A 70792-nucleotide genomic window follows, 5' to 3' on the forward strand; every position below is an offset into this window, starting at 1 on the left:
AACTGGAGAAAATGCAGATATCCAGAAGCCCCAGGGCACTCACCTGGGCAGGAGCACATCCAGGAGATCCCTCAGAGGTGAAATCCTGGAGCAACTGACGGGAAACACGGAGCAGCTGGAGATTCCAGCGAGGAACAAGGAAAGCAGCACCTGAATGTGGCCTGAGACAGGTGGCAAGGCCTGGATCAGCCTTTCCCTTCTCCCTCCCCATCCCCACAGCCAGGAATTCCTTCCCAATATCCCACTGACCCTGCCCTCTGGCACTGGGAAGCCGTTCTCCCTTGTTCTGGCACTCTGAAATGCTCATTTTCCCAAGGAGCAGAAAGTTCCTGATTATAAAAATATCCAGCACACACCTAAGTAAAAATTGCTGGGAGTTAAAGTATCCCCTTCACTCCAGGCAAACAGAAATCTATGGATTTAAGGAGCAAGAACTTAAAATTTAGGTCTCCTGAGAAAAAAGAAAAATCACAATCAGAGCATCTTTGGAGCAGCAGGAAGGCAGAGATGTCCTGATGTTCCCCCAGGCACCACATCCTACCTGTGTATCCAGAGTGACTCTTTTGTTCCCGATATCCTCAGATTTCCGATGGATCTCACTGGAATTTGCACACAAACCCCCTCTGGTTTTCCATCTCTCCAGTAAAAACCACCAGCCCTGTGTTGTTTTCCCCATGGAATCATGGAATTCCCCATTATTTCATGGAATCTCAGAGTATCCTGAGCTGGGAGGGACCCACGGGGATCCAGTCCAGACACCCCAACAACCCCCCCATCCCTGACAGCATTTTCCACTTGAGTCCTGGCAAAAAAAAAAAAAAACAACTCTTCAGATAGTTCCTCCCCTGAAATCCCCCTGAAAACAGGCTGGAAATGCTTCTTAATTACAAAAGTTAAATATTTATTTATACAAATATGATGAGAAAAATCTCATGCAGACTCTTCACACACAGGAACAGAACCCAAATCCGACTGGGATGGCTTCAGCACAGAACTGGGGTGGGAAGGCTGAGGGGGACGTGGCGCCCGCGGGAAGTTCTGGGTCGGAGAGCTCTCCTATGGAACATGTGCCAAGATTTTCACACTCTTCACCAAGATTAACAATTAATAGCTGATCACTACTACTCAGAGGACTGGACAGAGACGGATGAGCAGCGGCAGCGGATCCTGCAGACCACCGGACCCCACGCACTTGGTGGAAATGCAGAGTGGCCAAAAGATTGCTGGAGATAATTCCCCTAAATGATGGAAATGCCTTGAGATTGCTCTGGATGGCATCTGCTTCTGCTTAATTATAAATCTGCATCGGAGTCATAACTTGTGTATATTACAAGTAATTTGCATAATTAAAACAATTAAGGGATCGACATATCATGGCAATTAGAAATGCATCAAACTCGGGATGTTGTACAAAAAGAGAGCTTCAATATGAAACATTAATTCTTGGAGAACAAAATATCCAAAATAGCCTTTCCCAAATCCGCTGGGGGCTCCCCAGGCTCCGTTCAGAGCCGCTCTTCCCTCGGGATCTCCCACTCCTGGTGGTGCTCTTGGACCCCGAGCGTTTTTCATCCTTCCTTGGAATCCCCTCCCGCAGCCACGGCCTGGGCGTGTCTTTATTGCCACTTTCAGTTGCTTTTATCTCATTTTCCGTAGCCTTATCCTGTTTTCTTTGTCCCTCTTCTTGAGAATAAGAATGAACTGATTGAAAAAGTGCTCCTGGTCCTTCTTCTTCTGCACCAGGCGGAAGCGCTGGTCCCGGCCGTACTTCTCGGCGAATTCCTTGAAGGTTGTCCTGTGGAAAAGGAGAGTTTGGGAATCTGGGGCTGTGCCAGGGCACCCCCAGACCTGCACCCACCCCAAACACCAGGAGACTCTGGGAATGGACGGCACCAACAGGATGGAAAACGCGGGATGAGGGAAGGTGAGGCCACCCTAGGGCTTTGGACACCTGGAGCAGCCTGCAAGGATTAACTTTGGGATTTAAAAATGGATTGGTGGCTGGCAGGAGGCTGCTGAGCCATTAACACGGCGCTCACAGACCAGTGGCACTGGTTTTTATCTCAACTCCTGCATATTTGGTATTTCCAAGGCGAGCACACCTCGCAGGGTTTGCTGCCTTCATTGCCTTCCAGGCTGCACGCCCAGCTCCTTCCCCCAGGGTGACTCTTTGCTTTTTATTGGAAATATTTGGGATTTATTTCCCTCTCTGTGTGCCTAAATCAAGGCAGGGAAAGGAGCTTCCTCAGCCAGCTCCCAGAGCCCTTCAGGGGTGAAATGCTCCTGGCCTCTGGGCCAGCACAGCTTTTCCCTCGGAGACTGGGAATATCAGTGCTGGATGCAGAGTCTGGGTGGGACATCAGCCCAGAATATTCCTAATTTTGTTGTAAAATGTTTCTTGTAATTACAATTATTACAGCCCCCCGTGCTGTTTGTATCCGTGCGCCCACACAGGTCGTGCTGAATAATTATCTGCATATTTTATCAGAGAAAACAGCCATTTCTTTGTTCCAGCAATTTAACAATGTTTATAACGTGAACCCCTTTGTTTTCATGTAATTTCCAAATGAGAAACCACTGCCCTAAGCACTGCTACGGTGTTGAGTCTGGGTCCATCACTTGAAAAACAAAGTGAAACATAAATTGTGCCTTGCACGCTGTATTTTAATTTAATCACAGAACTGTAGAGTCACAGGAGGGTTTGGTTTGGGAGAGACCTCACAGATCATCCTGCTCCAACCCCCTGCCACGGCAAGGGATGCATTCCATTAATTTAATGGCGTGGCATTAACAGGAACTTTGTGAAATTACATTTCCCTTCCACCAAACACCGAGACTAAATACAATTTCTGAGTAATTACACTTACATGTGCAATATGGATGAGACTGAACATCGTGGTGCTGATTTTACATAAGTAATGTGTGTTCTATAATCACGGCATATACAGGAATATGAAATAAATGTGCTGTGCAAAGGATTGCACATTCTGAGAGAGAGAGAGAGAGGGGAAGGGATGGAGAGAGGGAGAGATGGATGGAATATTTCCTCTCCCAGGAATGCAACAAAATACAGGAAAATATCAGGGAAGAAATGCCAGCATTGGAACCGGGATCTTCCACTTGCTCTGAAGAATTCTGGGCTGAAAAAGCTCAGCCTAAACGACAAAGCCGAGCTTCCCAACCCTTCCTAAGGCAATGCTCACCTTGGGGATAACTTGGATTCTTCCAGAAGCTTCTTGAACTCTTCCTTGGCCAACAGCAACTTGTTCTTCCTCTCTTTGTACTCCTCCCTGACCCGGGTCTTGACAAACTGCTCGAAAATCTGGCCAAGGAGGGGGCACAGGACAAGGAGTTATTGACAAAGCCTTCGTGGGGGCTGCAGTCCTCATCTCCCTCCCCACGTGCCCAGGAGTTTTTATTCCATCACCTCCAAGGACTGTTCCCCTGTCCTGGCTCTAACTGGCCATTTCATTAAAGGCTGGAAGAATTTATTAATTAAGAGTTTACATTAATCCCAGAACCCCAGACTGGTTTGGGTTGGAGGGACCTTAAATCCCACCCAGCCCCAGCCCTGCCATGGCCCAGCTTGCTCCAAGGCTGATGAAATGATTTCAGGATTCCAAGGAATGTCTCTAGACTGACTCATCATGGTCCAGGTGTTGTCCTTGCCCTTTCCCTGCAATAAATCCCAAACTCCCTGCTCAGGCTCTCCAGCAGCACTTTCCATCCTGGCAGCTCCTCATACATTTTCATTCCTGTATTTCCTTATTATTTTGTTTCATTTTTCTTTTCCTTAGGAAAGGAAATATTGGAAAGGGAGTAAATGAAGATGTATGTGCCCAGTGCTCTGGTAAACACCTACAGGAAGCTCTCTGGACAACCACGGGCCAATATGGAATAAGTTCATTTTTCATCCTGTTTATTTAAAAAATGGACAATTCCATATTCAAAATTATTCCTTCTGCAGGATGACAAAAGGCTTTTAAGGGAGAGAAATAACCACAGAACAGCAGCGTTCACCTTCTCTGCAAGATCCCTGCACCTCCCCTGCATTTTGCAGATTCATCTGCAGACTTTGGGGCCCCTGGTGATAATTAATGCCCAAATTATCAAGGCAGCAAAACTCCACATGCCTTTGGAGCTGCCCAGAAAAGCCCAACGCTTGCAGAGAGCCCCAGTGCCGTGTCCAGATCCTGCCAGACTCCTGGGGAATTCCTCAACAGTGGAAATCCAGCAGTGTCTCCACAATATCCCAACAATTCAGGGTGGAACCATCCCATTTCCCTCCCTGCAGCCAGCCTTCCCAGGAGCCGTTCCTGCATCCCAAGGGATGGGAGCCAGTCCTGTGGTCAGACCTTGCTTTTCCAAGGAGACAGCACTGGGAATCACAGAATACCCCGAGTGGGAAGGGACCAGCTCCTCACTGTGCCTGGTGAGCACCACCCCGTGAGCCTCCAGAGGGGAATCCTGATCTGCAGGCACTGCCCCAGGAGCTGCTCCAGGATCCTGTTGGGTTTTGGGAGGCAGGCAGGGCAGCGCTGGGGGCAGAGGTCACTCACCTGCCTCCTCTCCTCGGGGTTCAGCAGCAGGTAGCGCGGGTCAAACACGATCTTGTGCAGCTCCTTCTCCCACGTGGAGAACGCCGACACCTGGGGGCACGGCATTGAGTGAGGATGGGGAAGGAGCAGATGTTCCCAGGAGTTTGGGGAGCTGAGGAGCCCTGGGCAGGATTCCTGGGGTGGCTGAAGGGGAATTCTGATCTCTGGTGGCCTCCACACCACCAGGACTGATTTGCTCCTCAGCGAGGCTCTGGGAGATGCTCGCTCCCCATCCGTGCTGGAAGGAACCTGCAGCAGGCAGGAAATGCTGGAGTGTGGTGCTGCTTGTGCAGTTCCAATTCCCACAAAAGGGACAATTCTAACTCAACAGGTCACTCTGGGGCTGTGACCCAGCTGAGGCACTCAGGGGAAGCTGGCAGTGAACATCTTCAGAGCACCACGTTCCCACGGGATGGGATGGGATGGGAATGTCACATCCTGCAGGGCTGCCTCCAGCCCCATGGAGCACTTTGGGTTGGAAGGGACCTCAAAGACCACCCAGATCCATCCCCTGCCTGGGCAGCAGGAATTGCCAGTATTTCACAACCTTCTAAACACCCCCAGGCATTTGTTGGCTACAGGAAAATCTGAAGGAAATAAAATACTCTAATCACTCCAACAAAAGAGTGAATTTGCTAAAAAAAAACCCTTGGATGTGAAGTGCAGTTAAACAGTAATTAACATTCCAGCAGGAACGCTCTGATGAAGCAAAGTGGCTTTAAGTGGACTCGTTTTCCTCTCAGAGTGGTTTGAGATGGGGAAACCCAAATCTCAGGCTCTGGAGATCTGAGGCCATTGGGAATCCCAAAGCTCAGGTTCTGGAGATCTGAGGCTGTTGGGAAACCCAAAGCTCAGGTTCTGGAGATCTGAGGCCATGAGGAAACCCAAAGCTCAGGCTCTGGGGATCTGAGGCCGTTGGGAAACCCAAAACTCAGGCTCTGGGGATCTGAGGCCATTGGGAAACCCAAAGCTCAGGCTCTGGGGATCTGAGTTCGTTGGGAATCCCAAAGCTCAGGCTCTGGGGATCTGAGACTGTTGGGAAACCCAAAACTCAGGTTCTGGAGATCTGAGTTCGTTGGGAAACCCAAAGCTCAGGCTCTGGGGATCTGAGGCCATGAGGAAACCCAAAGCTCAGGCTCTGGGGATCTGAGTTCATTGGGAAACCCAAAGCTCAGGTTCTGGGGATCTGAGTTCGTTGGGAAACCCAAAGCTCAGGTTCTGGGGATCTGAGGCCATGGGGAATCCCAAAGCTCAGGCTCTGGGGATCTGAGGCCATGGGGAAACCCAAAGCTCAGGCTCTGGGGGTCTGAGGCTGTTGGGAAACCCAAAGCTCAGGCTCTGGGGATCTGAGGCCATGGGGAATCCCAAAGCTCAGGCTCTGGGGATCTGAGGCCATTGGGAAACCCAAGGTCAGGTTCTGGGGATCTGAGGCCATGGGGAATCCCAAAGCTCAGGCTCTGGGGATCTGAGGCCATTGGGAAACCCAAGGTCAGGTTCTGGGGATCTGAGGCCATGAGGAAACACAAAGCTCAGGCTCTGGGGATCTGAGTTCGTTGGGAAACCCAAAGCTCAGGTTCTGGGGATCTGAGTTTGTTGGGAATCCCAAAGCTCAGGCTCTGGGGATCTGAGGCCATGGGGAAACCCAAAGCTCAGGCTCTGGGGACCTGAGGCCAATTCCCCCCAACATCCCCTTGCCACAGCCTGAGCTCCCCTCCCTGTGTCCCCTTTGTCCTGAGCTCGGGGGTTTCCAGCACCAGGAATCCTCCTTTCCTGGTGTCTTTCGCTAATTAAGCCCAGACTAATTCATCAGGTAATCATTCCAGCTGAGGATTTAGTGCTTAGCAATTATTCCACTGCACATTAGGCAAACGTCTCCTAAAATAACCTGGTATTTCTGACTTCATTCCAGTTACACTTCACACACAAATCCCCCTCTCTCCCCGGGATTAAGAAGGCAAAACCTTGAGACAAAACAGCCCTGGAATCCTTTCAGCAGTCTGGAGAGCAGCCCAGCAGGGAGAAGACTTTCCTGGAAATGCTGGCCCAGAACGTGGATATTCTGATGCTGGGTGGGAGAGGGAGCCAGGAAGAACCTTCAGTTTTCCTCTTCCTCTTAGAGTTTTGTGGAAACCTCGAAACTTCCAGAGGAATATCCAGATTTCTGACACAGGAAAACTCACCCCAGACTTCAGAATAAAGAGTGCCTGTGTCTTGGAACTGCCCCAAACCCCCTCTATTTTTAAAATGTTACAATAAATATTCTTCTGTTGACATAATTTCTGTAGGAAGCTGCAGAACTCCTCTGGCAAACTCCATCTGCTTCGAGCTCTTTGTGATTCCTTCCAGCAACTCCTTGAGGAGGAAAGGGCAGGGGATGGTCATTAAATAATTAGATTTCGATGGCGTTAATGGCATCCCTGTGCTTCAGCCATGCCAAGCAGCTGCTGCTGAGCTGGACAGTTCAAAAAATGTTCAGAGTAAAAGCAAAGTAACCTCTTCTCTCCCCATTTTCAAACATTAGCAAATCCAAACAGTGAATTCCCCAAATTTCTTAATTTTAGGAGCAAATCTTAACATAGAAACACCTGAGAATCCTGTTCTAGAACAGCCCTAAACCTTCCAAATATTGACTTATTGCCCCCTGAGTTGCAATCTGCCAGCAAAGTCTTCATGCAGAGCTCATTTATGGCCCTTCTGCATTTCTGCAGCATAAATAACAAGCTGTATTAATAAAGCAGCTCTGGCGTGGGGATAATTCACTGCTGAGCTGCTGAAGCTCTAATTATCCCCCTTTAAAGCCTGCTGATTACTGGGATAAATTTTATAGGCTTTAGTGCCTGACAACAGCCACCTTGGGCTGTGTTTCCTGTGGGAATGACATTCCCTTTATGGGATGCACGTGGCAGTGTGGGGGGAGGCAGAAGATCTGCACCCACTGCTCATTTTACACCCCCCTGTCCCCACAGAGCCCAGCCCTGGAGCATTCCCTGCTCCTGGGGCTCAGCACAGCTCCAAACATCTCCAGAGCATCCCTTCCCAAGGGTCTGGATGAGCATAAATGGTTCCCAGTGGCAGAGGGCAGGGCTGGATGGGATTTGGGGCAGGAATTGTTCCTGGCAGGGTGGGCAGGGGCTGGGATGGAATTCCCAGAGCAGCTGGGGCTGCCCCTGGATCCCTGGCAGTGCCCAAGGCCAGGCTGGACATTGGGGCTGGAGCAGCTGGGACAGGGGAAGGTGTCCCTGCCATGGCTGGGGTGGGATGGGTGGGATTTGGGGTCCCTCCCAACCCAAACCATTCCCTAATTCCATGATTTTGGATGGTCAGTAAGTGAAATTGGCTCCCCAGTGCTGGAGTTTGTGGTGATGGGCACTGAGGAGCTCACAGGACAGCTCCTGAGCTGTGAGGAGCTGGCCAGGACAGCCCAGGACGGCTGTGCCCACAGCCCCACGTCCTGCTGAGTGCTGGAAGAGCTGCTGCCTCTGGATATCCCTGGGATACAAACCCTGGGAGTTTGTCTGGAAAGGGCTCCCGTGGCTGCAATCCCGCAGTGGCAGCGGCTCAGGGACAGAGAGCCTGGCACTGATCCCTGGCCAGGCTGCTGAGCCAGGAGCGTGCTGTGCCCCAGGAAGGGCTGTCCTTACCCCCCTCTCCAGCAGCATGTCCCTGAAGTGGGTGATCCTCTCCTCCAGGGGCGGTGAGATCCGGCTGGCCGAGCCTTCCTCCCCTCCCTGCTCCTCCTCAGCCCCCGCAGCCTGGCACTCCTCTGTTCTTTACAGGGCGAGACACACAAGAGGTCAGCAGTGCTCACCTGCCAGGACATTTCATCCTTTTCATCCTTTTCATCCCTTTAATCCCTTTAATCCATCCCAGACCTGCTGGGAGCTGCCTCACCCGGAGCTGTGGGTGCTCAGGGATGGGGAACTGCCCCAGAGCTGCAGCTGGGTACCAAACCCAGGGCTGCTGAGGCAGGATGGTCACTCTGAGCCATCTGACACCCAAATTCAAGGTGCAGCACAGTGACAGCTTCATGCAGCCCTTGCCCAGGAGGGGTGACCCTAAAGGGGCTTTGTCATGCCAAAAGCTACAATCAAGGGCTCAGTTCAGCAGGTCTGTGATAATCCAGCACAAACTCCATCCCTGCCCACGCTCAGGACACCTGGGATGGGTGTGGGAAGCTCAGCATTGCTCTTTCAGGGGTGATTCAGGGGAATGTGAAGCACACGTGGTGATTAATGAAGGTCAGCAGCAGGAGCAGCCAGGCTGGCTCTGAGAGCAGGACAGAAACTGCTGCACCCCAGCCAGGGAAAGCTTTGAGCCAGTCTTTGGAGTAACCCAAAATAAATTACAAAATTACAGCCTTGCTTGTAAGCATTTCCTAAAGGAAGAGTGCCCCAGACAAAATCTGGTGATCCCACGGGAATCAGGAGGATCCTGGCTCTGGTGAGGGCTGGACACCTGGAGAACAGCTCCCATCATTTCCCCACAGAGAACAAAAACCACACTCAGCTCGCCCTGCTTTGGAGCAGCCCTTCCCACCACCAAATACAGAGAAGGAAACTTCAGAACTTACTTATTTCTCTTGGTTTTGATGCTCAGATCATCGTTTTCATCCCCTGGACAAGAGCTAACACACTTGTCTGCTGAAAAGAAAGAAGTCATTATCAGATTTGAATGAGAGAAATGGGAATACAAATTCCTCAAATTGGCTTCTCTTCCCTCGTCTCTGCTGCTCAGGTATTTCCTGGCTTTCACCCTCCACAGAGGGTTTTAAAAATAAAAGTATTTTATAAAATCCTCAGAACTGCCTTCATCCAAATGGGAGCGACAGCAATAAAGTGACCATTTCCAGTCAACAAAATTCCTCATTTTTCATTCATGACATGATTGCTTTAAATCTCATTATTGTTTCACCTGATCCTCCCTCCTCCCTTCCCTTCAAAACACAGCCAAAGACATTCCTGCAAAATCATTTCTGTGCTGACAGCCTGGAGGATTCAGGGGAGGTGACCCCCAGCAGAGCTTCCCTCCTTTCCCATCTCTCCTCCTCGGAGCAGCCAGCCTCAGGGTGCTTTCCCAGGAATTCCAGCAGGAATTCCAGAATGCAGCAATCTCCACAGGCCTGAATTCCAGCAGGAATTCCAGAATGCAGCAATCTCCACAGCCCTGAATTCCAGAATGCAGCAATCTCCAGAGCCCTGAATTCCAGCAGGAATTCCAGAATGCAGCAATCTCCACAGCCCTGAATTCCAGCAGGAATTCCAGAATGCAGCAATCTCCACAGCCCTGAATTCCAGCAGGAATTCCAGAATGCAGCAATCTCCACAGCCCTGAATTCCAGCAGGAATTCCAGAATGCAGCAATCTCCACAGCCCTGAATTCCAGCAGGAATTCCAGAATGCAGCAATCTCCACAGCCCTGAATTCCAGCAGGAATTCCAGAATGCAGCAATCTCCACAGCCCTGAATTCCAGCAGGAATTCCAGAATGCAGCAATCTCCACAGCCCTGAGGCCTCAGAGCAGCTCCAGGGCCCTGCCCTGCCCTGGCCACTCAGAGCTTGGATTTCCATCACAGACAAGGGGAACAAACCCTGAATTCTGCAGTGTTTTCCCTTCTCCCCTGCCAGCTGCAGTTGTCACCAAGCCCCAGGGGACACAGAGGTGACCCAGCACAGCGCTGGGAAATGCTCAGGGGCTGCTTCTCTTCTCTGAGTGCCACAGGATCCAAAACATCTGTGGGAATTCTGTAAATTGCATCATCTCGGGTTTTCAGGAGGAATTCCAGCTGTGTCCAGCCTGGGACAGGGGAAGGTGTCCCTGCCATGGCACTGAGGGCTCTGAGCTCTCCCAACCCAACCATTGCAGGCTTTGATGACTCCATAATGTCCATTATTAATTAGCAGGAGGAGCTCCTCAGCCTGAGGAGATGAAGGAGGAGATCCCAGCAGATGGATTGCTCTGCCCCTCCTCTCCAGCCCCGTTTGGGAAGAGCCACATCAATCTCCTGCAACAAACACTCGGTGGAGGAGGAGGAATTGGGAAATGAGCAATTTTTCATTTATGCCCAAATTTAAAAACCACTTGATCCTTCAGCAGAGACAACCCAGAGCATCCCGTGGATAACTTCACTTGACTTTTCTTTTATTTTTTTAAGATGTTTGATTTAAAAATTCTAATTAAAGCTCAGCAGCAGCCACTCAGCAAAATAAATGTGGGGAGCATGGCTGGGAACACTCAGCTCGTTTGTGTTATTTATTTACTGGAGATTACGAGCTAAGAGAAGAGGTAACAAATAATTCCCCCTCACCTCAGAGCTAATCTACACTAATTACAAAGTGCTCCAACACTGAGCAACCACAAGGCCCAATTACAGCAGGGAAGATTAAGATTGTTTAACAACAATGAAAGTCACGGCCCTAAAAAAAAAAACCAGGAGCATGAATCAAATCTTTGTGGTAAAGATAATAAATGAAAAGGACGGAGCACAGCAAAAAATAGATTTTTGAAGTGGCACCTATCAGCCCTGACTTTAGACTCTTGTGTTAATTAATTAGAGAGCAGCAACAATGGTAGAGACCATGAACAATGACCCTCAGCTTTGTCTCTGGCCATCCCTCGGCAGGAATTCACTGAGCTTTCAATACAACCCTCAATTAAAAGCTCTTTTTCTCTCCTGAAGAATGAATTGCAGCAGATTGCAGACTTGGAGGAATCAGATCCACAGCTCCAATCCCTCAAACCACCCAGAAATACAAAACACAAGCTCCTGCTGAGGAAAGTCCCAGAGAAAAATGCAATTACAGCGGTGGCAACAGGACAGGGACGGAGAAAAGCTGATTATGGCTCACCCCTGTGTCCCTGCAGGCACGGGGCTGTTGGTTAATGGGGCTTTGTGGGGTTATTTGGGCTTTGTGGGGTTATTTCGGGTTTGCAGGGCTTTTTGGGGGGTGTTCAGGGGTTATTTGGGGTTTGCAGTGATTATTTGGAGTTTGCAGTGATTATTTGGGGTTTGCAGGGGTTATTTAGGGTTCACAGTGGTTATTTGGGGTTTGCAGTGGTTTTTTGGTGTTTTCAGGGGTTATTTGGGGTTTGCAGGGGTTATTGGGGTTTGCAGAGGTTATTTGGGGTTTTCAGGGGTTATTTGGGGTTTGCAGTGGTTATTTGGAGTTTTCAGTGATTATTTGGGGTTTGCAGGGGTTATTTGGAGTTTTCAGTGATTATTTGGGGTTTGCAGAGGTTATTTGGTGTTTGCAGTGGTTATTTGGGGTTTGCAGTGGTTTTTTGGTGTTTTCAGGGGTTATTTGGGGTTTGCAGGGGTTATTGGGGTTTGCAGAGGTTATTTGGGGTTTTCAGGGGTTATCTGGGGTTTGCAGTGGTTATTTGGAGTTTTCAGTGATTATTTGGGGTTTGCAGGGGTTATTTGGGGTTCACAGTGATTATTTGGGGTTCACAGTGGTTATTTGGGGTTCACAGTGGTTATTTGGTGTTTGCAGTGGTTATTTGGGGTTTGCAGTGGTTATTTGGGGTTCACAGTGGTTATTTGGAGTTTTCAGTGATTATTTGGGGTTTGCAGTGGTTATTTGTGGTTTTCAGTGATTATTTGGGGTGTTCAGTGATTATTTGGGGTGTTCAGTGATTATTTGGGGTTTTCAGTGATTATTTAGGGTTCACAGTGGTTATTTGGGGTTTGCAGTGGTTTTTTGGTGTTTTCAGGGGTTATCTGGGGTTTGCAGTGGTTATTTGGAGTTTTCAGTGATTATTTGGGGTTCACAGTGGTTATTTGGGGTTTGCAGTGGTTATTTGGGGTTCACAGTGGTTATTTGGGGTTTGCAGTGATTATTTGGGGTTCGCAGTGGTTATTTGGAGTTCTCAGTGGTTATTTGGGGTTTTCAGGGGTTCCCTGGCAGCTGTCCCCCTGCACCAAGGGCAGTGCCCATCCCTGCTGGCCCGGGGGGACAGGACAGGTCCCAGAGCAGCCTGGCAGTGCCACCACCCCGAGCTGTGATAAAACAGCTCCTGCAAACAGCCACAACCTCACTTCTCTCCCCCTCCCCACTGAGGAACAGGCAGCAGCTGAAGGGTGGTGGCTGCTCTTTCCCCACCAAAACCAGAATATTCCAGAACTCCCAGCAGCCAGCCAGGGCCAGGAGCAGTTCCCATGTCCCAGTAAGGGGCAGCGCTCCCAGTAAAGGCAGCGTGAAGCCTCAGGAGCTGTGGCAGTGATAGTAAAAGGTCTTGAAATCTTAGAAAATTCTAAGACTTAGGTTTGGAAAGCCCTGGGAAAAGCAGGCCCTGGGAAATGTCAGACCTTGTGCTTGCTAAAGACCAGGTCAAGCTGCACCTGTGTAGTCAGTATATGATAAATGATACAATTGTTAGATGTGATTAGATATAATTATTGTTTAAAGAACATGGAGAACCATGCTAGGGGGCTAAGGGGGGATCATGAGAAATCCATGCTTGGGTAAAAACAATGCTTACAATAGAACAGTGTAAGTTTAATAATTAATATGTAAATTATATAACGATAGAGTATAAAATATGTTCAACTCAAAACCAAATGGGGTCAGATTTGGGTCTGTGTACCCCTGACACCCAGAGCTCTTTAAATAAAGCACCTTCATCTAACCATTGGTGGTTGTGTGAGTTCCTGAACGCTGACATCAGGAGCAGGGGAGCCTTTGGAGCAATCCTCTGAGCGGGCAGGAGAGATTCCTGCTGGGATTTTCCCTCCTGCCCGGGCTGGAGGAGCAGCTGAGTGATGCTGCTAATGCACTGCTAATGCAATAAAACACCCTGAGCCTTGTGACAGGGACTGCATCCATCACAGAGCCATCTCCTGCAGGAATCCATCCTCTTCTTCACGCCAGCAGCCTCAGCCCCCGGCTCGGCATTCCAGTGAAAACAACATTCTGCAATTTCCCTTCACCGGGAATCTCCCTCAGCCCCCACCGCAATTCCAGCCCTCAGCACAGCCAGCTCCAGCTCCCAGGGGATTCCAGAGGATTCCAGAGGATCCCAGGGGGTTCCAGGGGATCCCAGGGGATTCCAGGGGGTTCCAAGGGATCCCAGGGGATTCCAGGGGATTCCAGAGGATTCCAGAGGATTCCAGGGGATTCCAGGGGATTCCAGGGGATTCCAAGGGATCCCAGGGGATTCCAGAGGATCCCAGGGGGTTCCAGGGGATTCCAGGGGGTTCCAGGGGATCCCAGGGGGTTCCAGGGGATTCCAGAGGATTCCAGGGGGTTCCAGGGGATTCCAGGGGATTCCAGGGGGTTCCAGGGGGTTCCAGGGGATCCCAGGGGGTTCCAGGGGGTTCCAGGGGATCCCAGGGGGTTCCAGGGGATTCCAGAGGATTCCAGGGGGTTCCAGGGGATCCCAGGGGGTTCCAGGGGGTTCCAGGGGATTCCAGGGGATTCCAGAGGATTCCAGAGGATCCCAGGGGGTTCCAGGGGATCCCAGGGGGTTCCAGGGGATTCCAGAGGATTCCAGGGGATCCCAGGGGATCCCAGGGGAGCAGTGCCAGGGTTGGGTTACTTGCTGCAGCCTCCAGCTTGCGCTTGTGCGGGGGGTCCTCGAGCAGGCGCGCGATGTCCCCGCGGTGCCGCAGGTCCAGCGGCCGCTCCCACACCGACAGCTGCATGCTGGGGTTGAAGAAGAACACCCGGTCATCTCCAGTCCACACCACACACCTGCTCCAAGAGAGAAAGCACCTTAGAGCCTGCCCAGAACCAGGAATCACCCGCAGCGGGGACACTGCAGCTCTGGGGACACCTGGGGACAGCGAGGGGACAGCGAGGGGACACCTGGGGACACCTGGGGACAGACTGGGGACACCTGGGGACAGACTGGGGACAGCCTGGGGACACCTGGGGACAGCCTGGGGACACCTGGGGACACTGCAGCTCTGGGGACAGCCTGGGACAGCCTGGAGACAGCCTGGGGACAGCCTGGGGACACCTGGGGACAGACTGGGGACACCTGGGGACACCTGGGACAGCCTGGGGACACCTGGGGACAGACTGGGGACACCTGGGGACAGCCTGGGGACAGCCTGGGGACACTGCAGCTCTGGGGACAGCCTGGGACAGCCTGGGGACAGCGAGGGGACAGCCTGGGGACAGCCTGGGGACACACCTGGGACAGCCTGGGGACAGACTGGGGACACCTGGGGACAGACAGCCTGGGGACACCTGGGGACAGCCTGGGGACACCTGGGGACACCCTGGGGACACCCTGGGGACAGACAGCCTGGGGACACCCCTGGGACAGCCTGGGGACAGCCTGGGGACAGCCTGGGGACAGCCTGGGGACACACCTGGGACAGCCTGGGGACAGACTGGGGACAGCCTGGGGACACCTGGGGACAGCTCTGGGACAGCGTGGGGACAGCCTGGGGACAGCCTGGGGACAGCGAGGGGACAGCCTAGGGACACCTGGGGACACCTGGGGACACCTGGGGACAGACTGGGGACACCTGGGGACACCTGGGGACAGACTGGGGACACCTGGGGACAGACTGGGGACACCTGGGGACAGCCTGGGGACAGACTGGGGACACCTGGGGACAGCCTGGGGACAGCCTGGGGACAGACAGCCTGGGGACACCTGGGGACAGCCTGGGGACAGCCCTGGGGACAGCCTGGGGACAGCCTGGGGACACCTGGGGACAGCCTGGGGACAGCCCTGGGGACAGCCCTGGGGACAGCCTGGGGACAGCCTGGGGACAGCCTGGGGACACCTGGGGACAGCCTGGGGACAGCCTGGGGACAGCCTGGGGACAGCCTGGGGACACCTGGGACAGCCTGGGGACACCTGGGGACAGCCTGGGGACAGCCTGGGGACACCTGGGGATACCCCTGGGACAGCCTGGGGACACCCTGGGGACACCTGGGGACACCTGGGGACACCTGGGGACAGCCTGGGGACACCCTGGGGACAGCCTTCTACCAAGCACTCAGGCCAGAAAGCACAGAAAGGTTTCTCTATTTAAAGCTGTCCCAGCTCCCGTTGTCACCTGCCTGGGAATGTGCTGGTGGAACGAGGACCATGAGCTGTGTCAGGCACCCCCTGTGCCAGAAGCAGGGGCAGGCAGAGCCCTGGTGACCCCCCAAGAGCTGGGGGAGGCAGGATGTGGCCCTGAGGAGCAGCAGCATTTCTCACAAACGCTGATTTTGCTCTGTTTTTGTGGAGCAGTGCCCTGCAGGCACAGCTGGCTGCAGCTGGGGCTCCCTCCCACACCCTCCCTCGGGCCATTCCCCAGGAAAGCTCTGCCAGAGGGACCCTGGCAGCGTTTCCCCAGCTCCCAGCCCAGGAAAGGGCTCTCACCACGGGGATCCTGGCACTGGGGTGGATGCCACGGGCTTGTTCCCGTTGGAAGCGCTGTCAGCCTCAGCCACGAGCTTGAAGGAGTGGTCCTGGAGAGACACAGAGGGGGGGTCACCAAGCAGCAGCTGCAGATCCCCCCTCAGCCTGGAGGGGGTCACCCCATGGCCAGAACTCCAGGAGAGGCTTGATTTCATTTTATTTTATTTTATTTTATTTTATTTTATTTTATTTTATTTTATTTTATTTTATTTTATTTTATTTTATTTTATTTATTTAATTTTATTTTATTTATTTAATTTTATTTATTTTAATTTTTTAAATTTATTTTATTTAATTTATTTATTTTATTTATTTTATTTTTAATTTGTTTTATTTAATTTATTTATTTTATTTATTAATCTATCTATATCTATATCTATCTGTATCTGTCTGTCTATATCTATCTATATCTATCTATCTGTATCTATCTATATCTATATATCTATATCTATATATCTATATCTATATCTATCTATCTATACCTATATCTATTTATTTATATCTATATCTATATCTATATCTATCTGTATCTTTATCTATCTATATATCTATCTATCTATATCTATCTATATCTATATCTATCTATATCTTTATATTTATATTTATATCTATCTATATCTATATCTATCTATACCTATATCTATCTATTTATATCAATCTATATCTATATCTATCTATCTATACCTATATCTATCTATTTATATCTATATCTATCTATATCTATATCTATCTATCTAATCTATCTATCTATCTGTTTATTTTTTTAATTTTTTTTTCAATTCCAGCCAGCTGTCTCTGGAACAGCGCAGATAAATGGGAATTACAGAAATGCCTCCCCAGCTAGAGCAGCAGCAATGGAAAGCAGCCAGCAGGTGCTGTCCATGCAGCAGCTCCCAGGGGAGAGAGGATGAGGAGGAACTGGGAGCAGGAGAGGAAAGGCTCTGGGGGCTGCCCAGGGAGGATGAGGAGCTCTGCTCCCTCCAGCAGCTCCTCTGGGCTGCTCAGGGACAGCAGCTCTGCACCAGGGGCTCACTGTCCTGTCCCCCTGCTGCCCTCTGTGCCCACCACACTGCAATAAAGTGTTCAGAGCTGCTGCAGAGAGCCCAGAGGAGGCACCAAAACGATCCCTGGAGCCCCTCTGCCCTGGAGCCAGGCTGGGACAGCGGGGAATGTTCACCTGGAAAAGGCTCCAGGAGAGCTCAGAGACCCTTCCAGGGCCTGGAGGGGCTCCAGGAGAGCTGGAGAGGGACTGGGGACAAGGGATGGAGGGACAGGACACAGGGAATGGCTCCCAGTGCCAGAGGGCAGGGCTGGATGGGATTTTGGGCAGGAATTGTTCCCTCAGAGGGCTGGGATGGAATTCCCAGAGCAGCTGGGGCTGCCCCTGGATCCCTGGCAGTGCCCAAGGCCAGGCTGGACATTGGGGCTGGAGCAGCTGGGACAGGGGAAGGTGTTCCTGCCATGGCTGGGGTGGGATGGGTGGGATTTGGGGTCCCTTCCCACCCAAACCATTTGGGATTCCATGGGGAGCAAAGCATCCCTGACAATGCCAGAGCTCCTGCACAGCTCTGAGATAAATTCAGCCCATGGCTCTTTAAAATGCACTGCAGGGAAGGATCCTGCACAGCCCATCCTGCCCCTGGGCAGGGTTTGTGCAGCTCAGAGGTCCCAAAGGCTCGGGAGGAGGCTCCAGGACTGACCTTGTCACTGTCACTGCCCGTGGGGCCACTCTTCCTCTCCGTGTGCAGGATCAGCGTGGGCGGCCGGGAGGCTCTGCTCGATTCCTTGCCACGATCTGTGAGGGGAAAGGAGCTCTTTAAATGTGAAATAAACTCACAAGGAGCCCAAAGTGCTGAAGAAAACCCAAAGTGCTGCCCTGAGCCTCCTCCTGCCACCCCTTCCTGCATTATCCACACACCCCCCTTGTGCCCAGGATTCATCTCCTCTCCAAACACCACATTCCAGTGGAACACATGAAACCTCTTTATTGCACCGAGTGTGGGGTCCTGCCTTCCCTGGGGACACCTGGGGACACCCTGGGGACACCCTGGGGATACCTGGGGACACCCTGGGGATACCTGGGGACACCCTGGGGACACCCTGGGGACACCCTGGGGACGCCCTGGGGACACCCTGGGGACACCTGGGGACACCCTGGGGACACCCTGGGGACACCCTGGGGACACCCTGGGGACACCTGGGGACACCCTGGGGATACCTGGGGACACCCTGGGGATACCTGGGGACACCCTGGGGACACCTGGGAATACCTGGGGATACCTGGGGACACCCTGGGGATACCTGGGGATACCTGGGGACACCCTGGGGATACCTGGGGATACCTGGGGATACCTGGGGATACCCTGGGGACACCCTGGGGATACCTGGGGACACCTGGGGACACCCTGGGGATACCTGGGGACACCTGGGGATACCTGGGGATACCTGGGGACACCCTGGGGACACCCTGGGGATACCTGGGGACAGCCTGGGGACACCCTGGGGATACCTGGGGACACCCTGGGGACACCCTGGGGACACCTGGGGACACAGGCAGGGCAGGCCTGGGCTCCTGGCTGATCTCCACCATCTCAGAGGCTTTTCCCAACCCAAAGCATTCCCTGATCCTCTGCTCCTCATCCCCCTGGGCACCCCCTGTTCCCAGCCCACAGATTCTGCTGTGCTCGGCTAAACCCTGCAGGAATCCCCAGGGAATGAGGGATTGATTTCCAGGGGAAGCAGGGAAAGAACATTTCCCTCTCCTTTACTGTCTCCATCCTGAAAAGCCTGAAGTGTCTGCTGCCTGCAGAGGTGTGACAGCAGCCAGGCCTCTGGGGACAGCAGGGGTGAGACAGAGACCCAGCCAGCCCAGCACAGGAGTGTGCACAGCAAGGTGTCAATAAACACAGCATTTTCTTGTTTGGGGGGGTTTGTGAGCTTGTGCTCCTCATTTGGGGTGTGAGCTGAGCTGGCCCATCCCTCCTGCAGCAGGACAAGGTGTGTGTGACTCCTCGGGGTGTCCCCAGGTGTCCCTGGGGCTGGAGGTGTCCCTGCCATGGCAGAGGGGATGAGCTTCCAGCCCAAAGCACTCTGGATCCTGAGGTTCTGTGTGGCACATCCACCTCTAAACGCTCTGCAGTTATTTCACAATCACTGTGGGTACAGAACAGGCTCCCCTTCGACTCTGCTTCCCTCGGAATATCTCCAGATAATCCAGCATTAAATCCATGGTGTCCTGCTCCAAAGATGGCTCGATGGGGAGCCAGACAGGGGGTTACAAACCAGAGCCATTTCCACATTACAGGAAATGCTGATCCACATCAAAACCGGCTCTAAATTCATCTTCCTCCCCTGGAGAGCCGGGAATTGGGAATCAGAGAATTCCCAGGAACTGTGATGGAAGGGAAGGGAAGGGAAGGGAAGGGAAGGGAAGGGAAGGGAAGGGAAGGGAAGGGAAGGGAAGGGAAGGGAAGGGAAGGGAAGGGAAGGGAAGGGAAGGGAAGGGAAGGGAAGGGAAGGGAAGGGAAGGGAAGGGAAGGGAAGGGAAGGGAAGGGAAGGGAAGGGAAGGGAAGGGAAGGGAAGGGAAGGGAAGGGAAGGGAAGGGAAGGGAAGGGAAGGGAAGGGAAGGGAAGGGAAGGGAAGGGAAGGGAAGGGAAGGGAAGGGAAGGGAAGGGAAGGGAAGGGAAGGGAAGGGAAGGGAAGGGAAGGGAAGGGAAGGGAAGGGAAGGGAAGGGAAGGGAAGGGAATCCATCCCTTGTCCCCAGTCCCTCTCCAGCTCTCCTGGAGCCTTTTCCAGGTGAACATTCCCAGCAGTCCCAGCCTGGCTCCAGGGCAGAGGGGCTCCAGTTTCCCTGGGATCGTTTGGTGCCTCCCCTGGACTCTCTCCAGCAGCTCCAAACTCTTGTTTGCAGTGTGATGCAAAATGTCACTTGGTGTTCCCAGTCACACAGGCAGCCCTGGAGTGGGGCTGCCCCAGGGACCCCTCTGCTTCCCCAGGGGACCCTCAGCTCCTCTGCCATCCCTGGAGCCCTGCCCTCCTCTGCCATCCCTGGAGACCTGCCCTCCTCTGCCATCCCTGGAGACCTGTCCTCCTCTGCCATCCCTGGAGACCTGCCCTTCTCTGCCATCCCTGGAGACCTGCCCTCCTCTGCCATCCCTGGAGACCTGCCCTCCTCTGCCATCCCTGGAGCCCTGCCCTTCTCTGCCCACACTGGAGACCTGCCCTCCTCTGCCATCCCTGGAGACCTGTCCTCCTCTGCCATCCCTGGAGACCTGCCTTCCTCTGCCATCCCTGGAGACCTCCCCTCCTCTGCCATCCCTGGAGACCTGTCCTCCTCTGCCATCCCTGGAGACCTCCCCTTCTCTGCCATCCCTGGAGACCTCCCCTCTGCCATCCCTGGAGCCCTGCTCTCCTCTGCCATCCCTGGAGACCTCCCCTCCTCTGCCATCCCTGGAGACCTGCCCTCCTCTGCCCACACTGGAGCCCTGCCTTCCTCTGCCATCCCTGGAGCCCTGCCTTCCTCTGCCATCCCTGGAGACCTGCCCTCCTCTGCCCACACTGGAGACCTCCCCTCCTCTGCCATCCCTGGAGACCTCCCCTCCTCTGCCATCCCTGGAGACCTCCCCTCCTCTGCCATCCCTGGAGACCTCCCCTCCTCTGCCATCCCTGGAGCCCTGCCCTCCTCTGCCCGCACTGGAGCCCTGCCTTCCTCTGCCATCCCTGGAGCCCTGCCCTCCTCTGCCATCCCTGGAGCCCTGCCCTCCTCTGCCCACACTGGAGACCTGCCCTCCTCTGCCATCCCTGGAGCCCTGCCCTTCTCTGCCATCCCTGGAGACCTCCCCTCCTCTGCCATCCCTGGAGCCCTGCCCTTCTCTGCCATCCCTGGAGACCTGTCCTCCTCTGCCCACACTGGAGACCTCCCCTCTGCCATCCCTGGAGCCCTGCCCTTCTCTGCCATCCCTGGAGACCTGTCCTCCTCTGCCCACACTGGAGACCTCCCCTCTGCCATCCCTGGAGCCCTGCCCTTCTCTGCCATCCCTGGAGCCCTGCCCTTCTCTGCCATCCCTGGAGACCTGTCCTCCTCTGCCCACACTGGAGACCTGTCCTCCTCTGCCATCCCTGGAGCCCTGCCCTCCTCTGCCATCCCTGGAGCCCTGCCCTCCTCTGCCATCCCTGGAGACCTGTCCTCCTCTGCCCACACTGGAGACCTGTCCTCCTCTGCCATCCCTGGAGACCTGCCCTCCTCTGCCATCCCTGGAGCCCTGCCCTCCTCTGCCATCCCTGGAGACCTCCCCTCCTCTGCCCACACTGGAGGCACCAACACCCCCTGTTCACCGGGGCACTCCTCACTCAGAGCCACTCTCTGCTCATTAATTAACCTTTCCCCCCACCTCAAGAGCTCGAGTGGAGCTGCAGCCTGGCAGTGAAGCCACCAGCACACATTTCCCACTCCTCTTCCACCCCCCAGCTCAGCAGCACAAGCAGCACCGGTGAGCTCAGCTGCTGGAGGATGAGCAGGAGATGGAGATAAATGCTCCTGATTAAAGAGGCTTCTCCAGGGCTCCACGGCAGGTACAGGGACATGAATAATTCACAGCATGGCAAGGAAAGGTGAAGCAGCAAAACTCCTTGGGTATAGCACAGAGGATGTTGGGTGTGATCACAAACATCTCATTAAAAGCAGAATTAGAGAGGGAGGGGAAGAGGGAAGATGGATTCGTGCCATCAGGAGCTGTGGACAAGGCATCATAAAAATTTGTTTTGTAAAAATATGCAGAGGCCAAACCTCCATTAATATCAAAAAAGTTTAACATTTTGACTCCTAAAAGCTCCCAAGAACTGGATTTATTAAGTACACACATCCCACACTGCGGTGTTTATCCTCCCCCAGAATCTCCACAGGTCAGTTCTGTCTCTTCCTACAACCTCACTGCTTTGAGATCAGCCTGAAACCTCCCCTGACAGATCCCAGCTCCTCCTCGGCTGGGTCTAACTCAATCCAAGTGTGGGATCCCAGTTCTGGTCCCACCAGCCAGGTCCCTGCTCCAAACCAGGCACTGGGATCCCAGTTCTGGCTCCACAGCCAGTTCCCTGCTCCAGGCACTGGGATCCCAGTTCTGGCTCCACAGCCAGGTCCCTGCTCCAAACCAGGCACTGGGATCCCAGTTCTGGCTCCACAGCCAGTTCCCTGCTCCAGGCACTGGGATCCCAGTTCTGGCTCCACAGCCAGGTCCCTGCTCCAGGCACTGGGATCCCACCTTGCCCTCAGCACTGCTCCAGGGACACAGCTCCCGCTCCAGCTCCTGCCCTCCCACGCTGGTTTCCCCTTTGGGTGCTGTTGTTTTCTGCTCTGACCATTCTTGCTGTGCCCTCCAAGTGCTCCTTTCCCCTCTCAGAACAAATCTCCTTGAGCTGAGCTTTTCTTCTTCCTGCCACAATCCGTGCCCACCCTCCCTGGTATCCTGCAGGGGATTTGCAATGGGAACAGGAGAATGACACAGACAAATTCCTTGTTGGAATGTGGAGTTCAGGGACAAACCCATTCCATGGTTGGCTTTTCCAGGCACACAGCCAGCACTGCCCAAGAGGTGCTGTTTGCTGGAACCACAGCCTGGTCTGGGTTGGGAGGGACCTTAAAGCCCCTCCACTGTCCCAGGCTGCTCCGAGTCCCACCCAACCCGGCCTCGGACCCTTCCAGGGCTGGGGCAGCCCCAGCTCCCCTGGGTGACACAGTGTAACCCCCAGGGAGGAGGTTATGTCTGAGCTGATCCCTAGGAATTCCTGGAAAACACCTTTTTCCCCCCAGAACAGCGCTGGGCAGGTGCCCTCAGAGCCCCGTGGTGCCTCCAAGGTGACGAGAGCAGCACCTGAGTGTCCCCAGGCCAGGTGAAGGAAAACCTGGGTGTCCTCAGGGAGCCCATCCCTGCAGGAGTGGCAGGACACAGATTCCAGCCCTGGAACGGGCACATGGAGCAGCACCCACCTGCCCGAGCCGGCTCCATCAGCTTGGTGGCCATGAGGGTGACGGCGGGCGCGGCCACGGCGGTGACACGGGCGACCTGTGCTGGCACCAAGGGGCCCACGGCCGTGTCCAGCCTGGAGGCAGAACCTGCGAGCAAACCATAAGGGAAGAATGGAATTTGTCCCTAATAAATAAAAATTCCCTTTAGGACCCTCGGCTGTTTTCCCCAGCCCTCGAGGCCGGTGCTGAGCACGGTGCTGTCGCTCTATTGGGAACGGCGAGGAGAACGACACAGACTCTATCAGGAGTTGATCAGGAGAATTTCTCCCAGTTTATTCAGGTCTTTTTTATAGATGGATATGTGGAAAGTACAGAAAGGAAACTCTTATTGGTCAGTGAACTAACACATCACCATCATTGCTCAGTGGGGCACACACCCCTGACTTTCTCCTGCAAAGAAAACAAGGAACAGACAAACAGCACCTGCCAGGCTGTTCTCTGTCTCTGAGGATTGTTTTAATTCCTCCTCATGATTTCCCAGGCCACTTTCCCAGGCAGGACTGAGAAAGCTGTGTGCCTGCAGTTTCACATGCTCTCTGTTTCAGAGTTAGCATCCACACGGTGCTGCACCTGCAGCTGCACCTGGGGGTCTCGGGCAGCTTTTCCAGCCTCAGTGATCCGGTGAATTCATCCCCTGAACGCCTCTCCTGCCCCCACTGCGGGGTTAAAACGAGGTTTGTGCTCAGCTCCAGTCCTGGCCACGATGCCCACGGATTCTCAGCCAATAAACAGCACCAGAAATTTCAAATTAATGAAAATGTGGCTCTCAAAGTAAGAGTTTTCCAGGATAGATCAACGCCCTCCCAGCAGGTCACAGCAGGACCAGTGTTCTCATTTGAATGACACTCCTCTGGTTTCCACTGTTACTCATCACAACTTCTTTGTGTCCCACTCTATCCACAGGGAATATTTTGCCAATTCTTTAAAAGTGCATCTTTGTCCAGGATTCAGTGTGCTCAGCCCAGGCCCAGCACAGATCTCTGTGCCTTGCTCAGGTGCATTATTCACGAGCAGTCAGTGAGGCAGGCTCCTGCTAGGGCAGGTCTGTCACACCAGGCTCCCCAGCCCCACACTATCACCCTGAAATTACAGCCTTCTGATTGTATGGAGTATTGTATTTTCCTATTATTTATTTTTTTTGATTGTTTATAATGTTGCTAGTTTCTTTGTTCATTTTTATTTTTTCTTTTCTTTTTGTTAAACCAAAAAGGGTGAGATGTCGCCCTGAAAACTCAGCTTCTGAGCTTGCTGCCATGGTTTTCTAAAGACTTTCCCAGGACAGTAACTGTAAACATAGATATGTGTACATTCCTTCTGTTCCACGTCTTGTGATGGGCATCTCTCATGGCCAGTGCAGTGAGAAAGTGTTATCCTGACCATCCAATCCCTGGCTGTGGTCAGGAGCCTATAAATCCTGGGAGGAAAAATAAACTTTCTCTTCTTTTCACCACACCTTGACCTGTGTCCGTGTGATCTGTTCATCTTCAGCAGTGACACCACACAGCTCCTGCCTGCTGCCAAAGCTGAGCTCACACCTGCAGCGCTCCTTCCCAACTCACTGGGCACGGGATTTTCCAAAGGGCACAGCCCCATCTCGTGCCAGGCTGGATCCAGCTGTGCCAGGTTAAATCCAGCTGTGCCAGGCTGGATCCAGGTGTGCCAGGTTAAATCCAGGTGTGCCAGGCTGGATCCAGGTGTGCCAGGCTGGATCCAGGTGTGCCAGGCTGGATCCAGGTGTGCCAGGTTAAATTCAGCTGTGCCAGGTTAAATCCAGCTGTGCCAGGCTGGATCCAGCTGTGCCAGGTTAAATCCAGGTGTTCCAGGCTGGATCCAGCTGTGCCAGGCTAAATCCAGCTGTTCCAGGCTGGATCCAGCTGTGCCAGGCTGAATCCAGGTGTGCCAGGCTGGATCCAGCTGTGCCAGGTTAAATCCAGGTGTTCCAGGCTGGATCCAGCTGTGCCAGGTTAAATCCAGGTGTTCCAGGCTGGATCCAGCTGTGCCAGGCTGGATTCAGGTGTGCCAGGCTGAATCCAAGTGTTCCAGGCTGGATCCAGGTGTGCCAGGCTGGATCCAGGTGTGCCAGGTTAAATCCAGCTGTGCCAGGCTGGATCCAGGTGTGCCAGCAGCAGTCCCCAGTCAAACTGCACAGACACAGCCCTGCCCCAGGGCAGACTGGCAGTGATAAATTCCCAAGCACACTCCAGGATTTCCTGCCCCTTCCTCCCACCAGCCACTCGTGGTTCCCAGCCCAAGCTCTCCACATTCTGGAATAACACTTGGGAAAGCTTCAAGCTGTTCCAGAAGCCCAGTGCCACCCTCTGAGTGCCCTCAGGGACCCGTGTCCCACCATTTCCCAGCACAGAGCACAGAACCCCAGCCTGGGCTGGGCTGGAGGGGTCTCAGAGCCCACCCAGTGCCACCCCAGCCATGGCAGGGACACCTTCCCCTGTCCCAGGCTGCTCCCAGCCCCATCCTCGGGTTCTGCCAATTCTCTACAGCCAAAACTGGAATAATTTCCATAACTTGCATAATTATCCCCTGCAATTGCAGCCAGCGCTGGAGACGAGCTCTGCTCATTCCCCACCTCGGCTTCTGCCGCCTGCTCAAACGTGACTTGCCATTATATAATTTCAGCTGCTTCTTTCTGCTGATTTATTATCCAATCCAGGAACAATATCAGTGCATCTTTTGATGTGATGGGAGCAATTATCCCACGGCTTCCATCCGCACCAGAGTCAAGTATATAGAAATATATATTTATATACACATATATATGCATTTCATACATGCAGATCGAGTTCAACTGCTTACTTTAATTATAACTGCTGCTCACCAAATAAGCTGGAATGATTTAAGGCAATCTTAACCTTTAAGGAATAAATATTTATGCTTTGGAGCTCTTTGTGCTTATGAAGAGCAGTCCTTGCAATGGATGGCTTTGGAATACAAATAAAGGCTGGATGGAGTTGAATGTCACGATGCAATATCAGCTCTGGTGTGAACTGAGCATAACCTGGGCTGGAATTACAGCTGGATGTGAACCCCGTGATTGCATTTAGGCCAATTTCACTCTAAAACAACGCTGAGGAGGGGAGGGAGGAGGAAATGTTCTTCCCTGGGAAGTTTGGGATGATTGCAGAGCCAGGGAGGCCTGATGAGCCAAAGGTGCCTTTGGAGAAGAGTTCTGAGGTTATTTCAGCAATTCCCAAACACAGGCACCCACCCTGCCCTTACCTGCAGCAGCACCAGGGAGAGAAACCTGAGCATCCTCGGGGAGAGAATCCACAGCCCTGAGCTGAGGGACTGGGACAGCTCCGAGGGGACACCTGAGGGACTGGGGGGACTGGGGTGAACTGGGAATGGGGGAACTGGGAATGGGGGAACTGGGAATGGGGGAACTGGGAATGGGGGAACTGGGAATGGCTGAACTGGGAATGGATGAACTGGGAACAGCTGAACTGGGAATGGCTGAACTGGGAATGGCTGAACTGGGAACAGCTGAACTGGGAACGGCTGAACTGGGAACAGCTGAACTGGGAATGGATGAACTGGGAACGGCTGAACTGGGAACGGCTGAACTGGGAATGGCTGAACTGGGAACGGCTGAACTGGGAACGGCTGAACTGGGAACGGCTGAACTGGGAATGGCTGAAACGGGAACGGCTGAACTGGGAACGGCTGAACTGGGAATGGCTGAACTGGGAATGGCTGAACTGGGAATGGATGAACTGGGAATGGCTGAACTGGGAATGGATGAACTGGGAATGGATGAACTGGGAATGGATGAACTGGGAACGGCTGAACTGGGAACAGCTGAACTGGGAACGGCTGAACTGGGAACGGCTGAACTGAACTGGGAATGGCTGAACTGGGAATGGCTGCATGGTGACAGGAACAGGAAAAGGTGAGAGGGACAGGGGAAGGTGACAGGGACAGGGGAAGGTGACAGGGACAGGGGAAGGTGAGAGGGACAGGGGAAGGTGACAGGGACAGGTGAGAGGGACAGGGGAAGATGACAGGGACAGGGGAAGGTGACAGGGACAGGGAAAGGTGAGAGGGACAGGGGAAGGTGAGAGGGACGGGGAAGGTGACAGGGACAGGGGAAGGTGAGAGGGACAGGTGAGAGGGACAGGGGAAGGTGACAGGGACAGGTGAGAGGGACAGGGGAAGATGACAGGGACAGGGGAAGGTGACAGGGACAGGGAAAGGTGACAGGGACAGGGGAAGGTGAGAGGGGAAGGTGACAGGGACAGGGGAAGGTGAGAGGGACAGGGAAAGGTGAGAGGGACAGGGGAAGGTGACAGGGACAGGGGAAGGTGAGAGGGACAGGGGAAGGTGAGAGGGGAAGGTGACAGGGACAGGGGAAGGTGAGAGGGACAGGGAAAGGTGAGAGGGACAGGGGAAGGTGACAGGGACAGGGGAAGGTGAGAGGGACAGGGGAAGGTGAGAGGGACAGGGGAAGGTGACAGGGACAGGGGAAGGTGAGAGGGACAGGTGAGAGGGACAGGGGAAGGTGACAGGGACAGGGGAAGGTGAGAGGGTCAGGGGAAGGTGACAGGGACAGGGGAAGGTGAGAGGGACAGGGGAAGGTGACAGGGACAGGGGAAGGTGACAGGGACAGGGAAAGGTGACAGGGACAGGGGAAGGTGACAGGGACAGGGGTGGGCAGAGCCAGGAGAAGGAAGGAGGGGATCAGACACAGATTTATCCTCACCACTGCCCTGCTTTCCAGCTCCTCCCTGGCCATCACTGACACTGAGTTCAAGGCATTAAAATGTCTGAGGTTTGGCCCCAGGCCCTGAGGGATGTGGGGAATGCTGGAGCCAGCAGCAGGAGTGAGAATCCCCTGCCTGGTGCTGCAGGGAATCCTCAGCTTCTGCTAAAAGCCACTGCCAGCATTTCCACTGAACTCATTCCCGCTGCCTCTGCACGGCTCCCGCGGGACTCGCACTTGAACCCAGAGAGAGAAGCAGGGCTGGAGTTCAGAGCTGTTGCCAGAGAAGACAATAACCTGGAGCACTGTGTGATGAGGGTGAGGCAGGAGGGGCAGCATCAGCACAGAGCTCCTGCCCGAGGGAGGCCAGCAGAGAAACCCAAAGCCAGCCCTGTGCTGCTGAGGGATGCTCCAGGAGGAGCAGACCACGCTGCAGGGTGCTGTGGGGAGGAGGAATCAGAGTAAAACCCATTTCTCATCCCATCCTCTCACCACTGGAACGTCACTTGGGAGGAATTTGCCCATTCCCAGCCCCAAGGTGGGTGACACCAGCAGGAAATCAGAGTTGGAAAAGTTGGAAATGACCTTTAAGACCATGGAGCCCAACCAGCACCAATGGTCACCATTAAACCACGTCCCCAAGGGCCACTCTGAAATCCCTGCAGTGATGGTGATTCCACCATCCCCTGCTCCAGTGCTTTACAACCCCTTCCACAGAGCAAAATTCCCCAAAATCTGATCTAAACCCCCCCTGCTGTCATGTCCTGCCCTTGAGAGGAGCTCCTGGTGCTCATCCTGGTACAGCCAAAGTGTGGAGGAGGAGTTTGGGCCACTGTGGCACACAAACTGGCAGTCTCATGGCAGAGAGCATGGAATCAGTAATTGCAGCCGCTGTGTCTAACAGGCAGGCCCAGAATTGCACCCAGTCATTTTCTTATTGCTGCCATCACCTCCTGACCCCAGCAGGTTCTGGAGATCAGGGCCCAGGGACTTGCTTCATTGAGAACCACACTCCATCCTGATGAGATAATTTGGGGCAGTCCTGCCTATCTGCAGAGGACGAGAGAAGTCTCTTTGCTTGGAAAAAAAAAGGAAGAATTGAGCTGTAATAAAAGAAAAAATCGACTTTTTCCTCCTTCAGCTCCGAGCAGCCCCTCAGCTCTGCTCCCCCTTCCCCTCAAGGACACACCGTGCTCCTCCTCAAGGCAATTCTGGCTGGGTAAACACGAGGCTGCCCAGGGGCCACCTCTGAGAGATTTTCCTTCCCTCCTCTGTTCCTTGGTAAGGCCCAGACACGTTCATTAAAAACATTCAGCACTTTCTGAACGCGATGATGCCCTTCCCTCTGCCTCAGAGCTGGGAACGTGTGGTGATTCCTGAGCAGCAGCTGCCCTTGGCTGCTGTGCAGGGGCACAGCTGGCACAGCTGGCACAGCTGGCACAGGGCTCAGCCTGCCCAAACTCAGCCCAGGGTGGGCTGGAGCTCAGCTGAGCCCCCTGCAGCTCTTTGGGATGCTCCCAAAGCCACCCCAGGGGGCTGGGAATGGCAATCCCTGCTCGCCCTTCCCTCTGGGATGCAGCCCAGGGGTTCGGGGCAGTGGGGAGGGATGGGCACAGCTCAATCCCACCTGGAGCTGCCAGCAGCCCCTCAATCCAGCTGGGAACTGCACCACAACAAAGGGAACAGGCTTGGAATGCCTGGAGACACGGCCAGAGCAGACACAAACTGCATTTACACCAGGAAACCCCAGAGTCCCAGACTGGGGAGAGGAATGGCGAGTTTGTCTTTACAAACAAGCTGTGGGTCTGCTGAGAAGATGCAGCTCTCAGTGAGAGACAACAGAAACAATGGGATGGATTCCACTGAAAGATGAAAGAGGCACTGAAAGAGCACCATCAATTCCACAAAAGTTAAGAATTAAGAAGGGATTATGCATTGGGAGGGGGGGAAGGTATCCCAGATATCAGAAATTCCGGGCAGTCTGTACCTGTCAAGTACCTCAGCCTGTGGGGAAAGAGAGAAGGGACAAGCAGATGGGAATTAGGATAAAAGGGAGGCTGCGCCCTCCAGAAATGTGAGAGACCCCAGGGGAATGCCCCATGGCCTCTCCCTTTATTGGAATAAAGAAAAAAATGACTCCTCTGTCTCCTTTTTGGACATAAACCTCTGGTGTTTGTGGATTAATTTTCCTGACACTGGTGTGGCTGGGAGGGACCTGAAATCCCACCCCAGCCATGGCAGGGACACCTTCCCCTGTCCCAGCTGCTCCCAGCCTGTCCAGCCCAGCCTGGGGCACTGCCAGTCCCCACACAGCCCACGGGACACTTCTGGCAGCGTGGAGCAAAGAGGAGGAGAAATTTATAAATCACAATTTTTTAGCCTCCTACCCAACGAGACACAGCCCTGGAAACATCGGCAGCACTCTGCTTTTGGCACAATCACCCCAACTGCTTTGCACTCCTTCATCAGCCTCTGCTGTGCTTTATGTTTGTTTGGGTTTTCCTTTTCCTAAACTGAAATCTCTGCTGGAGAGCTCCTTTTCTGCTGCTCTGGGAAGTACCAGGAACCATCCATGAGCCGGGCTGGAGCACAGGAGGATGAGAAGGAGCTGGGAGGTGAGGGGTGACAGCAGCAGGGTGTTTGTCCCTGGAAAGGCAGAGCTCTCAGCTCATCCCAGGGGTGGCACTGCCTGCCATGGGCCACTCGAGGACATCACAGAAGAGGCAGGAGCTGCTTCTGGATTTTGGCATAGAAATGTTTGGGGTTTTTTTACTTTAAAATTGATGGTGTAGAAGCCAAGTCACCCCACTGGATTCCATCAGATGAATAAACTGCCCTGGAAGGAGGTCAGGAAATTAGTGAAGGGTCTTCTGCCTTTGGTGAAATGAAAAATAAAAGCACGAGGCACAGAACTCCAGCTGGAGAGAGATTTATGCAGAGATAAATCAGTGTAGAGCAGAACAGAACCACGGAGAGACATCACCAGTCTCTTCCATAAGACACCTCTGGTGTCCCAGGCCAGGCTGGGCAGGGATGGAGCAGCCTGGGCCAGCAGGAGATGGGATTTAAGGTCACCCCAACCCATCCCATGGCTCTGGATCTCCAGCAAATCCCAGCTCCTGCTGGCTCTGAGCCCGACCCCGCACCCTCCCCGCACCAGCAGGAGCTGTGCTTTTGTTTCTGCAGGATAATTTGGAGCTTTCATTTCAATATGCATTGCCATAACCACTTCAGGAACTGGTGAATGCTGGAGTAAATTGCTTATTGGAGCGGGGAGGGAAGACGGGAGATGGGAAGTCAGCAAGAATTCCTGAAAATCTGCAGAGTCAGGGCTAAGTGACAATGAGCACCTTCTGCAATGAGCTGTGCAGGGGGAAAATTTCCCTCTCCGCTTTCTCCTCTCTTAACGACCTGGTGCTTTGCAATTCCCACCAAATGAGCAGAGAAAGGAGGGAAGGCACAGCAGCTTCCAACACAAAGTGAAATCAAAGGTAATGAACCCCCCTAAAAGCTGGAGTGTCACCTGTAAAAGCCGTGGTTTACAGCCCTGTCCTGAGCTGCTGATGCTCGGGACATCACCTGCTAAAATGAGCCAGGGAAACTCTCCCTGCCCTGCCAGGGGGACACTGCAGGATCCCCTCAAAAGCAAATTATTCAGTGATTCCATGAGAGTGACAGCACCAGCAGAGCCCCACACCCCAAATAAATATATTTGGGACATAAAATATCCCCCCAAAGCCTGTGCCAGGTCCTGCTGCTCTCTGCCACCAGACAGGGACAATCCTGGGAAGCCCTGAGTGCCCTTCAAAACCCTGCTTTGGGAGCATTTGGGAAACCTGCAGAGCCACAGTTTAAAAGGTTCCTCAGAGGAGTGATTTTAGCTGAGGTTTAGCATCCCCATTTCTTCCCTTTTGGGGGGAATGGTTGTCCAAGGCCCTGTGGCCACCCCAGCAAACGCCTTGCCCAGCCCTGACCTCCTCTGGTGCTGCCCTTGTGGTCCCAGGCAGATCTGTCCCCCCTTTGTGCCAAATCCCAACTTTGGCTTTATGGGGAAAAAGAAGAGTTCAAGCTGAAGGAAGAACCCTGTGAGCAGCAGAAGCCAGCAGAAAGCATTTCCCAACTTTTAATGAGATTTCTCATCACAAGAGCCACGAGAGCAGGACCCACCGTGACGGAATTGAACCCGACACATTTAATAACAGAAATAGCAGGATTATTAAACCCCATTCAAGCCTTGCTTAGAAAAGCAAATGATGCAAATCCTGGCAGGCCCAGCTCGTGTCCCTGGGTGGCTGCTGCAGGCTCTGCTGGGCTCAGCTCCCCCAGCTCCAGGCTGGAGATGCAGCTCCTGCCGGTGTTTGGGAGGATGGATGCTCAGGGAGTGTCACACCAGGCTCTCGGGGCATTGCTGAGCCCTGTGGGTCCCTGCCAGATCCCAGATAAATTCAATTTATCACCATGTGAGGCTGGGCTGTGAGACCCTCCCTGCGCTGGGAAAGCAGAGCCCGGGGGGTTCTCCTTGAGCCTGCCTCATGCAGAGCACCAGGATCATCCATTCCAGCCCCTGGCCCTGCCCAGACACCCCAAAATCCCCCCAGACATCCCTGGGAGTGTTCTCCAAACTCCTGGAGCTCTGGGAGCCTCAGTGCCCATTCCCTGGGGATCCTGGGCAGTGCCAGCACCTCTGGGCATGAACCTTTCCCTAAATCCATCCCAACCCCCTGGCACTGCTCCAGAGCAATATAAATCATTATTAATAGTGGCATTAAAGCCTCAACAATCTGGATTTTTCTGGCACCCCATTGGGAGGATCCCTCCCCATTCCCGTTATCCCAGGAGGGGGTTAAATGATAAATCCCATTCCCTCTCCAGTAAATGCCAAGCAGGGCACAGCCCAGGGCTGGGAGCAGGGACTGCAGACTTCTCCAGCCTGGGTGTGTAAAACCCCCCTGAGATCCCCCAGATCCCCCAGCCCCTGGCTCCTGCTGCATCAACACCTCCAAAGCAGGGGAAATCAAGCTGCAATTGGAATTGTGGCCAGGTTCTGAGAGCAGCAGCTCCTGACCCGGGTGACCCCCCTGCCCCGGGGACCTCCTGAGCAGGAAGCTGATAAAAGACTCCTCCTGAATTATTCATGGGGCCATCACAGCAGATTGGAAAATGAGGCTGGAGGTGCCCCTGCCAGGGCAGGGATTTGTGCTGGGCACCTTTGGCAGGGACTGGGAGGCTCCAGCAGAGCTTTCCTGAGCCCAGGGAGGGCAGGTGGGAGCACCCGAGGGGGAAAAGGGGATGATGGTGAGGATGAGGATGATCACCCCACACCCTTCACCTCCCACAGCCCTTCTCACTGCTCCCTCCACTCCCAGTTCCCAAACTTCCATGATCCTTTTCCTGCCCCACTCAAACTCCAGCAGCAAATCTCCATCTCCTCACTGGAGGGGAGGGAGCTCTGAGGGAACACACTGAATTATGAATTATTGCACCAAACCCTCAGAACCTCCCCTCGCTCCCTGCCCTAGCACAGAAATTATTCCTGCACCAACCAGCGCTTTGTGTTTCAGAGAGATCTTGAAACATTCATTTCTGGGAGGAACCTTCAAACACTCATTTCTGGGAGGAATCTACCTTCAAACACTCATTTCTGGGAGGAATCTTCGAACACTCATTTCTGGGAGGAATCTTCGAACACTCATTTCTGGGAGGAATCTTTAAACACTCATTTCTGGGAGGAATCTTCAAACACTCATTTCTGGGAGGAATCTACAAACACTCATTTCTGGGAGGATCTGAGGCAGAAATTGGGTTTGGAGTTTTGAACCCAGCCAGCCAGAAACCAGGAATGTGAATCCTGTGCTCCATTTTTATGGGTTTAAGGTGCCTGGGTTTGGAGATGCCAGAGGGAGCTCAGTGTGGAGCAGGGGCTGGCAGGAGGGGTTTTCTGGCAATGACAGAATCCCAGCCTGGTTTGTGTTGGAAGGACCTTGAATCCCATCCCATTCCAGGGCAGGGACATCTCCCACTATCCCAAATATCCCAGGCTGCTCCAAGCTGGCTCTGGGCACCCCCAGGGATCCAGGACAGCCACCACCACCCCCAAATCCTCCTCCTTTTCCCCTTTTCACCATCACCACGTCCTGCACGTGCAGTGAAATCCATGAAATTCCATTTGCTACTCTGGGGAAGCTCCTGTGGCACACTCAAAATGGGGAAATGTAATTAATTCCCCTTATTTATATTCTGGCCAAGAAGGAAGATTCATTTTACCTCCTTACATTTCTTTGCACTTTAGTGGGGCCTGACTGAAGAGCAGGGGGAGAATAATAATATTAATAATAATAATAGTGAATAGTAATAGTAATAATAATAGTAATAGTAAGTAGTAATAGTAGTAGTAGCAATAATAATAATTATAATAATGATAATAATAATAGTAATAGTAATAGTAAATGATAGTAATAGTAAATAATAATAATGATAATAATGATAATGATGATAATAATAATAATAGTAATAGTAAATAATAGTAATAGTAAATAATAATAATGATAATAATGATAATAATGATAATAATAATAATAGTAAATAATAGTAATAGTAAATAATAATAATGATAATAATGATAATAATGATAATAATGATAATAATGATAATAATGATAAAAATGATAATGATAATAATAATAATAATAATAATAATAATAATAATAATACAAACCCTGAGCTCTCAGCCTTGCAGATGCCCCCACATCATGCCATGGTGCTGTGGAATTTCTATTCCTCCATAATAAACCCCCAGTCAGGTGTTTCTATATTAATTGGAGTTTCCAAGTATTTTTGAATGATTGAAAGGATGTTTTGTGGCACAGGGTTTGCTCAGCTCTCAATCCCCTCGTCCTCCCAGGGTTCCCTTTACTCCAGGGAGCTCTGAGTTATCCCAGTGCCTCACACACCGTGCTGAGAATTCCACCAGCAGCTGCAGGACCCTGCAGGTGCAAATCCTGAAAGTGGAATTTCTTCCCCCATCAGCTTGAGTTTTGCACTGAGTTTACCCCACATCCAGCCCAGATTCAGGCCAAACATTGGGAATTTATCAGTTGAAATCCCCTCCGTGGCTTCATTTGACAGCATCAATAACTGAATAATAAACCTGGCTGAACACATAGAAAATAATCTTTAAAAAGTGCTTTTTTTCCCCACTAATAAGCAAGACAAAAGCACACAAAGCAACATCACTCCCATCTTTTACAGGGAGCAGGATTTGCTCCCTTGTTCCCCTCTCCAGCGCTGGAGCAGCACACAGGAGCTGAGCCTGAACATCCACTGGGAATTATTTTACATCCCAGCACATCCCACTGAGCCTTGGCCACACTGCACAGCTCCTAATGGGTTAATTATAAATACATTTAAGGACACAGCAGCAGCCACTGAAACAAGGTGTTCCCTCAGCTCTGATTTAAAACTCACAGAATTCCCCCAGGAATTCTCACTCATTCGTCTTCTGGAGAGGGACAAGCGAGGACTCCTCTTGGAACGATCCCATCATCCTTCCAAGCCTTGTTCCTTCGTGTCACTCAATTTGGTTTTTCCTTCTAAGACTTCTGCTCCATTTATAAGAAATACATCCAGTTTGGTGAGGACTTCTCAAGCCACACAAATCTCAATTAACTGAGTGTGCAGCAGAAAGGAGAAGAGCCCAGCCTGGCCAGTGCAGCCCAGGGACACAGGGAAATGCCAAACTCCTGCTGTGACCCCTGGGAGGGGCAGCACCTGCACACCTGGCCAGGGAAAGGCACCTGGCAGGGACAGGACGCTGCTCCTGAGGGTGAAATCTGATTTAAACACTGCTCAGCGCCGCTCTTCGCCGCCAAACCCCGCTCAGGGCTTTAACAAGCACTTACAGATACAGTAAATTAACCCTGCCTTCCATGACATTTACCAAGAGCTGGGCACGAGGAGAGGATTTGGGCTGTTTGTCTCCTGTGGCTGCCACTGGAGCGTTGATATTTGTCCTTTTGTCAATAGCTTGCTGCTGCATCCCGGCACCGAGAGCCTCTCCTGCTCACCGTGGGAGCAGCTGCCTACCCCTGAGCCTGGCCTGTCACCCTGTCCTGATGTCCTCAGCTCCTGTCCCCGCTCCCCAGACACCCCCCAGCCTTGGGATGGCATGTCTGTACATCACAAAATCCATAAATGCACTCTGGTCCCTCCAGGATTGGCACCAATGACCCCCCCAGGGCTGCCTTGGCTTTCAGCGTGGCTGGTGCAGAACTCTGCAAGATCTCAGAGCTGTGCCTGACCTCACCCTGCCCCTCCTCCTCCTCAAAAAAAGCTGAATTTCCCTGCTCTCAGGGTCTCAGGGGGGCAGTTCCAGCTCCCAGCAGGGATTCCCTGTGTGAGGGAATTCCCTGTGCAGGGAGGAGGGAATTGGTGCCATTCCCGTGGGTTCTGGGCATTATCTGAGCCCCTGTGTGAGCTCACCTTCCCTCTCATGTGCAGACACACACAGGGAACCAGAGGGTGATTCTGTGCTGAATGTTAGCAGGGGTAGGAAGTTATCACTTTAATAACTATAAACATTCATTTCCTTGCTTCGTTACCCAGCATTAGAGCTGGGCACATCATTTACAAGGAGCTCCTTAGAGCTCCTCAGCATTCCCAGGAGCTTGTGTCATCCAGACTCGAGGCACACCCGGCAAGGCAAAGCCTCCTCAGGACAGGAATATCACATTCCTCCCAAAAACCTTCATTTCTGCTCACCTCAGACCTTGGAACTCTGTGCAGAGAAGGGCTGGACTAACCTGAAGTGAGAACTGCACAAGAATTCCCAGGGATGGATCCCTGCAGGATGGGAGTGAGCCCAGCAGGGACACCCAGCCTGGCAGAGCCTGCAGGAGCCACCCCAGTGCCCAGAGCATCCCAAGCTTTCACTCACTGGGCTGCAGCTGTTAATTGATCTCATTAAGAGAAGGAAACAGAGTTTGGAGTTTGCTCAGAGGTTGGACAAATGTCTCAGCCCAGCTCTCCCAGTAAGCAGCTGGGAAACCTCTGGGAAAATGCTGGAACACCAAGGGCAGGCTGGACACTGGGACAGGGGGAGGTGTCCCTGCCATGGCTGGGGTGGGATTTGGGGTCCCTCCAAACCAACCCATCCTGGGGTTCTGGGACTCCCTGAGGAACTTAGGCTGAGCTCAAGGGTTCACTGGGAGAAACTCCAGAGCCCAGCATGGGACCCTTCCCCAGCACGGGACCCTTCCCCAGTTCTGTGCCCACTCTGGACAGTCCCTGTGCCCACCCTGGGACAGTCCCTGGTCACTCTGGGACAGTCTCTGGTCACCCTGGGACAGTCCCTGCTCACCCTGGGACAGTCTGTGCCAACCCTGGGACAGTCTGTGCCCACTCTGGACAGTCTGTGCTCACTCTGGACAGTCTGTGCCCACTCTGGACAGTCCCTGTGCCCACCCTGGGACAGTCTGTGCTCACCCTGGGACAGTCTGTGCCCACCCTGGACAGTCTGTGCCCACTCTGGACAGTCTGTGCCCACTCTGGGACAGTGTGCCCGCTCTGGGACAGTCTGTGCCCACTCTGGACAGTCTGTGCTCACCCTGGGACAGTCTGTGCTCACTCTGGACAGTCTGTGCTCACCCTGGACAGTCCCTGTGCCCACCCTGGGACAGTCCCTGCCCACCCTGGGACAGTCTGTGCCCACTCTGGACAGTCTGTGCCCACTCTGGGACAGTCTGTGCCCACCCTGGGACAGTCCCTGCCCACTCTGGGACAGTCCGTGCCCACTCTGGGACAGTCTGTGCTCACTCTGGACAGTCCCTGCCCACTCTGGACAGTCTGTGCCCACCCTGGGACAGTCCCTGTGCCCACCCTGGGACAGTCTGTGCTCACCCTGGGACAGTCTGTGCCCACCCTGGACAGTCTGTGCCCACTCTGGACAGTCTGTGCTCACTCTGGACAGTCCCTGCCCACTCTGGACAGTCTGTGCCCACTCTGGACAGTCCCTGTGCCCACCCTGGGACAGTCCCTGCCCACCCTGGGACAGTCCCTGCCCACTCTGGACAGTCTGTGCCCACTCTGGACAGTCTGTGCTCACTCTGGACAGTCTGTGCCCACTCTGGACAGTCTGTGCCCACTCTGGGACAGTCTGTGCCCACCCTGGGACAGTCCCTGGTCACTCTGGGACAGTCCCTGCTCACCCTGGGACAGTCCCTGCCCACCCTGGGACAGTCCCTGCTCACCCTGGGACAGTCCCTGCCCCTCTGCTGGCAGGAGGAGCTGTTTCCTCCCCAGCCCAGCCCAAACCATCAGTAACTGTGCTCTGAAGCCCGGCTCAATCAGCAGCCCCTGCCAAGGAGGGACTGACGGACACCGGACAGAGCTCGGACACAAACCTGGCACCGAGAGCTGGGCTTGACACACAGCACTGAGGTGCTGAGAGGAAAAAGGCTCAGTCACTTCCCAGCTGTTCTGTGGCAGCCTAAACCACCACATTTAAACCCTTAAATAATGCTGAGAGCCAGGGAACAGGTGGCAAATGGATATTATGGCAGATGGTGCCTTTTTTAATATTTGTGCTGGCTGCTAATTTACAGAGTCCATAACCACAAACTCATCTCTTACCTTCTTCACTCCCAACATTAAAAACCTGCATGTGAGGAAAATAAATGCCCACTTCTTTCTGCAGTGGCTGCAGAGGGGTATGTGAGATTAGCACACACCCCATTCCTTAATTACTGCAGGTAAGTGCTGGTGTTTGCAAAGTTTAATGCATTTAGGGTTTCCTTGGGACAGATTTCAGAAATGCAGGTTCCTCCCCCAGCAGAGCACAGGAAGATGCAGCTCAGTGAGGAGCTGCATCTCCACAAGCTCCTGTTTAGTCTTTATGTTAAACCTGGCACAAAATCCACACTCTCAGCGTGGCTGCCATGAAATATTTAAGGGAACATTTGCCTGGGAGATGCACGAGCAGCACCACCAGTGGATGCAAAACGAGGAAAGGAAATAAAAGCAATGCTAACCCAAAATGGGGCTGAAATTGCCTTGCTGGAACCTTCTCCCTTCACCTCACAGGAGCAGAGAGCACAGAAATGTGGGGCAAGGCTCCTCTCACTGCTCAGAGCCTGAGCTGGAGCCTTTCCAGCCACACATCACTCCATGGACAGGTTCCTCAAGCTTCAATCTTTTATTCCATATAAAACACTATTTTATGTTGCTATTAAACCCAGGGCTTTTATGCAGCTTCTCTCCCGTACGTTTATTTCATCATTACAAGTTTTTCTAAGCTCAGCAGAGTGACAAAATAATCCCCAAGAGCAGCACTGAGAGCAGAGCCAGGGCACAGCTCTCAGTGCTCAGCCCCACTCCCAGGGATCCAGCTGGGATCCTCCTGCAGGGATCCTGCCCTCCCATTCCCTAAATGTCCTGTGCTCTCTCCTGCCTTTGCTTCTCATTTTCCTTCACAGAATGGAAAAATCAGTTTTAAAAATGAAGTTTAAAAAACGACAGCTGCACTGTGCACGCTCTCAGTTCCCCAAAATTCCTGGTGCTTTCCTTCAAGGGAATTGCCAGGGATTTCCTCTGTGAGGGTGGAAAAGCAGCAGAGCCTGGATGTTCACCTGCCCTGTGCCCTCCCCACACCTCCCACCCTGTGTTACCACCCTGCTCTTCCCAAAGGTGCTAATTAGGCTGCCAGGAATTACCTGTAAGACTGCAAAACTAGCCATAGCCAAAGGTCTAAAAAAATAAATATTCACTCCTAAGACTATTGATGGAGCAAATCCCTGTGGCTGGAGACACAGGACTACACAAGGAAGGAACAGCCCACTGATCTCTGATGGAATCAATTAACAGGGACAATCAATTAACTGGGGTAATCACACACAATGGTGTCTTCCAGGCACCAATAAACACCGAGACTGAAGCTGGAAATAATTTAATTTGGGGGTTTTTAAGTTCATTGCTGCTGCGTGCCTTTCACAAACCCCAGCCCAGGGGAACGTGGGCAGGTCATTAACCCCAAGGTGAGTTTTTAGGTCACTGGAGGATGAGGAAAAACACAGCCTCCCCACCCTGACAGGGAGGAATTCCTCCCCAATCTCCCACCCCACTGGAGCATCCTGCAGCTTCCACCATCCCTGGTGCCACCCCACCTGGCCACAGCGTTATCCCAGGCAGGGATAATCCCAGGTGGGATGCAGCCACGCTGGATTGAAGGATCCTGCACCTGCTTTTCCCCACTTTTCACTCCCTCCCTCAGCCCCTCCAGAGCCCTCAGCCCTTTTTGCCAGGTCTGGACCCACCCAGGCCAAGGACACCCCAGAGGGGTCCCTGTCCCCACCAGGAGGTGACACCTCCTTCCCACCCCCCCAGGGCAGCTGTGCCTCGGGCTGCTGGTGACGAAACCCAGCCCCAGCCCCTTTCATCCTCTCCCCCTCCAGCACAGTAAAATGAATCATAAAAAACAGGTTTTTGGCAGCTCTGCAAAGGCCCCAGCCTTCCCCCCAGAGATGGGGATGAGAGAGAAAATCAGGGAGCTGAGTCTCACTGCTCACACATCACACATCCCCAAGCTTGCTCTCCCAAAAAGCGCTTTCCCCTGGGCAGGAGGGAATGCCCCGGTGTGGCTCTGCCATGGGGGATGGCTGAGGGGATGAGAACGATGGCTGAGGGCTCTGAGTGTGCTGTTTGATGGCCCATCACCATCGGGGACAATTCTGGCACAGTTGTTGCCACAGAGCCCAGAAAGTTCTGGAGGGGCAGAGCCTCCTGGAATGACCCAGCTATGCCCAGCTGCTCCCCACACTCCATTGAGAACACCTCTCAAATCCAATCCTACTTTCCAGGCAAACATGGATTTTTTTCCTCCTTTGGTGCCTCCTCTAAAATACCCCAGAACAGGCAGAATGTTTCCCAGGAGTCAAACAGGATATTCCACAGGAAGCAGCACCAGCTCCCTGCCCCACAGCAGCATTAATTCTGCTTTCTGCTCTAAGTTCAGCACCAGCCCTTTTTGGAGTAAGTACAAAACATTTTCAGTCATTCCACAGAATCCCTGGGGCTGGAAAATCCCTCCCAGCCCAGGCAGTGCCAGCCCTGCCCCATCCCCACCGTGTCCCCAGCCCAGAGCCCTGAGTGCCACCTCCAGCAATTCCTGGGACACCCCCAGGGATGGGCACTGCAACCCTCCCTGGGCACTGCCAAGGCCTGAGCTCCCTTTCCATGGGGAAATTCCTGCTGCTGTCCCCCCTGAGCCTGCCCTGGGCATCCTGAGCCCGTTCCCTCTCCTCCTGTCCCTGTTCCTGGGAGCAGATCCCAAATCCCCCCGGCTGTCCCCTCCTGCCAGGGACTTGTGCAGAGCCAGAAATTCCCCCTGAGCCTCCTTCTCCTGCACTTCCCTGCTCTGGGTCCATTTTCTCGTCCCAGCCCTGGTCCCACAGCTCACAGCACTGAGGTTCTCCAGGAACCAGAATCCCTGGGATCCATTTCTCATTAAAGCTCTCCCACGAACACCAAACCAGAACTGCACCTTCTGCAGAATTCAATCTCCCTGTGCCTTGCTGTGCTACACTTCAATTACCAAAACGATGGAAAAACGCACCCTCATTTACATTTTTAACTTAATTGGCAGATAACTGCTCTGAAAATAGCCCCAAGCACGCCAAGCCCAGGTACAAACGCTGCCCTGAAGCTCCCAGGGATGCCCCGGTGCCTCCTCAGCTTCACCTGCAGAGAGTTCACAGCCAACAGCCAGAAAAGAGCAGTTTTTCCAGCAGTGACCCCCCCTCGGGCTCGGGGAGAAGGTGCAGACTGTGCTGCCCCAGCTCTGAGCTCCAGGGAATTCCAGGGAATGTGCTCAGGACTCCAGGGGTGCTGTCCCACCGCGGGGAGATGTCCCCACAGAACCCCTGAGCTGAGGGAGGAACCAGCTCAGCTGCCCCTGAACATCCCAGGGCTGTGGGCACGCAGAGCTCTGGGTTCACTCCTGACACACAATCCCAGAGAACACCTCCAACCGCTCCAGAAACCGGGAATTTACCCCAAATTGACCCCAGCGCTCAGCAGCAGCCACACAGCAGCCCTGTGCTGCCCAGAGCTGCTCCTGGGCCACAGCAGGACCTTACCTGGGAAAGGTGAGGCCAGGAGTGGGACCTTGATGGGGGAGAGGGTGAGGAGCTGGCAGGGCTGGAGGCTCGGCCCCACGGGGGCCTCGGGCTCCAGGGCCAGCAGTGCCAGGCTCTGAGAGCCACCCACGGCTTTAAGGCTGTTCTGGCAACCACCTGTGGGACAGAGAGAGAGAAAATGGCTGTGAGCTGGAGGGGACACAGTGGCACTGGGGAAAGGGGGTGCTCAGCACCCTGAGTTTTGGCACAAGGTGGAACAAGATGCAGCACACCCCACCTGGCCCTGAGAGAGAGACTCCAGAGCCTGAGCAGGTGTTACATGGAATAAATCTGTTTATTGTGCCCAGCTCTGCTCTCCAGAGCTCAGGAATGGCTGAACCACAGAATCACTTCCATGGGAAAAGACCTGCAGGGTCATCAAGTCTGAATCTTGACCCATCCCCAGCGTGTCCCCACCCAGAGCCCTGAGTGCCACCTCCAGCAATTCCTGGGACACCTCCAGGGATGGGCACTGAACCCTCCCTGGGCACTGCCAAGGCCTGAGCTCCCTTTCCATGGGGAAATTCCTGCTGCTGTCCCCCCTGAGCCTGCCCTGGGCATCCTGAGCCCGTTCCCTCTCCTCCTGTCCCTGTTCCCTGGAGCAGAGTCAAAGGAAGAATGTCCAGGAGCTGCTGGAGAGGGTCCAGTGGAGGCCACAGAGGTCATTTTGGGACTGGAGCATCTCTGAGATGAGGAGAGACTGCGGGAGCTGGGCCTGGTCAGTCTGGAGAAGGGAAGGCTGAGAGGGGATCCCATCAATCCATACAAATCTCCCCAAGGGCTGTCAGAGGACGGTGCCAGACTCTGCTCAGCGGTGCCAGAGACAGGACAAGGAGCAGTGGCCAGAAGCTAAAGCACAGCAAGTTCCAGCCCAACATGAGAAAACTTCTTTGCATGGAGGGGCCAGAGCCAGGAACAGCTGCCCATGGAGGGGCTGGGGTCTCCCTCTCCAGAGCCATTCCAAACCCTCCTGGACACGTTCCCGTGTCACCTGCTGCAGGTGACACTGCCTGATGTGGATGATCTCCAGAGGTCCCCTCCAGCCCAGCTGTTCTGTGACTGGGACATTCCTGCAGGACTCCCAGAGCCCCTTTGCCAGTGGTGATTGCAAACCCCCAGCCTGTGGCTGGAGCATTTTTAGCCATTAAACCCCACAGATGTGAGCACATCACCATCACCCAGAGGCACAAGGCAGCAGTGACTCACACACAAACTGCGCAGAGTTATTGAATTTAAATGAAAAAACTTAATAAAAAAGTCAAATATTTGAACACACGGAACACAATTATTCTCAGCTTTCCTAAGTGTAACAGTCTGATGTCAAATCTGAATTTATTCCTTGCTACATTAGGCACCCACTGCTCCCTCACCTGCCTGGCTGCTCTCCTGTGTCCTGCACACAAATCCCTGAGTTTGACAAGCTCTGCACCTCATCTCCCTCATCCCAAAAACTCAACAGGACACTTCATGGAACCCCTGAGGCTGGAAAATCCCTCCCAGCCCAGGGACTCCCAGCCCAGAGCCCTGAGTGCCACCTCCAGCAATTCCTGGGACCCCTCCAGGGATGGGCACTGAACCCTCCCTTGGCACTGCCAAGGGAACCCAGGAATGCCCCAAATCCAAGCTCTAACACCCTTTAACCCCTGCACCATTCACTCCCCAGCCTGGCAGTGGCAGGGAAGACCTTCAGAGCTCAATCCTGGCTGATTATGTTAAATAAACAAGAGCAGGAGTCGTAAAACTCTTGAGGAGCAAAGCAAATCTGACAAACAGCAGCTGTTCCTCCCTCCACGCCGAGCTCAGGATTCAAAAATTAAGCAATCATCAGCTTATTTTGGCATCCAGCAAAGCTCTCAGCCCGGTGCAAATCCTGCAGGCAGCAGGAGCCAGCTGTGGCTCCACAAATCCCATCTGACCCCACTCCTCACTCCGAGGCTTCTCCTTCCCTCTGCATCCCAGCAAGGAGAGCAGGGAATGGCTCTCTGGGAAGGGTGGCTGGGCTGGGGATGCAGGCAGGAGAGCACAGCAGGGACCTGGGTAAGGTCACAGGATCAGGGAATGGTTTGGGTTGGGAGGACCCCAAATCCCACCCATCCCACCCCAGCCATGGCAGGGACACCTTCCCCTGTCCCAGCTGCTCCAGCCCCAATGTCCAGCCTGGCCTTGGGCACTGCCAGGGATCCAGGGGCAGCTCCAGCTGCTCTGGGAATTCCATCCCAGCCCCTGCCCACCCTCCCAGGGAACAATTCCTGCCCCAAATCCCATCCAGCCCTGCCCTCTGGCACTGGGAGCCATTCCCTGTGTCCTGTCCCTCCATCCCTTGTCCCCAGTCCCTCTCCAGCTCTCCTGGAGCCCCTCCAGGCTCTGAGCTCTCCCTGGAGCCTTCTCCATGTGAACAACCCCAGCTTTGTCACAGCCCTTTACAAACAATTATTTCCCAACAAGATAAACCCTGCATTAACAAAACAGAAGTTTAATATTTTCAGTGTCACCAAAAAATGTCAATTATTTCTACAGTCATTACTCCTCTGTGCCAAGGAACACCTGCAGATGCACTAAGTAAGCAGCACACAGGCCAAGAAAAACCCACAAATATTTAAGTTTTGATCATTCAGCAATGGATAAATGAAAACAGCTTTTTCTGCCAGACCGACAGTGGAAATTAAAAAACAAAATATAAAGCCATCAGTGTCCAGCCAATCCAAGGGTTAAATACAAGCCCATTGTTCATTCACGTGGGAAGTGGAACAATCCTTCAGCGAGGTGAAACACCTGCCCTCCCCGAGCCTGTGCTCATTCCCGATTCCAGCTGTCTGCTGCTGGGAAAAACCCACAAAACACCTCCTGCAGCTCCTGTGAAAGCTAATGCTGTCTGCAATCACGGCTTTCCTGTGCCTTCCTGCAGGGCACACGAGCAGAAAGGTTGTTTACTTCTCATTTGATTCCTTTCTTCTGGAGAGGAGGATGTGATTTCCCCAAAGAGGGCAGGAGAACAGGAAAATAATGCGAGCCGGGGCCAGCCGGAGCCCGCGCTGAGCAGCGCTCCTGGAGCTGCCTTCCTTATTAAACTTTCATCAGGCCCCTTATCAAAGTTTCATCACTCAGTTGAAAGAGAACTTTGGGTGGTTTCCCCTCCTTTGATGGAGTTCTCTCTCCTCTCCTGCTGAATAATTCCGTGGAGGGAGGGCCAGGCTGTGCTTTGGGTGCTGGAGAGAGCGGCCCCAGCATCACCCACTGCTCACCCACCCTGGAACCCAGCCCAGAGCTGGGGGCTTCCATCTCCTCACAAAACAACCAGATCTGCTCTAAGGGTTTTCAGAAGGGCCTTGAAAGGGTTTTAGAGTTACCTGGAATCTCAACAGTCCAATGCCATGGAAAGAGGAGTGAAATGCCATCACTGACATTCCAGTGAGAGGGAAATGAGGGGTTTTTCCTGGCCATGCTTCTTCCCCCAGATCTGGTTTTGCCAGGTCATGGTACACCCTGGCAGTGAGGTGAAAACTTCCCTGAATCCCAGGATCCCTGAGGCTGGAAAATCCCTCCCTGTGCCCCATCCCCACCGTGTCCCCAGCCCAGAGCCCTGAGTGCCACCTCCAGCAATTCCTCCAGGGCTGGGCACTGAACCCTCCCTGGGCACTGCCAGTGTTCCTGTTCCAAAATCCATCCTCATCACCCAGCACCAGTCCTGCTGTAACAGGAGCTCCCAAATTCTCTTGGAAGGAGCTCTGTGCCTGCCCTCACAGCCCCTCACAGCCCCCCCAGCCCAGCTGATGGCTTTACACAGAATTTTCTCTATTTTTAAGAAGGAATCTCTGCATCTTTAAGCTCTGATGCCTTTAAGGAAAATTTTCAGTATTTTTAAGTCGGATTCACTCTGTCTTCAAGCTCAGAGTCCTTAGGCAGGATTTTCACTATTTTTAAGTAGGATTCTCTGCATCTTTAAGCTCCAGGACTTCAAGCAGAATTTGCTGTCCCTTCCTTTGACCTCAGCTGCAGATGGAGCCTTGACGGTGCCACTGTGACCCTCCACCCCCTTCTGAATGCAGACAGATGTTCCCAGCTGTGCCAGGCAGCTGCTGCTCCAGGTTTCTGTTTTACAGCCTGCTGGGCACTGCCCTGAGGGGATGTGGCATCTCCTCCTGGGCTTCTGCCAGCCCGAGCTGAACCTGGCACAAACCCGAGCGGGGGCACCTCCCCAAAGGGCACCAGAGACCCCCGAGGGCACAGACAGGCACAGGGACAGCGTCAGCTGAAAGAATTCTGCAGGAGGAGGTGATGGGATAACGTGGATGAGCCAGGAGGGCGTGTGGAGATGTCAGTGGGTAAATCTGGATTTGTGCAGAACTTTCACCTCGTGGGGAATGAAAGTCTCCGTTCTCAACCTGAGCCTTTGCCTGTGTTTGGAGTTCTTAAAAAACCCTAAACACCCCAAAACCCCTGCAGAGGGGAACACAGGGATATCCATCCCAGAAAACACAGGGATATCCATCCCAGAAAACACAGGGATATCCATCCCTGCAGAGGGAAACACAGGGATATCCATCCCAGAAAACACAGGGATATCCATCCCAGAAAACACAGGGATATCCATCCCTGCAGAGGGAACACAGGGATATCCATCCCAGAAAACACAGGGATATCCGTCCCTCAAAGGAAACACAGGGATATCCATCCCAGAAAACACAGGGATATCCATCCCTCAAAGGGAAATACAGGGATATCCATCCCAGAAAACACAGGGATATCCATCCCAGAAAACACAGGGATATCCATCCCTGCAGAGGGAACACAGGGATATCCATCCCTCAAGGGAAACACAGGGATATCCATCCCAGAAAACACAGGGATATCCATCCCAGAAAACACAGGGATATCCATCCCAGAAAACACAGGGATATCCATCCCAGAAAACACAGGGATATCCATCCCAGAAAACACAGGGATATCCATCCCAGAAAACACAGGGATATCCATCCCTGCAGAAGGAAACACAGGGATATCCATCCCTGCAAAGGGAAGCCAACACCCCAACAGCCCTGGAAAAGGAAACAAACACAGGGATGTCCCTGCTTTCCTGGTATCCCTGCTTTCCAAGGGGGAAAGCAGCTGCTGGCACTGCCACTGGAACCCCTGGCAGTGACTGCCAGGAACATTTTCCTTCTCTTGTGCAACAAATCCAAATCCCTGGCTCCTCACAGCCACCCCCTGCCCTGGGAGCACCGGGAGAGCTGGATGTGTTCACCAGGAGCTCTCAGGACGATGCTCTGGAAAGGGCAGAACCACCAGCCTCACCAATAAAGAGATTGCTCATGGGTTAATTTCTGTAGTTTCAGTGGGAAAAAAAACTTCACTCAAAGTTTCTCTTGAGTTGGGGAGGTAACAGGAAAAGCGCCAAAAAAACATAAAACCATAAAAAAAAACCCAAAAAAAACCAAAAAAACCATAAACTCAACGAGCAAAACAAAAACTTTGTGAGGGCTGTGGTTAAAGGCAATCGTTCCCAGACTGGGCTTGGCAGTGTTTGAATGCTCCAGGAACAAAGAGAGGTTCGATGGCTTTTCAGGGACACCAGTGGGGTCCTGCTGTGCCATTCTCTGGCCCCAAACAGGGAGCCCCAGCACACAACTCCAGTACAAGATAATCCAATTTGGGAAGGCAAAACCCGAGTGCTTGTAAATGGAGATGTGCTTCAAACACGTGTTTAGGAAATACAGAGGGTCAGAGGCCCTGGGTGGAGTATTTCATGAGAAAATAGAACCCAGATTTAACCCAGAGAGCAGCTCTATTTATCTCCTAACCTGTAAACTGGAATTACCTGGCAGAATTACCCTCCTGTTTGGGGGTGCCAGTGGCACTGTCTCCGTTCTGTAAAGGGTCAGGACATTAACCCTACACTGTGCACCTGATTTTCTGTGAGCCCGAGGGAATTGCAGGCTGTCAGGAGCAGATCTCTTCCCAAGGGAAAGTTTCTTGGGAAATCTCAAACTCAAAGAGAACATTTGGAAATTCTCTTGCTTCCTCAAAACAGTTCTGTGTAACTGTAGTGTGTTTTTCTCTTGTGCCACCAATGGCACAAGAGGTGATGTTCCCTTACCCAATCCTGTTAACCCTGTAGTGTAGGACTCTATAAAAGCTGACAAGATCAAAGAATAAAAACCCCTTTTCCTAAGAACTCGTGGTGTGTGCTGTGAACTGACACTGATACGTGGTGTCCAACAGTGACACCACACCAGGAGGGTTCATTTGGCATTAGGAGAAAGGAAAGATGTGAATGAGAAAAACCAAAATCTCCTTGGGATGTCCCACAGCACAGCCTTGTCCCTAAGCAGGAGACACACAGAAGAGCTTTAGGGTCCATTCCAACCCCGAGCACTGCAGAATTCCATGAAAACCTCCCTGAACAGAGACATAACAACACCCCCTTGGCCAGGCAGCGCTGCTGGTGATGCTCCTGGGATCCAGGAGTGCCAGACCACCCCTCCACAGCTCCACATGACACCAGCAGTGTCCTGTGCCAAGGGCTCAGCTTCCACCCCAGGGGTGCCAGCAGGGCCCGTCCAGCAGGCTCCGAGCTCCCAGGGGTGTGCAGAGCACCCAGCGGGCACAGGGCTCCTGCCAGGCAGCCCAGAGCATGGCAACAGGAACCCTCCTCTCCAGAAATTCCAGCTGATTGATTCCCTCTCCAGAAATCCCAGCTGATTCCCTCTCCAGAAATCCCAGCTGATTGATTCCCTCTCCAGAGATGCCAGCTGATCGATTTCCTCTCCAGAAATTCCAGCTGATTGATTTCCCTCTCCAGAAATTCCAGCTGATTTCCACTCCAGAAATTCCAGCTGATTTCCACTCCAGAAATTCCAGCTGATTTCCACTCCAGAAATCCCAGCTGATTCCCTCTCCAGAAATTCCAGCTGATTTCCTCTCCAGAAATCCCAGCTGATTTCCCCTCCAGAAATTCCAGCTGATTTCCTCTCCAGAAATCCCAGCTGATTTCCCCTCCAGAAATTCCAGCTGATTTCCTCTCCAGAAATGCCAGCTGATTTCCTCTCCAGAAATTCCAGCTGATTTCCACTCCAGAAATCCCAGCTGATTGATTCCCTCTCCAGAAATCCCAGCTGATTTCCTCTCCAGAAATCCCAGCTGATTCCCTCTCCAGAGATGCCAGCTGATTGATTCCCTCTCCAGAAATTCCAGCTGATTTCCTCTCCAGAAATTCCAGCTGGTTTCCTCTCCAGAAATTCCAGCTGATTTCCTCTCCAGAAATTCCAGCTGATTTCCTCTCCAGAAATTCCAGCTGATTTCCCCTCCAGAAATTCCAGCTGATTTCCTCTCCAGAAATTCCAGCTGGTTTCCCCTCCAGAAATTCCAGCTGATTGATTCCCTCTCCAGAAATCCCAGCTGATTTCCACTCCAGAAATTCCAGCTGATTTCCACTCCAGAAATTCCAGCTGATTTCCTCTCCAGAAATCCCAGCTGATTCCCTCTCCAGAAATGCCAGCTGATTGATTCCCTCTCCAGAAATTCCAGCTGATTTCCTCTCCAGAAATTCCAGCTGATTGATTTCCTCTCCAGAAATGCCAGCTGATTGATTTCTTCTCCAGAAATTCCAGCTGATTTCCTCTCCAGAAATGCCAGCTGATTGATTCCCTCTCCAGAAATTCCAGCTGGTTTCCTCTCCAGAAATCCCAGCTGATTTCCTCTCCAGAAATGCCAGCTGATTGATTCCCTCTCCAGAAATTCCAGCTGGTTTCCTCTCCAGAAATTCCAGCTGGTTTCCTCTCCAGAAATTCCAGCTGATTTCCTCTCCAGAAATCCCAGCTGATTTCCTCTCCAGAAATTCCAGCTGATTTCCTCTCCAGAAATCCCAGCTGATTTCCTCTCCAGAAATGCCAGCTGATTGATTCCCTCTCCAGAAATTCCAGCTGATTCCCTCTCCAGAAATCCCAGCTGATTTCCACTCCAGAAATCCCAGCTGATTGATTTCCTCTCCAGAAATTCCAGCTGATTTCCTCTCCAGAAATTCCAGCTGATTTCCTCTCCAGAAATTCCAGCTGATTTCCTCTCCAGAAATTCTAGCTGATTTCCTCTCCAGAAATTCCAGCTGATTGATTCCCTCTCCAGAAATGCCAGCTGATTGATTTCCTCTCCAGAAATCCCAGCTGATTTCCTCTCCAGAAATCCCAGCTGGTTTCCACTCCAGAAATTCCAGCTGGTTCCCTCTCCAGAAATGCCAGCTGATTCCCTCTCCAGAAATTCCAGAGCTCTCTTTGCAGACACATCCAAACGCTGCCCTCCTCCCCAAAATGCTGAAGGAGCCGGGAGTCAGTGCTGGGGGCAGAGGCCACCCTGCTCCTCCCAAACACACGGCTCAGAGCACATCAATCCATGGTTTGCACTCTGTGAGAGAATAATAACTGCTGCTCCTCACAGCAAATAACACCTCGGAGTAGCTGGAGCTGCAGCTGTTAAATTATGCACATTACCCTTCGCCAGCCTCCGTGCTCACTCCTTTATCTGAGGAACGCTGCAGCTCCATTGAGAAAACAATTATATCATTACTGATAACTGGGGAAGGCAGAGCTGCCGTTGGAGCAGCTCCCGAAATGAATCCCGCACAGAAACCTGATTAACTTCCCCTTTATCCCACTTAACTGAGCAATTTGCTCCCAGGATTTTTATTACTCCTCACATTAAGTGCAGATATTCCATAGGAAATCCTTCCAGTGCAGCCAGAACACCTGGAGAAGCAGCCTGGGCCGTGATGGACCGGCACCAACCACAGCAACATCTCAAGAAGGGTGGGAAGTGTAATAGATAAACTTATGAATAAAAATTCGTAAAGGTCTAAATAAATATATTGGGAGCTATAATAATAATATAAAATAGAAAATACAGTGTGGCCAAAAAGGTCCTTCCCCAGATCTAGTCGCGAATTCCCATTCAGGAGATAACAATGCTAGCCGGCACCCAGATAAAGATCTTAGCCGGCGCCCATCAACCGAAAAGAATGAGCAGGACACGGGACATCAGGCTGACAAAAGAACGAGCTTGGAGGAGATACCCATCGGAGGAGATACCCATCGCCAGACCCAAACACCCCACCTGGCAGACCACGGTTGGGGAAGCAATCAGACTGGATAAAGGGAGAAGCCCAGCCGAGATATTCATCGGCTCCGATCCGGATCCCACCACTCCATCCTGATGGCCCGAACCAAAATAAAATCAAAGAACATTCAGAATTTCTTTACATATGAGGAGACTCTGCCCCGGACATCTATTAACTCTATTCTCCAATGCCAGGAAATCCATTCATCCAACAATCAAGGACCTTTGGTGAATGGTGCCTGCTTGGAATTTGGCCTCAGGACACAAAATCCCTACAAAAACCCAGGCCTGAGAACCCTCGATCGTGGATTTGGGAACACCTATACCTTTGGTATAGACCCTGTCCACCCAGCGCTGCGCTGCCCATTTTATTGTGTTTTTTCTCGTTGTTTGTTCTTTATTGAAATTGTTTTATAATAAATTTCTCTTTTTATTTAACCTAAATTTGCCTTTGCATTTATAACAGGAAGGAATTGTTCCTGGCCCTGTCCCAGGTGTCCAGAGCAGCTGGGGCTGCCCCTGGATCCCTGGCAGTGCCCAAGGCCAGGCTGGACATTGGGGCTGGAGCAGCTGGGACAGGGGAAGGTGTCCCTGCCATGGCTGGGGTGGGATGGGTGGGATTTGGGGTCCCTTCAACCCAAACCAGGCTGGGATTCTGTGATCCCATCATTTCCAGAGGTGCCTGGGGGGATTTGAGCTCCTCCCTGCACTTCTCCCACCCGAGGGAGCTCAGCTGGAGCCAGCAGTGAAGCTGCTGCTGGAGGAGGAGGAGCAGGGTGCAGCTGCAGGGCTCCTGAGCAAGCAGCCAGGGACACGGGCACTGTCCAGGGGGAGGAAAACCCTTCCCCTCCCGGGCTCCCTGCAGCCCACAGAGGTGGCACCAGGCTGGCAGTGTCCCTGCTCTGCCTGGCACTGCCCCTGAGCTGCTCCCAGGAACGCTCCTGCCTTGTCTCTGCCGTTCTGCATGTGATAAAATATGCTTGTGCACGTTTAAAATACTGAAATATTTTAAAATACTGAAGTCTTTTAAAGGTGCAGAAACAGGAGGGGCTGTGGCTCCTCTGCCCAGAGCCCTCCTGCAGCACACCCATCCTGCCATTCCCCAGGCACACAGCTGCTTTTATGTGTAACAAATACCAATAAATCCTCTAACAAACAGAAATGAATTAATCCCAGGGCTTCCCCACAGCAGTGACTGCTCCAGCTGAGCCTGGGCAGCGCTGGCAGGAGGAGAGGATGGTCAGAGCTCTGCTGAAACACCCAAACACAGCCCCAGCCTGGAGAGCCAGCGTGTGCCAGGCCATTCCCTGCTGCTGGATCATGGCACAGGAGCCAGCATCTCCTGCAGCAGCCAAACCTCAGCGCTGGTGGCAAACTCAGCGTGCTGGGCTGCACAGCTCTGCAGCTCCAGCTGCCCACGGACAGGGCAGCTCTGCTCCCACCCTGGGACAGCACCTTTGCTCTGAGGAGAGCAGGAACAGCTGGCAGCAAACCAGGAATTCTCATTCCCAGTTTTAGGGTGTATTTAGGGGCTGAAATATCAGTGGCACTTTTCTCCTCAACGTTCTGGATAGAGCTGCTCTTTTAATTTACTCCTGCAGCGACAAAACAGAGATTCAGCCCTACTGGAAAGCACACTCTGCTCTTGTCCAAGGATAAATGTTCTTTTGCAGGTATAAATCTTAGTTACCTAAAGCATCACAGAATATTTACACAGTTAATATTTATATTTATAGCTTTTAGTTCTTCTGTTGATTTATGCAGATTAACGGAATTTATTTCACAAACGACTGATCCTTCATGAGATGATGGATCCACTGCTCCTCTCTGCTGCTGGCTGTCTGCACACACCCCACCAAACTCTGGAAATGAGCAGCCAGCAGAATCCTACACGGGCAGGGCCATGGAATCATCCATGGAATGGATGGAATCAGTGAATCACAGAATCAATGTCAGCGATTTCTCGCTTGGAAAACAAACCCAGTGGGTGGGGAGAGGTCGGTCCCTTCCGTGCAGAGGCCACCAAGCAGCTACAGAACAGCCTGGCACCATCTGCTGCAGTCACACACGGCCTTCTCCTCCTCTCAGAGTCACTGAGCTGCACTTGGCCACCAAGGTTCTGCTCAGGCAGAGATCTGCAGCTGAATGGAAGCCAACCTTCCTTCAGAGAGCAGCCTGGCCTCTCTGGGGGATGCATTAGGGGAAAACCACCAAGAAACAGGCAAGTGCTTAATTATTGATGAGCTTATTTCCTGACCTGGGATGAGCTGAGGGGCCAGGACGAGCGTGGGCAGCGGTCTGGAGGCAGCAGCTGGCCTGGCCACAGCCATGGCCACTTGATTGCTCAGCAGCAGAGGCTTCTCAGCCCCCTGGAACAGCCTGGACTCCTCAGGCTGCATCCAGGCTGAATCCAGGGCAAAGGCATTGTTCAGGTAGATCTGTCCAACAGAAAGAAAGAAGAATGTTACGGTCTGAGATCCAGAATTGAGAAACACACGTGAGAACAAAGCGTCTTTAGCTCGGGATTTGAGCTGGGCACAAAGTTCCCGAAGCAGAGGTTTCTGCTCCCTCAGCTGAGGCTGAAGTGAAGTGACCACTTCAAATGGATTGGCTTTGACACGACTCAGAGCTGCTGTGACAGCACAGGGGACAAGGGACCCCTGAGGGCAGCGCTGACACAGCCACTCCTGTCACCCCAGGGACCGCGGCCACCGCCGGGATGGACACGGGGATGGACAGGGACAGACAGGGGGATGGACAGAGACAGACAGGGGGACAAAACAGGGACAGACAGGGGGACAAAACAGGGATGGACAGGGGGACAAAACAGGGACAGACAGGGGGACGGACAGAGACAGACAGGGGGACAAAACAGGGACAGACAGGGGGACAAAACAGGGACAGACAGGGGGATGGACAGGGACAGACAGGGGGACAAAACAGGGACAGACACGGGGACAAAACAGGGATGGACAGGGAGACAAAACAGGGACAGACAGGGGAAAAAAACAGGGACAGATGGGGGACAGACAGAGACAGACAGGGGGACAAAACAGGGACAGACACGGGGACAAAACAGGGACAGACACAGGGACAGACAAGGGGACAAAACAGGGACAGACATGGGGACAGACAGGGACAGACAGGGGGACAAAACAGGGACAGACACGGGGACAAAACAGGGACAGACAGGAGGACAAAACAGGGACAGAGGGGAACAAAACAGGGACAGGGGAACAAAACAGGGACAGGAGAACAAAACAGGGACAGGGGGACAAAACAGGGACAGACAGGGGGACAGACAGGGACAGACAGGGGAACAAAACAGGGACAGACAGGGGACAAAACAGGGACAGACAGGGGGACAAAACAGGGACATGGGGACAAAACAGGGACATGGGGACAAAACAGGGACAGGGGGACAGTGGCCGGACACAGGGACGGACAGGGGGACAGCAGCACAAAAGAGGGGGACAGAGGCACAAAAGCAGCTGAGGGACAGAGGGACAGAGGGACAGCAGCCGGACACAGGGACAGACAGGGGGACAGCAGCACAAAGGCAGGTGTTGAGCACTCAGCTGGCAAAGGGCCAGATGTGGGGAACAGAGGTGGGATGGGGACCCCAAGGGCCACCCTGGCACCAGCCACGGTGACACCACTCTGCCAGCACTGCACTGTGGCACTCCTTTGGGACAAACAGTGGGAAAACCAGGGAGAAGGGGGAGAGGGAGAACCCCCATAATCACATCTCGTCGGAAAATCAGTTCTACTCAAAGTAATAAATATTAAAGACATTTTATTCCTATTAAAACTCGGGAACAGTGAAGCTGTAACCGCTCCTCTGTCACCTGCCCCTTCCTCCGCAGGGTCTCCCTGACCTCCCACACCCCGAAACCCACAACACTCTTCAGCTTTATGTTCTCCATGTCCTCCAACCCCTCCAGGCAGGCTGGCACTCACTTTGCAGCTGGGCAGCCTTTTGTCCATCCAGCCCTTCCCGTGCGGCGGCACCGCGGCTGCGAACACGGGCGGCAGCACCGGCAGGAGCTCCACGCTGGAAGAAGGGGAGAATCCCACCAGCGGCGAATGAGCTCCGAATATCCACTTCGGGGGGAGAAAAAACCCAAAAAAACAAACAAACAAACACGAGAGGAGGAGTTAACGAAAGGATTTTACCCTGAGTAACCGATGCTTTCTATAATTTGCTAATTAAGTGAGAGGTGAGCATGGGACGTGGCAGGAACCCTCCAGCCCCACGAGGGTTTGTGTTTCCTCGGGCACGGCAAAGCTCGGGGAGCCTCAGAGCCGGGAGCAGCCCCGGGAGCTGCCTTCAAACGCGGCTGCACAACCAAAGGAAGAGGCAGAAATGGATTTTTTCTCGACATAAATTCGCCTGGCAAGTGGGTTCCCACAGCAAAACCACCTCTGCAGGTTCGTCGAGAGGTCTCCCGCTGGGGAATAATTGATGTTCCCGTTTCATTACAGCAGCACCGACTGTTTTCTCCCGAACCGCAAGAGACGCTCGAGCTCGAAAAGGCTGGAAATCATCACACGGAGCCGAGCGGGCGCCACAGCGCTCACGGCTCGCGTTTATTTTTACTTCTGTCTACCAAAAAAACCTAAAACCGAGGCAAAACTGCGCGCAGGGCTCCGAGCCCTCGGCGCTGAGGGGCGAGCGCCCGGCTGGAGGCGCCGCGACTGCGAGCAGCCCCGCGGCAGCAATTAATAATTGAAATATTCATCAGGGAAAGCACTGGCGCGACACGCTGGTTCCAGTGACACGGCTCAAAACTTTCGTCTTTATAAATATTCACAGAACGCTCAGCGGCGATGCTGCCCCGGCTGCCGGAGCGCGCCCGGAGCATCGCTCCCGTTGCGGCTGCATCTGCGGAAAGCTCAGCCCGCAGCCGGAGGGGAGCCCAGACCCTCCGGAGGGACCCCCAGACCCTCTGGGAGCCCCTCTCCTCCTCTCCTCCCGGAGAAATCCAGAGCCGCTGGAAGTGCCGCGATCCCACACGCGACCGGGAACCGAGCCCGAGGGGCGCAGAGCATCGGGAATGGGGATGGAGAGCCCGGGGAATGGGGATGAAGAGCTTGGGAAAGGGGGGATGGAGAGCCCGGGGAATGGGGATGGAGAACCCGGGGAATGGGGATGGAGAGCCCGGGGAATGGGGATGAAGAGCTTGGGAAAGGGGGGATGGAGAGCCCGGGGAATGGGGATGAAGAGCTTGGGAAAGGGGGGATGGAGAGCCCGGGGAATGGGGATGGAGAGCCCGGGGAATGGGGATGGAGAGCCCGGGGAATGGGGATGGAGAGCCCGGGGAATGGGGATGGAGAGCCCGGGGAAGGGGGGATGGAGAACCCGGGGAAGGGGGGATGGAGAGCCCGGGGAAGGGGGATGGAGAGCCCGGGGAAGGGGGATGGAGAGCCCAGGAAAGGGGGGATGGAGAGCCCGGGGGAGGGAGAGATGCAGCGCCCCGAGGGAGGGAGATGTAAAACCCAGGAAGGGGATGCGAGCCCGGGGAAGGGGGATGCAGATCCTGGGGAAGAGAAGATGCAGAGCTTGGGAAGGGGGTGGTGCAGAGCCCAGGGAAGGCAGATGTAGAACCCGGGAAGGGGGATGAAGAGCTCGGAAGAGGAGGATGCAGAGCCCCGGGAGCCCCCGCCGCCCCGCGGGGTCTGTCCCTCCGCCGCCCCCGTCCCGCGGGCGGGGGTCTCGCTGCCGGGGCTGGCACCGGGCAGCGGCTCCGGCAAAGTTGTGTCCCCGCGGCGGCTCCGCCCTTACCTGGCCGTGCAGGAGCGGCTCGGCGGCCGCGGGCAGCAGCGGCAGCAGCGGGGGCTCGGCGGGGCCGGCCCAGCCCGGCCCGGGCCGCACCAGCGCGGGGGGCGGCAGCAGCAGCGGCGGCGGCGGCGGCGGAGGAGGAGGAGGATGAGGATGAGGGGGAGCCCCGGCGGCGGCAGCGCCCACCCGGAGCAGCCCCGCGGCCGCGGGCAGCACCCAGGCCCAGGGCGGAGCGGGGGGCTCGGCGGGCGGCGGCCACAGCAGCGGCGGGGGGCGCGGGGCGGCGGCCGGGAGCATCCTGCATGGCCCGGGCCGGGAGCGCCCAGCTCCGCTCGCCTCCGCCGCCCGGCGCAACTCCGAGCCCGCCGCACCCCGGGCAGGCTCCGCCCGGCGCGGGGAGAGCGGGGCGGGGGCGCGGCGGGGCCGCCCCGGCAGGGGGAGGGATGCGGGAGGGATGCGGGAGGGACGGACGGACGGACAGAGGGAGGGAGGGGGAGCCCCCGGTGCAGCCCCCGGTGCAGCCCCCGGTGCAGCCCCCGGTCCGGTGCGGGAGATTTTCGGATCATCGAGCGGGATTTTCGGCGTCATCCCGGGGCCGCAGGTGCGGGAGGCAGCCCCTGCCCGCGGGGGGATGGCAGAGCCGGCACCCCCGAGTTCCTTGAGCCCCCCGCACCATTAAAATCCCCCAGAGCCCCCAACACCCCCGACCCACAGGGGTCCCCAATCTCCCCGCTATCCCCAGAAAGCCTCAGCCCCCCAAACCTTACCGAGCCCCCCAATCTCCCCTTCCCCGAGCGGTGCGAGTGGCGCGGCATCAGAGGAGCAGCGAGCTCAGGTATCCACGGCTGCCCTCGGCCGAGACCCTTCCGTCAGCAGGGAAAATAAACTGGATTTAAACTGCCAGCAAAACAGGGTTAGGGGGGATATTGGCAGGAAATTCTTCCCTCTGAGCAGGGGGATTGGGCGCCCAGAGCAGCCCCTGGATCCCTGGCAGTGCCCAAGGCCAGGCTGGACATTGGGGCTGGAGCAGCTGGGACAGGGGAAGGTGTCCCTGCCATGGCTGGGGTGACTCTGGGTGAGCTCTAAGGTCCCTTCCAGCCCAAATCTGTCTGGGATCCTGTGAATTTCCTGGCAGACAAGAGGAGAGGAGCCTGGTGTCGCTGCTGCTGCCCAAGAGCAGCTCCCTTGTCCAGCCCAGGTGATTCTGGGCTGAGCCACCCGCAGGGCCACCAAAGTTCCCTCACATCCCACGGGTTTGTCCCTCACAATCTGTGGGTTTGTCCCTCACATCCCGTGGGTTTGTCCCTCACATTCCATGGGTTTGTCCCTCAGCCCCATGGGTTTGTCCCTCACATCCCATGGGTTTGTCCCTCAGCCCCATGGGTTTGTCCCTCACATCCCATGGGTTTGTCCCTCAGCCCCATGGGTTTGTCCCTCACATCCCGTGGGTTTGTCCCTCACATTCCATGGGTTTGTCCCTCACAATCTGTGGGTTTGTCCCTCACACCCCATGGGTTTGTCCCTCACATCCCATGGGTTTGTCCCTCACATCCCGTGGGTTTGTCCCTCACATCCCATGGGTTTGTCCCTCACATTCCATGGGTTTGTCCCTCAGCCCCGTGGGATTGTTTCTCCTCCTGTCTCCTCCCCGCTGTGAAATGAAGGAGCTGAGCAAGCCTCTGCTGACGGCATCACAGCTTCCAGCAGCTCCAGCAAAAAAATTAAAGGAATGAATAACGGCAAAATGGGCCAGGCCTGAATTCACAGAGCACACAAATGTTTCAGCTCCACAGTTTAAAATCGTTGCAGAGGAGTTCGATTCCCATGGCAGCCAATAACCTTAGTAAAGGTAATACCCAAGAAGTTTTGGAACCAAAGGATGATGATCTGTGGCTAAACACGAGATCAGGGGAATACATTGTTTATAATTACCCTGAGAGACACTGGGAAATGGAGATGGGAGTAATGCACAAAGTGACAGAAATCAGATGAACAGAGGATCACTGCTAAATGTTTTAGTGTGTGGCTGTTTGTAAAACTCCAAACCACATCCTGGTAATTGGGACTGAGCAGAGGAACAGAAACACAATGACAAAATCAACGGCAAAAAAAGCAGCAATCAGGAAAAGGGCTGTTTCCTGTGAAATGCAGGGTGCTCGAGGAGCTGGGTTTGAAAGCAATGGTGGGAAAAGGGCACCTGAGGCACTTCATCAGCGTCACCTCTGCTGCACACCTTGGCCCTTGAATACTGCAGAGAGCTCTTTGGGCAGCCAAAAAGCCAATTTAGCACGGAAATAAAAGGTTTAGACCCATCATCTTCATTTTTAAGTCTGAAAAATGAGTCTGAGCACTCCGAAGAGACATCACTTTTGTTAATATCTACATTATGGATTTCTCTCCCTGAGGACATTCTTAACCACTTTTCCTCACGCCGGGGCTGTCTGGTGAGACAATCTCGGGTAATGACCAAACTCCCTGATGTTCCTGCATAGAATGATTCAAGGCAGGGGTGCTGCAGCCATCCACAGGGATCACTGGGTTTGGGACGGTGACCTCAGAGAGCCCAGACCCCTCACCTCGCTCCAAAGGCACCCCGGGCAATGCCCTGAGTGCAGCTGGCACCTTTGAGCCTCTGGAGGTGCCAACACCGCCCAAAATCCCGGCACAACTCCATGCTCGGCCAATTCCCAGGGAATAAATCCGTGCCTGTGTGTGTGCTCCGAGCTCAGAGTCCTGGAGCAGCAGCAGGGACCGGGAATCTCCTCCACTGGTGCTGCTGGGGAGAGGAAGGGTGACCACATCCAGATTCCCCCCAGAGACAGCAGCACAGCCCAGTTCCCATCCCATCCCATTATCCCATCCCATCCCATCCCATGGATCCCATCCCATCCCATCCCATCCCATCCCATGGATCCCATCCCATCCCATCCCATCCCATCCCATCCCATCCCATCCCATCCCATCCCATCCCATCCCATCCCATCCCATCCCATGGATCCCATCCCATCCCATCCCATCCCATTATCCTATCCCATCCCATCCCATCCCACTGATTCCATCCCATCCCATCCCATCCCATCCCATCCCATCCCATCCCATCCCATCCCATCCCATCCCATCCCATCCCATCCCATCCCATCCCATCCCATCCCATCCCATCCCATCCCATCCCATCCCATCCCATCCCATCCCATCCCATCCCATTATTCCATCCCATCCCATCCCATCCCACTGATCCCATCCCATCCCATTATCCCATCCCATCCCATCCCACTGATCCCATCCCATCCCATTATCCCATCCCATCCCATCCCATCCCATCCCATCCCATCCCATCCCATCCCACTGATCCCATCCCATCCCATCCCATCCCATCCCATCCCATCCCATCCCATCCCATCCCATCCCATCCCATCCCATCCCATCCCATCCCATCCCATCCCACTGATCCCATCCCATCCCATCCCATCCCATCCCATCCCATCCCATCCCATCCCATCCCATCCCACTGATCCCATCCCATCCCATCCCATCCCATCCCATCCCATCCCATGGATCCCATCCCATCCCATCCCATGGATCCCATCCCATCCCATCCCATCCCATCCCATCCCATCCCATCCCATCCCATCCCATGGATCCCATCCCATCCCATGGATCCCATCCCATCCCATCCCATCCCATGGATCCCATCCCATCCCATGGATCCCATCCCATCCCATCCCATCCCTTGGATCCCATCCCATCCCATCCCATCCCGAGGGGCTCTCCTGGGCTAATCCTGAGCTCTGCCTGTTCCCAGCTCGGCTGTTCCCAGCAGCTCCAAGATTCCCGAGTGGATCAAACGAAGCCTCAGTGCCCCGGGCTGTGCGCTGGTATCCAGGGAAAGGAGCTCCGAGCCCGCCAGGACGGCTCCAGAGCCGGGAATGCCCTGGAATTCCACTCCAGCACCGCAGCTGCTCTGATTCTCCTGTGTAGCTCACCCAAATCCTGATAAATCCCTTCTTTTTGCTCTTGGGATTGACCTCCAAATCCCAAACCACAGCAGGCTCCCCTGGGATTTTGGGGCTCCCCTGGGATTTTGGGGCTCCCCTGGGATTCTGGGGCTCCCCTGGGATTTTGGGGCTCCCCTGGGATCCCGGGGCTGCCGAGGGTGTTTGTGGTGGGTGCTGGAGCAGCTCCCACTGCTCCTCCGAGCACAAGTCAAGCCTCCACCGAGCAGAGCCCCAGGCAAACACATCAAATCAAAGACTGACATAAAATGACCCCTTGTTTTGGCTCCTGCCATCTGAAATTCCCCGTCTTTGATGTGATTCCTGCTGAATCCCATTGATTTCCATGAGTCTTGTTACAACCCCATTAAGAGATATCAAAAAAGGAGAAGGCAAATGAAGAGACGCTTCAGTGCAATAAAAATTCGGGCAGGAATCCCTGTGTGATGTGGGATTTCACCCTTTTTCACCTCTGGGATGGAGGGAGTTGCCTTGGGCTCCTCGGGAGGCTCTCCCAGCTCTCTGGCAGGAGATGACCTCTGGCAGACTGGGTGGAGAAAAGGAGGGAGCCACATTCCTCCTGTAAAATTCCCTCTGTAGAATATCACTCTCCTTTCTGCTGGACTCAATCGATTTGTTTTCTGGTATTTATGCAATATTCACAAGCTGGTTTTATCCAAAGTCGGAGTTATTGATACCAAAACTTCAAACTCTGGTAATTTAGGGAGGGAGAACAAACGAGGGCTTACTGCCCTCCAGTTCCTGGGCAGCTGAAAGCAGAACAAGAGGGCACAGGCAAATGCAGAACCCCAGACTGGGATGGGCTGGGAGGGACCCCAAATCCCACCCACCCCACCCCAGCCATGGCAGGGACACCTTCCCCTGTCCCAGCTGCTCCAGCCCCAATGTCCAGCCTGGGATCCAGGGCAGCCCCAGCCTTTGGGTAACATCAGAATTCATTCACTCAGATCCCGAATTTCTTCAGAATCCCGTTGGATGCAGAAGCCAAAGACACTTTTCTTCTTTAAAAGCAGCCCCGATGCAGGGTAGGGCTCGGCAGGGTTTGCACACAGAAGGATCACGTCAGGTAGCTGCGAGAAGAAACAGAAAACATTCAAACCAAGAGAAATCCAAAAAAAAAAAAAAAAAAAAAAAAATACATCTTTTGTGTGTGCATGAGAGAGAGGCAGAGAGGCTGGAAACATTCTCTTTGTGAATTGGAGAATAAAGAGCACAGTCAATCCCTTTGTACCCACTCCTTGGAATACACCTCCAGTGCAGGGATCCAGCCCTTCTGGGGACTCAGCCCCACTGCCACTGCACAGCAGCAGGAAGATCAAAGAGAAGCAGGATAAGGATATCTGCCTTGCCCCCCTTTGTGCCAGAGCTCTCCTGAGAGCACACACAGCTCTCTTGGATCCAGGCATCCATTTAAAAGACTCCAAAAAAGTTTCCATGCTCAACTGGGGGCTGAGCAATCAGTAGATGCAGCAACTCAGCTCCCTCTATGTCCAGAAAAAGGGGGAGGATGGCTAAAGCCACCCTCAATGGAATTCCAACCCACCTGGAATTCACAAAATATTCCTCAGGGAGGTGGGGCCCTGTCAGACGCTGGCATTGCTGATGCCACCAGCCCTGTCCCAGGTGCCCAGAGCAGCTGGGGCTGCCCCTGGATCCCTGGCAGTGCCCAAGGCCAGGCTGGACATTGGGGCTGGAGCAGCTGGGACAGGGGAAGGTGTCCCTGCCATGGCTGGGGTGGGATGGGTGGGATTTGGGGTCCTTCCAGTGCTCCAGAAGGACTCCAGGACAGGACACTTCTCCTTCCCATGGGAGACGCTCCTGGCAGGAGCTGCTGACCACAGCAAATCCCAAATTTCCTCCTTCCCTCCCATCTTCCCAGAGCCAGCAGATTGTCTGGAGGGCTCTGTGGATCTCCAAGGAGACACTGCAGAAACACAGCGTGCTCAGACCTCCCAGCCCTCCCAGCCAGCAGGACACAAGGGTGGCACCAGGGCTCTGAGGAGATGCTCTGCAGGTCCTGCAGCCCCGGCTGTTCCCAGGGGTGCTTCCCTCATTCCCATTCCTCAGCCATCGCTGGCAGCCTGGAGAGCTGGTCCTGTGCACCATCACCCCTCTCATAAGCATTCCAGGAACCTCGGGGAGCTGAGGGAGAAATTCTGAGCGTTGCAGCTTCTCTGTGGAGTCAGATCAATGAGTTCACTCCAAATAACTTGTCTGGAAATTAACTCTTACATGAATTTCAGCAGAATATTTGTGTGAGAAGCTCCAGACATCCTGCTGTTCCCAGTATGGACAGGGACTGCTGGTCCTCCAGGGATGGTCATGTCACAATCCTGGAATCCCTGGGGCTGGAAAATCCCTCCCAGCCCAGGCAGTGCCAGCCCTGCCCCATCCCCACCGTGTCCCCACCCAGAGCCCTGAGTGCCACCTCCAGCAATCCCTGGGACACCTCCAGGGATGGGCACTGAACCCTCCCTGGGCACTGCCAAGGCCTGAGCTCCCTTTCCATGGGGAAATTCCTGCTGCTGTCCCCCCTGAGCCTGCCCTGGGCATCCTGAGCCCGTTCCCTCTCCTCCTGTCCCTGTTCCTGGGAGCAGATCCCAAATCCCCCCGGCTGTCCCCTCCTGCCAGGGACTTGTGCAGAGCCAGAAATTCCCCCTGAGCCTCCTTTGCTCCAGCCTGAGCCCCTTCCCAGCTCCCTCAGGAATTCTCCAGCCCCTTCCCAGCTCCCTCAGGAATTCTCCAGCCCCTTCCCAGCTCCCTCAGGAATTCTCCAGCCCCTTCCCAGCTCCCTCAGGAATTCTCCAGCCCCTTCCCAGCTCCCTCAGGAATTCTCCAGCCCTTTCCCAGCTCCATTCCCTGCCCTGGCCACACTCCAGCCCCTCCAGGGCTCTCCAGACCCCAGTCCCAGTCTCAGGAGTTCAATCCATGAGTGCAGGGAGAGGATTCATTGGTGTCTCACACGGGGAAATCGTCACCAGCTCTGCATTTCATCCATTATCCCAAGGTAAAACACAAGGCTTTGGCTCCTAATTAGGTGTTTTTACCTCCCCACATTAACGCAATTATGTCAAAGCTGATTGCAAGTTCTAAACTTCACTTTATCAGCTGAGCAATTACAGTTTTATGGGCTTTATCCTCTTTGCAGTAACTTTAATACACTTTTGTTTCCTAATTATTTCCCTTCCCAGATTATTGCTCTTAAGTAAGATCAGCATTATTCCGGGTTCAGAGCTGGAGACAGGCCCCAAATCACACACCACAGCCACAGCAGGACCGAGAGTGGCAATGGCACAAAAAAAGGCACCAGGAGCTCTAACGATTCCATCTGGAGCCCTTCCCATCCCATTTCCCTGGCACTAAACTCCGGGAATGGCTGCACAGGCACTCAGCTGAAATGGGCTCTGCTCCCTTCCCCTGGGAGAGTTCCCAGGATGGAGCTTCCCTCACTGCAGCCACATTTCCTCCCTGCATCACCCAGCACAGGGAGATGTTCCTGTGCATCACCCAGCACAGGGAGATGTTCCTGTGCATCACCCAGCACAGGGAGATGTTCCTGTGCATCACCCAGCACAGGGAGATGTTCCTGTGCATCACCCAGCACAGGGAGGATGTTCCTGTGCATCACCCAGCACAGGGAGGATGTTCCTGTGCATCACCCAGCACATGGAGATGTTCCTGTGCATCACCCAGCACAGGGAGATGTTCCTGTGCATCACCCAGCACAGGGAGGATGTTCCTGTGCATCACCCAGCACAGGGAGATGTTCCTGTGCATCACCCAGCACATGGAGGATGTTCCTGTGCATCACCCAGCACATGGAGGATGTTCCTGTGCATCACCCAGCACAGGGAGGATGTTCCTGTGCATCACCCAGCACAGGGAGATGTTCCTGTGCATCATCCAGCACAGGGAGGATGTTCCTGTGCATCACCCAGCACAGGGAGGATGTTCCTGTGCATCACCCTCCACAGGGAGATGTTCCTGTGCATCACCCAGCACAGGGAGATGTTCCTGTGCTTCACCCAGCACAGGGAGGATGTTCCTGTGCATCACCCAGCACAGGGAGGATGTTCCTGTGCATCACCCAGCACAGGGAGATGTTCCTGTGCATCACCCAGCACAGGGAGATGTTCCTGTGCATCACCCAGCACAGGGAGGATGTTCCTGTGCATCACCTTCCACAGGGAGGATGTTCCTGTGCATCACCCAGCACAGGGAGGATGTTCCTGTGCATCACCCAGCACAGGGAGGATGTTCCTGTGCATCACCCAGCACAGGGAGATGTTCCTGTGCATCACCCAGCACAGGGAGATGTTCCTGTGCCTCACCCAGCACAGGGAGGATGTTCCTGTGCATCACCCAGCACAGGGAGATGTTCCTGTGCATCACCCAGCACAGGGAGATGTTCCTGTGCATCACCCTCCACAGGGAGATGTTCCTGTGCATCACCCAGCACAGGGAGGATGTTCCTGTGCATCACCCAGCACAGGGAGATGTTCCTGTGCATCACCCAGCACAGGGAGATGTTCCTGTGCATCACCCAGCACAGGGAGATGTTCCTGTGCATCACCCAGCACAGGGAGATGTTCCTGTGCATCACCCAGCACAGGGAGATGTTCCTGTGCATCACCCAGCACAGGGAGGATGATGTTCCTGTGCATCACCCAGCACAGGGAGATGTTCCTGTGCATCACCCAGCACAGGGAGATGTTCCTGTGCATCACCTTCCACAGGGAGATGTTCCTGTGCATCACCCAGCACAGGGAGATGTTCCTGTGCATCACCCAGCACAGGGAGATGTTCCTGTGCATCACCTTCCACAGGGAGATGTTCCTGTGCATCACCCAGCACAGGGAGATGTTCCTGTGCATCACCCAGCACAGGGAGATGTTCCTGTGCATCACCCAGCACAGGGAGATGTTCCTGTGCATCACCCAGCACAGGGAGATGTTCCTGTGCATCACCCAGCACAGGGAGGATGTTCCTGTGCATCACCCAGCACAAGGAGGATGTTCCTGTGCATCACCCAGCACAGGGAGATGTTCCTGTGCATCACCCAGCACAGGGAGATGTTCCTGTGCATCACCCAGCACAGGGAGGATGTTCCTGTGCATCACCTTCCACAGGGAGGATGTTCCTGTGCATCACCCAGCACAGGGAGATGTTCCTGTGCATCACCCAGCACAGGGAGATGTTCCTGTGCATCACCTTCCACAGGGAGATGTTCCTGTGCATCACCCAGCACAGGGAGATGTTCCTGTGCATCACCTTCCACAGGGAGATGTTCCTGTGCATCACCCAGCACAGGGAGATGTTCCTGTGCATCACCCAGCACAGGGAGATGTTCCTGTGCATCACCCAGCACAGGGAGATGTTCCTGTGCATCACCCAGCACAGGGAGATGTTCCTGTGCATCACCCAGCACAGGGAGGATGTTCCTGTGCATCACCTTCCACAGGGAGATGTTCCTGTGCATCACCCAGCACAGGGAGATGTTCCTGTGCATCACCCAGCACAGGGAGATGTTCCTGTGCATCACCCAGCACAGGGAGATGTTCCTGTGCATCACCTTCCACAGGGAGGATGTTCCTGTGCATCACCCAGCACAGGGAGGATGTTCCTGTGCATCACCCAGCACAGGGAGATGTTCCTGTGCATCACCTTCCACAGGGAGGATGTTCCTGTGCCTCACCCAGCACAGGGAGATGTTCCTGTGCATCACCCAGCACAGGGAAGATGTTCCTGTGCATCACCCAGCACAGGGAGATGTTCCTGTGCATCACCCAGCACAGGGAGATGTTCCTGTGCATCACCCAGCACAGGGAGATGTTCCTGTGCATCACCCAGCACAGGGAGATGTTCCTGTGCATCACCCAGCACAGGGAGATGTTCCTGTGCATCACCATCCACAGGGAGATGTTCCTGTGCCTCACCCAGCACAGGGAGATGTTCCTGTGCATCACCCAGCACAGTGAGGATGTTCCTGTGCATCACCCAGCACAGGGAGATGTTCCTGTGCATCACCCAGCACAGGGAGATGTTCCTGTGCATCACCTTCCACAGGGAGATGTTCCTGTGCATCACCCAGCACAGGGAGATGTTCCTGTGCATCACCCAGCACAGGGAGATGTTCCTGTGCATCACCTTCCACAGGGAGATGTTCCTGTGCATCACCCAGCACAGGGAGATGTTCCTGTGCATCACCTTCCACAGGGAGATGTTCCTGTGCATCACCCAGCACAGGGAGATGTTCCTGTGCATCACCCAGCACAGGGAGATGTTCCTGTGCATCACCCAGCACAGGGAGATGTTCCTGTGCATCACCCAGCACAGGGAGATGTTCCTGTGCATCACCCAGCACAGGGAGATGTTCCTGTGCATCACCCAGCACAGGGAGATGTTCCTGTGCATCACCCAGCACAGTGAGGATGTTCCTGTGCATCACCCAGCACAGGGAGATGTTCCTGTGCATCACCCAGCACAGGGAGATGTTCCTGTGCATCACCCAGCACAGGGAGGATGTTCCTGTGCATCACCCAGCACAGGGAGATGTTCCTGTGCACTCAGCTCCGGCTCAGCCCATTTCTCCAGCCCTGCAGCAGGAATCTGACCTTGGACTGCCTGGATCCCCAGCTGGCCTGGTCCTGCAGGGGCTGGGGGGCTGCAGGGTGAGCTGCAGGACATGGGACACACGGGGACACCACGGGACACCACGGGGACACCATGGGGACATCCAGGGACACAACAGGGACACACCAGGGACACAACAGGGACACCACAGGGACACACAGGGACACCATGGGACACCACGGGGACACCACGGGGACATCCAGGGACATGACAGGGACACACAGGGACACACAGGGACACACGGGGACACCACGGACACCACAGAGACACATGGGGACACCACGGGGACACACCTGGGACATCCAGGGACATGACAGGGACACACCAGGGACACCACAGAGACACACAGGGACACACGGGGACACACAGGGACCCTGGGACACACCAGGGACACACCAGGGACACACCAGGGACACACCAGGGACACACAGGGACATGACAGGGACACGCAGGGACACCACAGGGACACACAGGGACACACAGGGACACACCAGGGACACGACAGAGACCCAGGGACACACCTGGGACACAACAGGGACACACCTGGGACACACAGAGACACATGAGACAGGGAAATGGGGACACAGGGACACTGGGACAGTCAGACACAGGGACCCAGGGACACAGGGACACAGGGACACAGGGACACAGGGACACAGGGACACAGGGACACAGGGAATGGCTCCCAGTGCCAGAGGGCAGGGCTGGATGGGATTTTGGGCAGGAATTGTTCCTGGCAGGGTGGGGAGGCCCTGGCACAGGTGCCCAGAGCAGCTGGGGCTGCCCCTGGATCCCTGGCAGTGCCCAAGCCCCATGGCAGGGCAGGAATGAGGTGATGTTTAAGGTCCATTCCAACCCCAAACCATTCTCTGTGTCTGTGATTTAAAAAAAATATATATATATAAAATTGTTGCTGTTTTTTGTTTTTATTTTGGGGTTTTTTTGGGTTTTTTTTTACAAAATACCCTCAAAGCCACTACAAAAGTCACTATTACTGCTCAGCAAAGGCTCCTGATTGACCTCCAGCATTGGATTCTCCACACCTGAACACTGCAAATTTAAGACAGAAGCTTTATAACAAAAAAACAAACCCCAAACCAAGCCCACACCTGGCAGGGCAGAGTTGTTCCTTCCCTCTCCAAGGGAGCAGCTGGGGATGGGGAAAGCTCCCTGCTTTGGGCTGGGCTTGAAGGAACACTAATAATGAGTGAAATCCTCCCTTCCTATTAGAAAATTCCTCTGCTCTGTTTAATTTAAAAATACCCTGAGCAACTGCTGGCAGTGCCATTCTAGCAGGGAGGAAAAAAGAACAACTCCGTTTCTTTTTAGGATATTTCTGAGCAGATGAAAATTGAAAGAAGAAAGAAATGTTTCAATGCAGGCAGAGCTCAATCGACAGGCGAAGTCCTGAAGGGAAAAGGGAATCAATTCCAGTGGGTCCTGCTGGCAGATGACAATTCCATCTGCCACGGGAATTCTCCTTGGTGATGAAGTTCTGTGTCTCTTCCTGTGACCCTCCAGAAACGGGGGGAAGGTCCCTGAGGTATCACAGCCTTTTGTGGGCTCTTCTGGGCTTTGCTTTGGGCTTTGCTCTTGCTTGCTTTCAGGTTTTTCATGGGTTTGTTCAGAGAAAACTCGGTATAAAAAACACCCACACATTTAACCACAGCGAGATTTGGCCCCCCAGATCTCTCAGGTGTCACCCTGAGGGGCAGTTCTGTCCCTGAGGTCCCTCAGGTGTCACCCTGAGGGGCAGTTCCTGTCCCTGAGGTGTCTCAGGTGTCACCCTGAGGGGCAGTTCTGTCCCCAAGGTCCCTCAGGTGTCACCCTGAGGGGCAGTTCTGTCCCCAAGGTCCCTCAGGTGTCACCCTGAGGGGCAGTTCCATCACTGAGGTCCCTCAGGTGTCACCCTGAGGGGCAGTTCCTGTCCCTGAGGTGTCTCAGGTGTCACCCTGAGGGGCAGTTCTGTCCCCAAGGTCCCTCAGGTGTCACCCTGAGGGGCAGTTCCATCACTGAGGTCCCTCAGGTGTCACCCTGAGGGGCAATTCTGTCCCTGAGGTGTCTCAGGTGTCACCCTGAGGGGCAGTTCCTGTCCCCAAGGTCCCTCAGGTGTCACCCTGAGGGGCAGTTCCATCACTGAGGTCCTTCAGGTGTCACCCTGAGGGGCAGTTCTGTCCCTGAGGTCCCTCAGGTGTCACCCTGAGGGGCAGTTCTGTCCCTGGGGTGTCTCAGGTGTCACCCTGAGGGGCAGTTCTGTCCCTGGGGTGTCTCAGGTGTCACCCTGAGGGGCAGTTCCTGTCCCTGAGGTGTCTCTGGTGTCACCCTGAGGGGCAGTTCCTGTCCCCAAGATCCCTCAGGTGTCACCCTGAGGGGCAGTTCTGTCCCTGGGGTGTCTCAGGTGTCACCCTGAGGGGCAGTTCTGTCCCCGAGGTCCCTCAGGTGTCACCCTGAGGGGCAGTTCTGTCCCCAAGGTCCCTCAGGTGTCACCCTGAGGGGCAGTTCCATCACTGAGGTCCCTCAGGTGTCACCCTGAGGGGCAGTTCTGTCCCTGAGGTCCCTCAGGTGTCACCCTGAGGGGCAGTTCCATCACTGAGGTCCCTCAGGTGTCACCCTGAGGGGCAGTTCTGTCCCTGAGGTCCCTCAGGTGTCACCCTGAGGGGCAGTTCCATCACTGAGGTGTCTCAGGTGTCACCCTGAGGGGCAGTTCCTGTCCCCAAGGTCTCTCAGGTGTCACCCTGAGGGGCAGTTCCATCACTGAGATGTCTCAGGTGTCACCCTGAGGGGCAGTTCTGTCCCCAAGGTCTCTCAGGTGTCACCCTGAGGGGCAGTTCTGTCCCCAAGGCCCCTCAGGTGTCACCCTGAGGGGCAGTTCCATCACTGAGATGTCTCAGGTGTCACCCTGAGGGGCAGTTCTGTCCCTGGGGTGTCTCAGGTGTCACCCTGAGGGGCAGTTCTGTCCCCAAGGTCCCTCAGGTGTCACCCTGAGGGGCAGTTCCTGTCCCTGAGGTCTCTCAGGTGTCACCCTGAGGGGCAGTTCCTGTCCCTGACGTCCCTCAGGTGTCACCCTGAGGGGCAGTTCTGTCCCCAAGGTCCCTCAGGTGTCACCCTGAGGGGCAGTTCCTGTCCCTGAGGTCGCTCAGGTGTCACCAGTTCCTGTCCCTGCCCCAAGCAGGAGGTGCTGCTGCCCCACTGGGAACGTGCAGGGCTTTGTGCCAGGGCTGAGAGAGGAGAGCAAACTCCCAACACATCAAACGACAGAAAATCACCTCCTGTGCTCCTGTGACAGGGAAATGTGGCATTTCAGGCAGCTCCTCTTAAAACCAGTGCCATTAGTGCATTATCAAGCTCTCCAGTTTGCTCAGGTTCTGTAGCACAAACTGCCAGGAGCACAGAACATTT

At 54.0% G+C, this 70792-nt stretch overlaps 1 protein-coding gene across 3 annotated transcripts; it reads right to left on the reverse strand.

Annotated features, from left to right (window-relative positions):
* Positions 1-904: 904 nt before the first annotated feature.
* Positions 905-59559, reverse strand: TCERG1L (transcription elongation regulator 1 like). Of its 3 annotated transcripts, none has more exons than XM_058841665.1 (13): positions 59324-59559; positions 54926-55069; positions 53223-53403; positions 41825-41980; positions 22947-23072; positions 17663-17757; positions 15924-16012; positions 14133-14287; positions 9169-9238; positions 8240-8366; positions 4560-4649; positions 3204-3322; positions 905-1795 (listed from the first exon to the last, which is right to left on the reverse strand). In XM_058841665.1, the coding sequence occupies exons 1-13, from the start codon at positions 59546-59548 to the stop codon at positions 1639-1641; spliced, it is 1734 nt and encodes a 577-aa protein (XP_058697648.1). In that variant the 5' UTR covers positions 59549-59559; the 3' UTR covers positions 905-1638. The 3 variants fall into 3 exon arrangements, with proteins under 3 accessions (XP_058697648.1, XP_058697647.1, XP_058697650.1); XM_058841664.1 differs by lacking the exon at positions 59324-59559 and adding an exon at positions 56751-57151 and having other exon boundaries at positions 906-1795; XM_058841667.1 differs by lacking the exon at positions 59324-59559 and adding an exon at positions 55389-55985 and having other exon boundaries at positions 908-1795.
* Positions 59560-70792: the final 11233 nt, after the last annotated feature.

The sequence above is a fragment of the Poecile atricapillus genome, chromosome 6 (assembly GCF_030490865.1).
Source record: "Poecile atricapillus isolate bPoeAtr1 chromosome 6, bPoeAtr1.hap1, whole genome shotgun sequence".
Lineage (NCBI taxonomy): Eukaryota > Metazoa > Chordata > Aves > Passeriformes > Paridae > Poecile > Poecile atricapillus.

Excerpts from the sequence above, each read along its gene's own strand:
- TCERG1L (XM_058841664.1), bottom strand. The coding sequence starts at position 57,044 with ATGCTCCCGGCCGCCGCCCCGCGCCCCCCGCCGCTGCTGTGGCCGCCG. Across the intron at positions 9,239-14,132 it reads CAAGCTGGAGGCTGCAGCAA|CAGACAAGTGTGTTAGCTCT; the intron begins GTAACCCAACCC and ends CTTTCTTTTCAG. Across the intron at positions 4,650-8,239 it reads ACATGCTGCTGGAGAGGGGG|GTGTCGGCGTTCTCCACGTG; the intron begins GTAAGGACAGCC and ends CCGTGCCCCCAG.